The sequence below is a fragment of the Urocitellus parryii genome, chromosome 3 (genome assembly GCF_045843805.1).
Source record: "Urocitellus parryii isolate mUroPar1 chromosome 3, mUroPar1.hap1, whole genome shotgun sequence".
In the NCBI taxonomy this organism is placed as follows: domain Eukaryota; kingdom Metazoa; phylum Chordata; class Mammalia; order Rodentia; family Sciuridae; genus Urocitellus; species Urocitellus parryii.
Genome location: NC_135533.1, coordinates 133989448 through 134058343, shown reverse-complemented (window position 1 = coordinate 134058343; position 68896 = coordinate 133989448). Strand labels below are relative to the sequence as shown.

Below are 68896 nucleotides of genomic sequence, written 5' to 3'. Positions count from 1 at the left end.
GGAGAGGCGAGCGCTCTGCTGCTGAGCCCCAGCCCGGACCTTGACTTTGGTTTGAGAGGGGCCTTTGCTGTGTTGCCCAGGCCAGTCTCCAACTCCGAGGCTCAACATCCTCCCCGCTCAGCCTCCCCAGTAGCTGGGACAATGGGCACGTGCGGCCACACCTGGCTTTGGTCTGATTTTAGTAGACGTGTGTGATGAGGTCGTCTGCAGTGCCATCCACACAACAGGCACATCACAGGTGGAAACAAAGATGACACCGATCTGTAAGGAGCCATAACAATTAGTCTCCAACTAGGTTTTTTTCAAACTATATTCCTTTCTTTCTTCCTCCTCCTCCTTCTCCTCCTCTTCATCCTCCTCCTCTTCATCCTCCTACTCCTCCTCTTCCTCTTCCTCCTCCTCCTCCTCCTCCTCTTGTGCTGGGGGTCAAGCCATATAGGTGCTCATTGAACAGTGTTTGCCACTGAGCTACGTTCACAGCCCCCAAACCACATCCTGATGCAGGACAGTGAAGTCGGACGCGTTGCCTCTGTCCAGAAGGAAGGTGGGACACCACGGAGGCCTCCCAGGCGCCTAGAGAATCCATAGGGATGCGGGAGCCCGGCAGCGGTGGAGAAGGGCCTCCTGGTTCTCTGTTGTAATTGATACGCAAACGTACGTGTCTCTGAGCCACTCCCCATCTTCCTGTATTTTATTTTGAGCCAGGGTCTGGCTGAGTAGCCCAGGCTGGCCTCTAACCTGTGAGCCTCCTGTCTCCGTGGTTATGGGCTTGAATCACTATCTCCAGCAAAATGTCAGGGTTTATGAATAAAGGCCTCCAAGGAGTGATGTGTGATGTTTTCGAATGAATTATAAATAAGTGATTTGTGCCAAGCCCCATTCACACCACAAAGTTGTTTCTGTCTTGCGTAATTGGGCAGTGACGCAGATTAACTTATTTCCTGGTTTAAGCCATTTGTCTCTTTGGGTGGCTTCTGGGAAAACACCTAACTTTTGCTCTGCAAAGAGAAGCATCTGACGGGCAGCCAGATTTGAGAGAACCGAAATCTCCCCACTGGCCCACAGACTAGAATCAGACTAAGCAGTAGCATGTGGCTTAGGAGTGCTTTGGGCTACAGGAAACAGAAAAATCAAATCATAGATGTCTGAAACAAAAAGGTGGTGGTTTTCTCACAGCAATTCTAGAAGAAAGCCACTAAAGACACTGATGTCTGGGCCTACTTTGTTGTGATTCTCTTTTTCTTCCCCTCATGGTTGCAAGATAGTTGCCACAACTCAAGAAATCACATCGGTATTCAAAGCAGGAAGAAGTGGGATTGACCTCATCCGTTTCTTTTATGGAGAAAATAAATGCTTTCACCGACTTGCTCTCAAGTTGCATGGGTCCCTGGGTCTCATTGGTCAGAACGGGGTCAAGCAGCTTCCCAGAGCTGCAGATTAGACTGCAAAGCAGGTACGGGGGTTTCAAGGATTGGCTTAGATTAAGGTTGCTCGTACTCTGCCCATAGCATGTGGCTGGTGCCCCGGGCACTGCTGTCAGAGGTCAACAGCATCTCCTGCCCCTACCCTTTGTGTGCCAGTAGCCCTTATTTGTGACAATGGAAATATGTCTAGGCAGTTTGAAAGTCCCTTGGAAGGCATGATCTTCCCTGCCTGAGAACCACGGAGGCCAGCTAGACCAGTGGCGCTCCCTTACGAAGCTGGGGCTATAACACCCTGAACCCACCTTTGGCTTCTAGTAGCAAAGGAGGAAGAAAGCAGATCCTGGGCACAAGGGCAGACGCCTGTGGATTGTGGGGGCTAAGGACACCCTCACTGCACTGTCATATTGAAAGCTCAACACATCTTTATTTTTTTGATATTGGGGATTGAACCCTGGGATGCTGCACCACTGAGCCACATCCCCAGCCCTAATTGTTTATTATTTTGGGACAGGGCCTCACTAAGTTGCTGAGGCTGTCCTTCCACTTGTGATCCTCCTGTTTCAGCCTCCAAAACTGCTGGGATTTCAGGTCTGCACCATGTGCCCGGCAAAGCTCAACATGTCCCTAGGTCTGTGATTCTCCAGTGACGTGCAGGAGAACACACGGGGTTGGGGGAAAAGCAAATGCCCAGCCCCAACCCAGAGACCCAATTCAGTAGCCAGGGAGAGCCAGGGTCTGCCTTCTGCACCATCCTCCAGGGACACAGGGAGCTGGGGAAGACGTGGCCTGCCCAGGGCCTGTGCGCTGGAGCCCAGCCCCGTGGCTCAGAGCTGACCCTCGCTGGGCGCGCTCATCCGTCCACTGCGTGGGATGACCAAGGCGTCTCCCCAGGCGCAGCAGATGATGTGCAGACCAAAAACCCAGGGGGAAAGCTGTAACACGTCACCCTGTCAGTCTCCCCTCGGACCCCTGTCTCAAGAGTGTTCAAGGCCCCAGGTGAAGTGACCCAGGGCAGCCATTGGCCTCCCCTGCATTTGTCCAGTCACCTGGTCACCTGCTCTGCTCCACCCATCTCCATCAGTGACCAGAGAGCAAGCCCACAGGCATGGAGAAGCACAGCCTATGGGACGAATTCCATCACGTTATCTGCTGTCCCCTCTGCACCCAGTCCACCCCAGAGTGGGCCCCGGCTGGTTTATTTACTTCTCTTTTCCTCGCTCTGGCTTCCCCTCCCGTCCTCCTCCTCCCCTTTCCCCATCATATTTTTATGGTAAAACGTTGGGAATATTTTCCTCCATCTAGTTTAAAATGTAAACAAACCACCCACCCACGTCCATGGTCTGCAGCCGCCCCAGGCCCCTGCTTAACCGGCCAACCCCAACTCTGTTCCCTTCATCGGCCCCCCGCCATCTCCCGCCTGGGGGGACCACCCATGCACCCCCAGCTTCAAGACCTCTGCCTTTCCAATGGCACGTGTGTGATCTGGGCACAAGGCCACCGTGCCCTCAGACCTCCTGCTGGGCTGTGTCCAGCTCAGCTTCAGCTGAGGGTCTACGTGTGCCCACATATAGCTCCACTTCTGTCCTCTTGCTGAGCAGCAGAAGGACCCCTACCCCAAGGGGGGGGGTCCTATTTAAGTAAAGGCAACTCCACATTGTCATCGGCCCCTTCCTCCACTTAATCACATGGCTAGTGACGCATCCATGCGGCTGCTTCCCAGCTACTGGGGAGGCAGAGGCAGGAGGGTCTCTGAGCCTTGGCGAGACCGGCCTCCTTAAAAACAAGGTACTTACTATTCCCAGGCCGTGCTCAGGGGTGGCTTCTTGCTGTGGTGGAAAGGCCACATTTGATCCCTCATACTGAAAAACAGCGTCCTCAGTGAGCTAATTATTTCCTCAACATGGGGGGCCGAACCCAGGGCTGCTCTGCCACTGAGAAACACCCCCAGATCTTTTTACTTCTTATTTTGAGACGGGGGTCTCCCTAAGTTGCCCAGGCGGGCCTTGAACTTGTGATCCTCCTGCCCCAGCCTCCTGAGTAGCTGCACCCAGATGATGAGTCAATCTTGATTTCTGTATGTCCCAGAACTTGGTGTCTGAGTCAGGACATCAGGAGCCCCCTTGAGTCTCTAGGACTGAGGGACAGATTTGGGTCCGTGACAGCACCCTGCAGGTCCCAGCGGCAGCTGGATGAGGCCCAAGAGGAGCCCCTCTCCTTTTGGTAGGAGGGGCTCTAGACTCCTGGAAAGCTGGCCTGCTTGGCCCCGTCCTGGGGCATGGCCTCTGAGTGGCATGCGTAGCCACTTCTCCATTGCTTCTTCATGGTCGAGCTGGGTGGGTGAGTTCTGGGACAGACCCGGATGTCTAGGGATAAGTAAGACAAAATACTTTGGCTTGCAAGGGAGGCTGGGGGCGGGTCCAGTGTGCTCATCCAGTATGCGTCACTTCTGAAGTCTGTCACCGTCCTGCCGACATGAATCCCAAGTGCCTTTTTGGTCTGAACTAAAACAACTACTTTTACGAGGAAGCGCACGCATGGCCAGACCTTAGGACACTGTGCCCGGCCAGCCACAGCTCTGTGGTGGGGTGTGCACTCAGCACCCCAGGCCTTGGGCTCCACCCCCAGCACCATCCAAGAGAAACAATAAGACAGGACCTGGTGCCTCCGCCTTGTGCTTGCCTACAGTGGCTGCCGCTGGTGTGGCCAGACAGCCTCTCAGGAAGGACCACTGGTCAGCTCTGTCCTGTCCGCCATGGGGAGCCGCCCTGCAGCCGGCCTCCAGCCCTGGTCAAGCCGCAGAGGCAGCTGCAGCTGCACGAGGGACCCCAACCAGGAGCCACCGGCCAGCCACCCTCCCACTCCCAACTGCTGACTGTGTGACTGCGTCGCTCAGTCTGGGCCATCTGTCACACAGCACTGGCTAACACGGCAGATGCTTGGAGTGGCCCCAGAGCTCCCAGGTGGGAACTTGGCCCCAGGTGCTATGACTGGAAGGTGGTGGGGGCTCCAGGGGAGGTCCTCAGGTCACTGGGACAGGTCCCCAAAGGAGCCTGTGCCCCGGGGTCCGTCTCTCCTGCTTCTTGGCTCGAGGTGTAAGCGCTGCTCCAACGCAGGCTCCCGCCAGGATACGCCACCTTACCAGAGGCCGAAACACAGGGTGGCCCGATATTGGACCTGAATCTCCACATCCATGGGCCAACACAACCCTCTCCACCCTGTGAGCTGCTGGTGACTGGCATTTCGTCACAGTGATGCAAAGCTCACTCCAGGGAGGTGTGACTGGCCACCTGCTTAGCCACTGTGCCACCTGTCCTTTCGACGGAAGCTCTGTTTGTTTAGAATTCCCAGGTCCACGTGGCTCAGGGATGGCGATCCCACCCACCCCCAGGGAAGATGCGGGCTGGCCACGGGCAGTCATGGCCACAGCCTGTCCTGGCACAGGTTTAAGGACAAGCCTTGTGTGAAGCCTGGGCACAGAGACGCAGGGACTGTCCCACTTCCCGTCTCTCCCCAGTATGTCACGTCGGCAGAGACAACCCTGACCCAGTGGGAAAGCCAGAGCCCACCCTGGGAGGACGTCCGACAGTCAGGACCGCCCTTCCACTGTGGGCAGCCGCAGCACCACAGGTCTCGAGACACCATCTAGGTGTGTTCACTTGTGAGTGCGGCGTGTGGTTCTGGGGACGGAGTCCAGGTGCTCCACCTCTGAGCTGCACCCCAGGTGCTGAGCTTCTCAGGCTGCTGGAACCTGCGTCTCCTCCTCGACCTCCGAGTCCCTGGGGCCTCCGTGAGACCGCTGCGCCTCCTCTCCTACAGTGAGCCCTGGAGACGGGAACGGGGCCTGACTCGCTCTGGGGGACCTGGAGAAAAGTACCTCCACAGGGCCAGGAGGGGACGGCCTATCAGAGTCCCCAGGGAGGACCGTGACCGTGCACCACTACATCTGCAGCCAATGGCTGTGGTCTCTCCACACTGCAACCCCCTTTTATAGCCCCATGTTTGGCTAAAAACCAAAGAAAAGCAACTTCTACGCACTAAGTAAAGAGGTTAGTGCACACTAAGGAAAGAGCTAGACCCTGAAGTGCCCAGGTACAAGAGCCCGAGGCCCTTACAGGACGCTAGGAGTCCGCAGGCTCAGTCCCCTGGCCACATGATACAGCTGGCAGAAGGACAAGGGACTCTAATGCAGATTCGTGGAAAGTGTCAGGATCTTTAGAAACCCCCCAAAACACCAGGAGGGAACTGGACGGGGACTTCTGAGGGGATCAATGTAAAACAGGCCATTGTTACCCACACTTTAATGGGAACACCTCGAAGACCACCACGCCACACCCTCCTGCCCTCGCGGCCCACGGGGGCCTGGCTCTTGCTGACACGCCCATCCTGACCGTTGCACCCTCACCCCGGGTCCAGGGCTTTCTGCAGGTGTCTAGATGTAAGATTCACTGGACAGTTTACTCAAGGTCCTGGTTGGCTGTGACCATCTGTGAGGAAGAGACAGACATGTACTCATCTTCGTTTCCTATGGAAATGTATGTTCCAAACACAAGAGAAAGAGAAAAATAAGAAAAACTTCAGATAACAGATCCCATCGTCTTGGTGAAGGAGGCCGTGGAACCCAGGGTGTCTTACTCCTTATAAGAGTCGCAAGAGAGTGGTCACCTTTCCCTGCTCTGGACATTGCTGGCTGTGGTGCCTTGGCCGTGAGCGTGTAGGCCAGACGCCCCCCACACCCAAGGCTAAAGCAACAGCTGAGGGGCTGGGGATGTGGCTCAAGTGGTAGCGCACTCGCCTGGCATGCGTGCAGCCCGGGTTCGATCCTCAGCACCACATACAAACAAAGATGTTGTGTCTGCCGAAAACTAAAAAATAAATATTAAAAACTTCTCTCTTTAAAAAAAATCTGTTAGGGGCTGGGGATGTGGCTCAAGCGGTAGCACGCTCGCCTGGCATGCGTGCGGCCCGGGTTCGATCCTCAGCACTACATACAAACAAAGATGTTGTGTCCACCGAGAACTAAAAAATAAATATTAAAAAAAAATTCTCTCTCTCTCCTCTCTCACTCTCTCTTTAAAAAAAAATTAAAAAAATAAAAAAAAATCTGTTAAAAAAATATTTTGTTAAAAAAAAAAAAAAAGCAACGGCTGAGTCTCCTGTTACTGGAAGTGCAAGAGGGCTCAGCTGGGCTCCCATTAAGGAATGATCACATCTGCTAAAACTGAGGTCCAAATGTCTCGCTGATGAGACGGAGTTGTGCAGCTGAGGCCCCCTCTGCTCAGAGCAAGTCCCTGGAAAGAGCTCGGTTAAAGTGGGTCACCCACGGAGGAGCGCCACACTCGAAGAAGGGTCTCCTGGGTCCCTGCAGGTCCTGGGAGAGTTTCCAACACGGGCCGGCTGGTGGCACCCGCCTGTCGCCTAGGTCCCCCACTCAGCTCTGGACCCCAAGCTCCGCTGCCCACCTGCACCGCTGCCTCTATTTCCCTCACAGTCCTGCCTCAGGCCATCTCCTTTCGAGTGCCCTTCCTGCCCACCTGGCTGTGAGCAGGACCTCAAGCCTTTGCCACGCCCCCCAGAGCCCCAGGTCCATGTATAACATTGGCTTTTAATAAATATAGCCCCGTATGATATGTCAAGATAACTGTACTATCATGTGTAACTGATATATATATCCCCAGAGGGCTGGGGATATAACTCAGTTGGTAGTGTGCTTGCCTTGCATACACAAGGTCCTGGGTTCAGTCCCCAGCACTAAATAAATAAAGGCACAGAGTGAAGCTTTGGTGACAAACTATACATCCAAGAACAAAACAGAAAGATGGAAGACAGTTAAGGGAAGACAGTTTCCAACTGGGTCAGTTTAGGAAGGTTTTTGTGAAGTATTTGAATTAGGATTAGACGGTGGATGGGATCTGATCTGTTGAGGTGGGAGTGGTGGCATTTTAGGTAGAGGAAACAGCTTGGTGAGGGGAGGAGGTGAGAAATGCAGGGATCAAATTATAAGGAGAAAGTGTATGGCCAGCAGATGAGGGAAGGGGTGGCCCCCGGAGGGGAGGTACCCACTGCAATTCAGCAGGAAACGGGGGTCTTCATGGAGCTTCAGCTGCATGGATATGTTTGCAGTGCCAGGGACTGAACCCAGGGTGCTCTGCCACGAGCTATATTCTCAATCCTTATTTTTTATTTTGAGACAGGGTCTCACTAGGCTGCTGAAGCTGACCTTAAACTTGCCATCCTCCTGCCTCAGCCTCCCGAGTTCCTGGTGTTCCAGATATGTGCCACCATGCCTGGCTGCAGTGGGTGCCACGGAGCAGTTCCAGTTGGAGTCGAAGCAGGATTCAGGGATTGAAGAGTAGCTCATTCTAGACAGAAAAAGAATAAAGCGATGTTTTTGGTGGGACAGTAAATTAACTTTTACTCACAAATAAGCAGAAGCCTCTGAAAAAGAATAAAAAGGTAAAAATAAAAACACTGCTCGGCCAACCACCACCACTCGGGGGTGCTGCAGGCCTCCTTACTAAGCAAACACCTGGCCCCGTCGCTCCCTCTTCCGGTACAAATGAGAACTGCAAAGTGAGATGTCCCAGCGGGGTTTTTTTGTTGCTTTTTTTTTTTTTGAGAGAGAGAATTTTAATATTTATTTTTTAGTTTTCGGCGGACACAACATCTTTGTATGTATGTGGTGTTGAGGATCAAACCCGGGCCGCACGCATGCGAGTTGAGCGCGCTACCACTTGAGCCACATCCCCAGCCCATTGTTGTTGCTTTTTAAATACACTTTTTAGTTATCAGTGGATCTCTATTTATTTATATGCGGTGCTGAGAATCGAACCCAGTGCCTCATACATGCTAGGCAAGCGCTCTGCCACTGAGCCCCAGCACCAGCCCTGTCCCAGACTTTTAAGCAAGCATACCTGAAGGACACGCAGGCACAAGGCCAGAGTAGTCATGACTCGGTGAGGAGTTTGCCAACTTTCAGCCTATGAAATAACACTCCTGGGAGTGGATTCTGGCATAGTATTGAAATATGAAACCAAACTTCGGGAAGCTTTAAGACCTAAGGATCATCCGGTGAGACTGTGCAAGTCCATCATCTCTGTCCTCTTGCTAGACAGGACCTGAGGACAGAAGCATCCGTCCCTCATCAACGCACACTGTCCTGGTTCCTGGCATGCCTGTCCTTGCTGAACTGGGGACCCTCTCCTCCCTAGCAGTTGTATGACCCTTGAGGAAACTGCAGGAAGCCTTTCCCTGTATACAAATGAGCAGATTTTAGAACTCTGCCAAACCACAGAGGTCAGGTGGGGAAAGGAAGATGGGCAGCTGTCCCACTCAGAACATCACCTTGGGTCAGTCAGCTTTCAAACTTGCCTCACACCCAAAAGTGCACATGGCGGGGCAGGGTAAACACTGGCTGAAAGTTTTTCATTACACACTGTATTAAACTTTTTGAATATTTGAAACACATGAAAGTACCACCTTATCCCCAAAAAATTAAAGAGAGAAAAAAAAAAGAGAGAGACCTGGCCCAGTGACACACATCTATAATCCCATCAATTTGGGAGGCTGAGGCAGGAGGATCTCAAGTTTGAGGCTAGCATCAGCAACTCTGAGATCCTGTCTCAAAAAATAAAATAAAATAAAAAAGGGCTGTGAATGTAATTCAGGGGTAAAGTGATCCTGGGTTCAATTCACAGTACAAGAAAATATGGGCTGGGTATGTAGCTCAGTGTAAGAACATATGCACAGAGCTCTGGTTTGATCCCTAAATGCACCATAAACATGAGCTCTGCCACAGAGATGCACCGTGATCCACTTTCAAAATTGTGAACTATGTTTTTAATACGATGTCATAAAAGCAGGTTTGCCCACTGTCAAATTCCCTTTCTTAAAATTGTGTGTGTGTGTGTGTGTGTGTGTGTGTGTGAGAGAGAGAGAGAGAGAGAGAGAGGAGAGAGAGAGAGAGAGAGAGAGAGAGAGAGAGAGAGAGAGAGAGAGAGAGAGAGAGAGAGAGAGATCAAACCCAGGGCCTGGTACATGCTGGGCAAGTACTCTACCACTGAGCTACAATTTCATTTTATAATTTGAGACAGGGTCTTGCTAAATTGCCTATGCTGGCCTTGAACTTGTGATCCTCTTACCCCAGTCTCCCAAATATCTGGGGTTACAGGAGTGCCCCCCCATTCCCAGCTTTGAAATTTGACATTATAGGAAATCAAAATTAAATGTATATACAGCACATATGAAATAACAGTATTCCTTCAACCTAGCTGTTCTAGTAACCTAGCCTACAGAAACATTAGTATACAAAAGATGTACTCTGCAACATATATAATCGTAAGGGAGGAAACATGCTGGCAGACAGGCTAAATAAATCATAGAGCATCCATACAACTGAACACTAGCAAGAGTATTAAAAAGAATAAGATCTACACAGGCTGACTTGGGAAGTTGTCCATGTTACCTAGTCAAAATACAAAGCTAAGAAACACTGAGAATGGCCCAATTTGTGTGTGGTGTGTGCACATACACATGAACTCAGAGTAATTGTAAAATTAAAAAAGAATACCAAAACGGTATTAAAAGTGGTTATCTCTGGCTGGGTGTGGTGGCACACCCCTGTAATCCCAGTGGCTCAGGAGGCTGAGGCAGGAGGATTGAGAGTTCAAAGCCAGACTCAGCAAAAAGCGAGGCTCTAAGCCACTCGGTGAGACTTTGTCTCTAAATACAGAAAATATGACTGGGGATGTGGCTCAGGGTCGAGTGCCCGAGTTCAATTCCCAGTAACAAAAAACTGATTATCTCTGTAAAACTGATTAGGAATTTAAATGGACTACTATTACCTTTGCCTTTCCAAACCTCCACACACACACCCAATGTATAAAAATACATTGGAACACAAATTATTTCCCTAAATTTTTTCTTGGGTGTCAGCCGATATTTTTTTTGACGTGCTTGTATCTATATCCACATCACTGATTTTGATGTGCTTGTATCTATAACTGCTTTAAAAACCTTTCTAGTAACTGCACTTGTAGTCAGCAAGCCTCTCATTGAACTTCAAGATACTCTTTAATCAAGTAGTGCTCTCTGGTGGTGGTGGTGGTGGTGTGTGTGTTTTAGTTGTAGATGAACAAATGCCTTTATTTATTTTTATGCGGTGCTGAGAATTGAATCCAGTGTCTCACACATGTGAGGCAAGCACTCAAGCACTGAGTCACAACCCCAGCCCCTCTGGTAAGTTTTTGAGCATCCTCCCTCTACAACACCCACCCAACTTAGGATGCTTCAAAACCAAAATTCTTCAGGATCTGTGCAGTGCACAGGGACTCCAGTTATCCCCAGGGCACCAGGTGTTAATGACCCAGTCCCATGTTTCCAAACACAGCATCATTAGCCATTGACCTCTTGCACATATTCCCAGATCTGATCTTGACGCCGTTTTCACAAAGCACATATTGAAACGGACTTCAGAGCCTCCATGCCTGCCACCCAACATGGACACCTTCAAAACACCACTAAAGGGCTGGGGCTGGAGCTCCGTAGTACAGCCCTTGCCTAGCCCTGTGAGGCCCTGGGTTTGATCCTCAGCACCACATACAAATGAATGAAATAAAGGTCTCTGTCTACCTACAGTTAAAAATACAAGCAAATCAGTGAGCACTGAGAAGACCTGCACAGGAACTAGCAGAGCAGCTCCTTGTAATTACAGGGGCTGGTGTTGGTCATTTGACCTGTGTGCTCATTTGTATGGGCGAGTCATGGCCATTCAGCAAATACGTGGATTTGCCTTCAGATGAATGGATTTCTCAAAGGATAGCAGTTTTCTCTCATCTCTAAAGCTAGGCTTCATCTGAACACATTCACTCGTAGCCTCTTTAAAATTGGTAAGGACAACACAAAGCTGCCCTGCATCAGAGGTTGGTTATGTATCACACCCTCCCCCACAACCCGAAAAAAAAGAGCAAAGTGTCATAGATTATGCTTGGATTCTCAAATGGGTCTCTGGGTGATGGCAATGCCTAATATTAAGCCAGCTTCCCTTCAACTTTTTTTTAGTTACAGATACCTTTATTTTTATGTGGTGCAGGGATTGAACCCAGTGCCTCACATAGGCTAGGCAAGTGTTCTGCCACTGAGCTACAGCCCCAGCTTTTTTTTTTCTTTTTTTTGTGGTGCTGGGGATTGAACCCAGGCCCATCTGCATGTGAAGCAAGAACTCTACCAACTGAGCTATATCCCAGCCCCAAGAATTTGTAATTTAATTACAAATTATTAATCTGATTAAGCTAATGTCACCATCTTGCCGGTCAGGGTCTTCACCAAGATCTGCATCCCACCTGAGACGCTGCACCAAGTGCAGGGTAGCCTCCTCCTGACATTGTAGTCAGACAGGGTGCGCCCATCTTCCAAAGCACTAGTATAAATTCAGATCAGAGGCCAATTGCTTCGACAAACTGCTATCACAACAGAAAACCTGAGGAATCAAGTTCATCTTGAAAATTACAGCAACAGAGCCAGCCATTTTCATCCATTCTGATAATAGGAACAGAACCCAGAGGCACTTTAAGCAGGAGCCACACCACCACCACTTTTTTTTTTTTTTTTTTCCAAGACAGGCTCTAATGTGCACTTTACTAAATTGCTGAGGCTGGCCTCAAACTTACCAGCCTCCTAAGTTGCTGTGATTACAAGCATGGGCCACCATGCTTGGCATAATTCTCTATTTTAAACTTGTTAAGTAGATGGAAAATATATTACCTGCCACCTTTCAAATAAACCTGATCTCATTGACTTCTATGCATCCCAGTGATTCATGCAGCTATTATGTTAAAGCAGATTCTTTCCCCTCCCATCCTACCTTTTAAAATATCTTTCCTACAAGAAACATTCTTCTCACACCACCCCAAAGAGTAAATACAAACCTGTTCAGTATCCAACCCTGACACTCCTTTAAACTACTGTACACATTTTTAAAATTTTTTTAATTATACATGGACATGATACCTTTAGTTTTATGTGGTGCCGAGGATTGAAATCAGTGCCTCAAACATGCTAGGCAAGTGCTCTACCATTGAGGTACAACCACAGCATTTTCCTCTGTCTCCTATGCCAGGCAAGCACTGTACCACTTAGCTACAACCACAGCCTCTTTGTACATATTTTCTCATCAGTAAAATCAAATAGTGTCAGCCTGCTGGACACAGTGCTATACACCTGCAATGCTACTCCCAGCAGCTTGGGAAGCTGAGGCAGAACTGTGAGCTCAAAGACGGCCTCAGCAACCCAAGTCTCTAGAGCCAAGAATATGGCTGATTAAGCACCCCTAGGTCTAACCCCCAGTACTCCCCTAAAAAGTATCTGCCTCATAAGATCAAGGGTGTATTGATTTATATATTAAAATCCACCAGTATCTCTGCTATTGCTATTTTTGTTTTCCTGAGTGTAGGATAATTGTAAGGGAAAAATTTAAAAAGCATAGTCAGCTTTTATTTTTATCTTCCTACAGTTCTATATTGAAACCACTTTGCAATGGCATTTTCTTACTTCATGGTAACCACAAAAACATTGATGTGCCAACCCAACACTAATTATTTGAAGTTCTTTTTTAAATTTATTTTCTATTTATTCATTTGTATGTGGTGCTGCAGATCGAACCCAGGGCCTCACATGTGCTAAGCAAGCGCTCTACCGCTGACCTATCACCCCAGCCACTTATTTTTAGTTGTGCTGATAGACATTATACATGATGTTGAAAATTGAACCCAGTGCCTCACACATGCCAGGCAAATGCGCTGCCACTGAGACCCAGCTCTAATTCAAAGATCTTTAAACTGAACCCTGCTGATCCAGCCCTACTCCAATTTGAATATTCTTATAACTAAAAAGACAAAAACACTACTTGGAATGCAACAACTTTATTGAAAGAAAAGTGCAATGAAACTTGTCAAATGCTTAAAAGGGGGAAACTTAGACACCCCCCCTCAAGCGCAGGACCAAATGCAGAGTGGATTCCTTCTGGATATTGTAGTCAGACAGGGTGCGCCCATCTTCCAGCTGCTTGCCGGCAAAGATCAACCTCTGCTGGTCGGGGGGGATGCCCTCCTTGTCCTGGATCTTCGCCTTGACATTCTCAATGGTGTCACTGGGCTCCACCTCCAGGGTGATGGTCTTGCCGGTCAGGGTCTTCACGAAGATCTGCATCCCACCTCTGAGACGCAGCACCAGGTGCAGGGTGGACTCCTTCTGGATGTTGTAGTCGGACAAGGTGCGCCCATCTTCCAGCTGCTTGCCGGCAAAGATCAACCTCTGCTGGTCGGGGGGGATGCCCTCCTTGTCTTGGATCTTCGCCTTGACATTCTCAATGGTGTCACTGGGCTCCACTTCCAGGGTGATGGTCTTGCCGGTCAGGGTCTTCACGAAGATCTGCATCCCACCTCTGAGACGCAGCACCAGGTGCAGGGTGGACTCCTTCTGGATGTTGTAGTCAGACAGGGTGCGCCCATCTTCCAGCTGCTTGCCGGCAAAGATCAACCTCTGCTGGTCGGGGGGGATGCCCTCCTTGTCCTGGATCTTCGCCTTGACATTCTCAATGGTGTCACTGGGCTCCACCTCCAGGGTGATGGTCTTGCCGGTCAGGGTCTTCACGAAGATCTGCATCCCACCTCTGAGACGCAGCACCAGGTGCAGGGTGGACTCCTTCTGGATGTTGTAGTCGGACAGGGTGCGCCCATCTTCCAGCTGCTTGCCGGCAAAGATCAACCTCTGCTGGTCGGGGGGGATGCCCTCCTTGTCCTGGATCTTCGCCTTGACATTCTCAATGGTGTCACTGGGCTCCACCTCCAGGGTGATGGTCTTGCCGGTCAGGGTCTTCACGAAGATCTGCATCCCACCTCTGAGACGCAGCACCAGGTGCAGGGTGGACTCCTTCTGGATGTTGTAGTCAGACAGGGTGCGCCCATCTTCCAGCTGCTTGCCGGCAAAGATCAACCTCTGCTGGTCGGGGGGGATGCCCTCCTTGTCCTGGATCTTCGCCTTGACATTCTCAATGGTGTCACTGGGCTCCACCTCCAGGGTGATGGTCTTGCCGGTCAGGGTCTTCACGAAGATCTGCATCCCACCTCTGAGACGCAGCACCAGGTGCAGGGTGGACTCCTTCTGGATGTTGTAGTCGGACAAGGTGCGCCCATCTTCCAGCTGCTTGCCGGCAAAGATCAACCTCTGCTGGTCGGGCGGGATGCCCTCCTTGTCTTGGATCTTCGCCTTGACATTCTCAATGGTGTCACTGGGCTCCACTTCCAGGGTGATGGTCTTGCCGGTCAGGGTCTTCACGAAGATCTGCATCCCACCTCTGAGACGCAGCACCAGGTGCAGGGTGGACTCCTTCTGGATGTTGTAGTCGGACAGGGTGCGCCCATCTTCCAGCTGCTTGCCGGCAAAGATCAACCTCTGCTGGTCGGGGGGGATGCCCTCCTTGTCCTGGATCTTCGCCTTGACATTCTCAATGGTGTCACTGGGCTCCACCTCCAGGGTGATGGTCTTGCCGGTCAGGGTCTTCACGAAGATCTGCATCCCACCTCTGAGACGCAGCACCAGGTGCAGGGTGGACTCCTTCTGGATGTTGTAGTCGGACAGGGTGCGCCCATCTTCCAGCTGCTTGCCGGCAAAGATCAACCTCTGCTGGTCGGGGGGGATGCCCTCCTTGTCCTGGATCTTCGCCTTGACATTCTCAATGGTGTCACTGGGCTCCACCTCCAGGGTGATGGTCTTGCCGGTCAGGGTCTTCACGAAGATCTGCATCCCACCTCTGAGACGCAGCACCAGGTGCAGGGTGGACTCCTTCTGGATGTTGTAGTCAGACAGGGTGCGCCCATCTTCCAGCTGCTTGCCGGCAAAGATCAACCTCTGCTGGTCGGGGGGGATGCCCTCCTTGTCCTGGATCTTCGCCTTGACATTCTCAATGGTGTCACTGGGCTCCACCTCCAGGGTGATGGTCTTGCCGGTCAGGGTCTTCACGAAGATCTGCATCCCACCTCTGAGACGCAGCACCAGGTGCAGGGTGGACTCCTTCTGGATGTTGTAGTCAGACAGGGTGCGCCCATCTTCCAGCTGCTTGCCGGCAAAGATCAACCTCTGCTGGTCGGGGGGGATGCCCTCCTTGTCCTGGATCTTCGCCTTGACATTCTCAATGGTGTCACTGGGCTCCACCTCCAGGGTGATGGTCTTGCCGGTCAGGGTCTTCACGAAGATCTGCATCCCACCTCTGAGACGCAGCACCAGGTGCAGGGTGGACTCCTTCTGGATGTTGTAGTCAGACAGGGTGCGCCCATCTTCCAGCTGCTTGCCGGCAAAGATCAACCTCTGCTGGTCGGGGGGGATGCCCTCCTTGTCCTGGATCTTCGCCTTGACATTCTCAATGGTGTCACTGGGCTCCACCTCCAGGGTGATGGTCTTGCCGGTCAGGGTCTTCACGAAGATCTGCATCCCACCTCTGAGACGCAGCACCAGGTGCAGGGTGGACTCCTTCTGGATGTTGTAGTCGGACAGGGTGCGCCCATCTTCCAGCTGCTTGCCGGCAAAGATCAACCTCTGCTGGTCGGGGGGGATGCCCTCCTTGTCTTGGATCTTCGCCTTGACATTCTCAATGGTGTCACTGGGCTCCACCTCCAGGGTGATGGTCTTGCCGGTCAGGGTCTTCACGAAGATCTGCATTGTCTGGTTACAAAAGGGCAACAACAAAAAGAATCAAGAATTTTAGCAGTGCTAATGGTAAAAGTTCAGTATCATTGTATACTTGTCCAAATAACTAAAAGGGGCCTTGTGGCACAAGTCTTTAATCCCAGTTAGTTGGGAAGCTATGGGAGGAAGAGGGCAAGTCGTAGGCCAACCTACCGGAAACTGACTCAAAATAAAGAATGACATGCAAATCCCAGCAGCTCGGGAGACCGAGACAGGAGAGTTGCAAGTTTCAAAGCCAGCCTCAGCAAAATCGAGGTGATAAGCAACTCGGTGCGACCCTGTCTCTAAATAAAATACAAAATAGGGCTGGGGCTCAGAGGTTGAGGGCCCTTGAGTCCAATCCCAGGTAGCCCCCTAAAAAATAAAGAATGAGAAGTCCTGGGGCTGGAGTTCGGTGGGAGAGCATCTTCAAATTCAATTCCCGTTACCAAAAACACTTTTTTAATGAAAAACTTGCCTTAGCAACATCAAGAAATACAGACAGCACTACTGATAAATTAGTCCAAAACCTTGGTTTGGAGCACTAAGGCAGCCTGGAAACCTTGACCAATTTAACCTCAGAGACCTCAAAAGCCTCACCACCCCCCCTCCGGATGCCGGGTTCTGTCAATCCAGCAGGGTCTAACCTCGGCCCGAGCCCTGTGTCCTGCGACTGAGAAACACCGCCTACACCCACATGGGCAGGCGCCCCCACCCCGCATTATGAGCGTACAGACGGGGTGACGTCACCCGACCGCGACAGTGCGCAGCACGCCCCAGGAGTAGGACTGGGGCGCGGCACCCCACCCCGGTCATCACCCCCGGAGCGGGCGGAAGACCAGCCCCTCCCGTCACTCGAGCCCCGAAACACTTCACGCCCGCCCGGGTGTTCTCCAAACCCGCAGCAGGGCCATCTGCCCCCACACCCCACCGCGGACAGGGCCCTCCCGCGCTTCCCTTCCGCCCCCTGTCCGCAGGCTCGAGCCCCAGTCTCACAGCCCCGCTCTGCGGCGTGGCTCCTCCCGGTTAAGGTTTCGCAGCGGCCGCCATTTTGCCGCTTGTCCCCTCGGGCCCGGCGGGGCGCCAAGCGCCAAGCACCAAGCCGCCGGCCCCGAGGCGGGCAGCGCGGCCCCGTCTCCCACGCGGCCTCACGGCCAGTAAGCCCCGAGCGCCGCGGCGTCAGCTCACCAGCGGCGGCAGCAAACAGTAGAGAAGCGACGGAACTCAAGGCCTCGACGGAACTCACTGCGCCCCGCCCGGCGCCGCCTTATATAGGCTGTGGCAACCGCCGCCCGGGGAGATCCCTCCGCAGAAACGCCGAGAAGGGACTACTTTCCTCCGCCCTTTCCGCCCTCCGGAAAGAAAACGACTAACCGGAACCACCGGATCCCCGTTCCTGGAACGTCCTCGGGCCGAGGCCGAGTAGCGGGGGGTCGCACGCGGCGGGGGGCGGGTGGCCGTTGTGAGGGCCCGGCGGAGGGATCAGCTCGGGCGCAGCGGTGCGGCGTCCCTGGCCGGGGGCGGGGCGAAAGCCCGGCCTGGAGCCCGGGCCAGAGCGGAACGGAGCGGGCCGTCTGCCCCCGCGACCCGCAGGCCTTGGCTCCTGTCTGTTTTAGCTGCTCTGTGCCCGGTCCGCCACGTCCCCTCACCGTGGCCGCCCTCCGCGGGCCCAGCCCCCACTGTGGCATGGTGACAGGGCGCGTGACGCTGCAGTCTCCACGCAGGGCCTGGGTCAAGGACGAGCTGGCGTCCCCAGAGCTCCCACGAAGGAGCATGTCCAGCTGCCCTTGGAAGGGAGGGAAGTGAGCTGGACCTGAGGGCCGGAGGTCGGCCTCCGGGCTGTTCCTGGGCCTTCCTGTTTGTTCTCGGTGGCCCTGGACAGGAGAGGGTCGCCCTTGGTTGCCGACAAGGAGACTGCGGATTTGAGCTCCGTCTGCACTTGATGTACTCAGAAGGGGCTTAAGCCTGAGATGTCCTTTTATTTTTTACTTCAGCTGCAGGTGTCCCACATTGCGTTTCACCCCCGGCACCGAAATTAAGTCTATTAAACTGAGATGAAAAAAAAAATGTTTACGGATGTGTAAGTGACCCCGTGATGGTTGAACCCAGGGTGTTGTGTGATGGTCAAGTTAGGTTGGACCTGTCTGCTGGACACTGACCACTCCTCTCCAGGGGAAGCGTTCAGATCCTTCCAGCTCTCTGAAATGTGAGGCACGAGGTTTTAAAACACAGGAATTGAGTCTCAGCTGTGCGTATTTCTGGGGAGGATTTTTACTATGTCAAAAACAAACTGTGACTCCACAGGAACATTCTATTTTGATAAAAGAGGAGGAGAGAGGGGGATTGCGAGCCCAGGTGGTTTCATTTTTACCACAACCTATACTGTGACTCCTGTGTGTCATTTCCCCAGCCACTGTTCCTTCTGGATTCTTCTGGAAATAGTCCCTGTTTCTACAAATGTAGGGGGAGGATAATGTTTTAATTTCTGCCAAGGGAAAAAAAAAAAAAAGATACTGATGTTCTGCCTTTAAGAAAAGATGACATTCTTAAATAATGAAGGTCATTTCAACATTCTGCTTAAAATGGGGTAAATCAAACCAAACCTCCATATATTTTCTTCTTTTGTAGTAAAAATCATGCCCTACCTTTAATATGATATCACTTCACACATAAGACACGCAGGTGTCACTTCCTGTGTAGGACATTTACAGTCCAGCAGGCTTTCTGTTTTCCTGGCTTTGTCACAATTACTGTCAGGAAGCATTTTACTTGTTACATGTGGAATAAACCACACATTACTTCTTTTTTTTTTTTTCTTTTTTTTTTCTGGGGGGGGGTGGCAGTGCTGGGGATAATACTTTACTATTTTTTGTTTGTTTAAACAGTTTATCTTTTAAAGAGACTGAAATAATTATAAATATATATTCATGGGTGTTAAGCTTCACCTTCTCATTTCTGGTGCTATTATCCACCGGATATTATTTTTCTTTTGCCTGAAGGACTTTTTTAAAAAAAAACATTTCTTGTGGGTAGTTTCTTTGGGTGATGAATTATTCCTGTGTGTGTGAGTGTGTGTGTTTGATTTTGGTGTCTTCATGTCCCTTCATTTGCCTGGTTGAGTCCTGGCCGGCTCTCTCTCTCACCTCCTTTCCCCCTAAACTGTGACTGTGCCTTCCCAACTCTGCTGAATGCTTGGGGGAAACTCCTTATTTCCTCTGGTAACCTGTGTCTGATGTCTTTATGAAAATACAAGAACTGAGCATCGTTCAAAATGACTTTCACCTCTGAAATTTTCCATGGAGAATGAATTCACGGGTCACTGGCAAAATTTAAACGACGAATAAAAATAAAACATCATTTTCCAGGTTTAGTAGGAAGCCTCGGTGATTTCCAAGGTAGATTTCTGGGAAGGTAATTTCTGAATTTCAGCAGAAGTTTTTAAGGGAAGGAACAGCTGAGGTTTGGCCTGGTTTCAGCCACACCCTGCTTGCTTTGGGGCTGTGCTGTGCTTTGAGTCTTGTGATCCGTGTGTAATGGCTGAGTCATGAGCTTCGTGACATAGCTTTTCTGAGTCCAGAGGTTTGTACAGACACAAAACAGCTCTAATTTCAGAGGCAGGAGAGGAGAGGAGGAGGGATAAGAGGAGGTCCTGGTTGGGAGTGGGGAATGGGCCTGGGGTTAGCCCCAGCAGAAGCCAATGGTCCCTGAAGGAAGGGTCCCCTCTCTTCAGATCCATTGTGTGTTGGAAATGGGAGAAAATGGCCTCCCACTAGAAGCTGCTGTTCCTGGGAGTGGTTTGTCCGAGGACAGTTTGGTTTGTCACATGTGTAGGGAAGGGAGAGGAAGATGCTGGTGGTACTAGTGACATTTTTTTGTCCTTCTTTAGCAGACAGACCCCTCCAGAGGAAGGCGGTTGGACCGGGGTGGACTCTACCCTAGAGAGGGTGCTGTTGGTGGCGGGTCACAACTGCCTTTATATTTCTGAAAAATGACTCCCAGGGTCTAAATGTCCCACTTGGACCCAGGAGCCGGGTATCAAGTCACAATCCTAAAACCTAAAATGTCCTGACCTAGAATGTGACGTGCCAGAATGTGCCAGAAGCAGATGAGTCACAGGCTCTGCTTAGAGTTCGTTCCACCCACAGATGGATCCAGCCTTTGCAGGCGACCCAAGGAAGATGGCTTCAGAGCTGGCACCAATGGAAAGGGGACCAAGGCCCAGCAACAGGCCGGGATTGGCAGGCAGAAGGGGCACGTGATGGGCTGAGCTGTCGGCGCCAGGGTGTGGGGCTGCGGCAGGGTGGGGACACTCTAGCCCGCCTGCCTTTCTTCCGTCCCCTGAGAGAGCCAGCTCCTCTGAAGGTCATGCCTTGCTTGTGACCTGATTCGGCATCTGGACATTAGCTGGGAGTCCAAGGGCCAGCGAGCTCCTTTTCTCCCCAGAGACAGGGTGAACCAGGGAGCTGGAGGGCAGGCCATGCCTGCTGTGTCATGCCTTATATAACCATAAAAGATCATCTGGAGCACCTGCGGCAGGCGGAGGCCTGGCCAACCCGGGGTGGAAACTCAAGGGCCTTTGCTCTCTTTCCTGTTGACACACCTGCTCTTGAATGGGCAGAACTTGAAAACAAGCAGTTGGTGTTGTCTCCATATTTGTCTGGGTTGGGAGAACTGGGAATGTATCCAAGCTGTTTGGCTTCGATTTTGTTTTTAAGTCATGAGAAATCACAACATCATATTGACTTCTTTTTTTTTTTTTCTTTTTACCCCCTGGCAGTGCTGGGGATCGAGCCCTCAGATTTGGCATTCCATGTAAACACTCCCTGGCCACAGCCCAGCCCTAAAGTCTCCCTGTTCTAAATGCCCAGGTCAGTAGTGTTAAGTGCATTCACCCCGCCATCACCCTCCCCACTAACGTCTTCAGATCTTTTTATCCACAAAACTGAAACTCTGTCCCCATTAAACAGTTCCCCTGCCCCCTTCCTAGCCACTAGCACCTCCCCTTCTACTTCCGCCTCCGTGAGTTCATCTCCCCAGCCACCTCATGTGATGGGCTCTGTGTGTATTAAAATGTAATAATTGAAAAAAAATTTTCAAAGAATTCAGATCTAGGAAGCGCCAACACAAGCCTTTAGCAGCAGCAACTCCTTGTGGTATTTTTCCATATCCTGCACTATGGATTTAATTATAAGATACAGTGTGAAACACAAGCACATATAATTAGTTTCACGTTGGGACGGATCGCTTTAGAAATAACACTCTACCTTTTGTTCCCTCAAAACCTTGCTGGTACATAGGGAAGAAATGCGCTTTGTGCAAACTCATTAGAAACAGGTTCTGTCACCTGTACATCACCACCTAGACGGTGAGTCATTTCACAAATTTTAGTTTCCTTGTCTCAAAAACAAAAGGTTTGCAAAGACCAAGGTCCTTCCAGCTCTAAGATCAGATTTTTTTTTCCAACTCTCTAAAGCTGGAAGTCAAGTCAAAGGACAGGAGTTGACAGGTGTATTGTCATGGCTAGCTACAGAATGCCACAGGGTGCCTCCTCTTTATATGAATGATAAAACAGTGTATTGACGTCCAGGCGTGCGAGGAAGTGAAAGCTGCTCCCTCCTTACCCTCTCCTGCCCCCTGTTGCAGAGAGCAGAGCCCCAGGCTGGGCAGCAGCTGACCTGGGGCTGCTTCCTGAACAAACCGGGTCACTGAGGCACAGGGCCAGAGGCCCAGCCTTGAGTGACCTACATACATCTGCATGCAGTGTCCAGGAATGTCCGAAGTCCTCAATGCCAGGCGTAGAAACCTCCAAATGACTGTCCTGCTCACATTTGCTGTGCTGTCAATCATCAAATTAGGTTCTGCCTTGACATTTCCCTGCTAACTGCTCCCCTTCTTCAGCTCTAACAAGGAACATTTAAGACACCAGGGGCTTCACCCTGAAGAGTTTTAAAAGCTCAGTTGCAAGCGGTAAACCCAAGAGTTGTGGCTAGAAAAGAAGGAAGCAGAAACAAAAAAGTGGAGATGCCGGGGATCGAACCCGGGACCTCATACATGCAAAGCATGCGCTCTACCACTGAGCTACATCCCCCTCCCTCCGTGCTGGGCTTCCTGAAAATCTCTGCTACACTCCTTTCGTAAGGGTTTCCACGCCCTCCGGTTGAATCTTGTGCATACATTTAAATAGCTATTAGGGTTAGCAAAAGCCAACCAAAAAAATTCATTTCCTGTTTTTCAAATGGGCCTATTCTCCATAGCCTTGCAACAAAGACTCTAATTGCTACAGGAAATGGAAAATAAATCAGAAATTCCAGTAAAGGAGGACATTGGCCTGATGGTACCTCGGAATCTCCATTCCACCCTCAGTGAATTTGAGTCCGCACATCTGCTTGAAGGCTTTCTCCTCCCCACCCCCAAATTGTTCCGGATGTAAAAATGAGCAAATTAAAAAGAAACAGATTGAACCCCCAGAATCAGGGCTCAACTTTAGAAGAGGGGATCTCTGCAACATCCCACTAGGAGAGCCATCCTGAAATTGTGAAGGGGCACCCAGCCTCGGGGGCCTGTGGAGAGGGCCAGGGGGAAGAAGCCCAAAGGTTTAGTGTCTTCAAAGCCTTAAGGGGTTGTGAGTGGGAGACCTCCCCTGCCACCTGGTTGGCCATCGGCCCCCTCACCGCCGGATCTGCTCTGCTGCCCGAGCAGCTTGCCCTGCATTCCTGCCTCTCTGGCCCTCATCCGGGAAGCAGAGGTTTCCAGAGCCCCTACCTCACCAGGACTTGTGACAATTTGACAAGACAAAGCATCTAGAACAGTGTTCTCAGCGTCTAGGGGCAGACCCTGAAATGTGAGCTGTTGAAGCTACGGTGGAGTTTCCATGGGAAATGCAGGGAAACTGCAGGGTCTCACGTCTGCTACAGGTGTGAGCTGCCACATCGCTGATCCTGTCCTGGTGAGAGAGAGCAGCGGAAGAAAGGGAGGGTGTGGATGGGCCACTGCGGAAACCGTCCCTGTCCTCACTCCTCTAGCTCTATGGCGGCAGAGCAGAGGGGTGGCACCATGGGCCATGACCTTGAGAGACCGCTCAGCTCCCAGAGGCCCCTCTGCTTCCTCCCCACAAAGTGCATGGCAGCCAGAGCGCTCTGCTCAGAGCAGACCTGATTTTGTTTCCTCTCTGCACAAAAGCCTGACAAGATCAAGTCCCGACTCCGCAAGGCCCTAGCGGAGTGGACTTCCCTGATTCATCGCCTGCTCCTCTTCCTCTCCACGTGTTCTGTCCTTAGTTGGGCCACCTCCTTCCCACCTCAGGGCCTAGGCACTTACTGCTCTCAGCCTGGACAGCTGTCCCTCAGCTCTTGCCCCAGCTGGCTCGATCTAGATGTCCAGCTCCTTGCTCACACGTCCCCTCCTCAGCGGGGCCTTCCCAAGCATCTCCTACTGACCTACCTGTCTCACCACTCCCTGTCACACACCCTCCTTGTTTTCTTATAGCATTTATCCATTTTAATAGTAAGGGCAGGGCCGGGTCTGGCTTGTGTCCTGCAGCAGCCCTGGTGCCTAGGATGGGGCCTGGCACATAAAAGGTGCTCAGTAGGGTTTGTGGAATGAATGTGGGAAAGTTTGGGATAAAGGTAGAAATGAACCACAGAATAGGAGCCTGGGAAGGTAAAGGGCTAAGAAAGCTATTTCAGATCTCCCCTGTCCCTGTGTCCGCCCTGACCTTCGCACTCCCTTGATGGAACTTCTAAAGAACGTTCCCTTCTCCGTGGGTTTGGCTCACTCCCTAGAGTGAGAGCTGTAAACTCTTGCTCAGTCCCTTTGGGATCTGCTAGTCCTGGGGGGGACGATGGAGTGTGCTTGAGGGAGTCACAAGTTCACGGAGGTAGTGAGACTGGGGCTTTCCGGGTCTAACTTGTATCTAAGGTGCCCCACTTGGAATGAGACCTGGGAGTCTCAGGGTGGAGAGGAGGGGGACTTCCCAGCCGGGACACTGAAAAGTAGCCCCAGTGACACCATCAGGTGTTGGTGTGTCCCCGGAACTGGCAAGGCAATCTCTCCTCTTTCTGTCTCAACTATGGCTTTGGCTCCCATATTATGACGAAAATAAATGGCATCTTGTAAAGAGTTTGTTTATTGCCTGTGGGGTGCAGCAGCTGCACACCGGTGATGCTTTAAGGTCACAGAGTCTGACTGCTTTAGGGGGAGAAAATATCTCAAGTTCATAAGCATCTTCCAAAGTCAGATGCTGGGGCTGGAGCAAGACAAGAAATGTCAGCCCGGCAAGTCCAGTTGTCCATCTCACAAACCGAGGACCTTTTTCTGGCCTATTCCCTGCAAGGATGCAGGACCAGCTTTCCAGCACAGCTGGACTATGGTCTTTCTTGCAGTCCTGTGACCAAGCTCTCAGGAAGTTGCATGTAACAGGGTCTAAAGCAGCAGGTCAGTCACCGAGACTGCCAAGGTCTGGATGAAAAAGACGTCGTTCCACCATCAAAATGTTGCAGCCTCCCCGTCGGGGAATCGAACCCCGGTCTCCCGCGTGACAGGCGGGGATACTCACCACTATACTAACGAGGACGAGCTCTGCCAAGTCTTCCCTGGAACTCTTCTTTAAGGTAACTTGTCTCCCCTGCCCCTTCCCGTCCATTCCAGGGGGTTAAACCTTTTTATTTTCTTGCAAAATAAGTCGGATTTGGCTAAATGGCATTTTAAGGTGGCCGTTTTTTGCTCGGACCTTGTCAGCCTGGAGAATTTAAAACGCAGAAATTTAAAAAAAAAAAAAAAAAAAAACAGAAAGCAAAAAATTAACGAGCAGACAAACGCATGCCAGGGATGAATAGGCGCTTAAGAGATAAACCAGGGAAACCTTGGTCCTCGTGCAACTTAACCAAACCGGGAGTCGCGGGGCCTCTAACCGCCATGGGGTGAGGGGGTCTCATAATAAAGAAATCGCGCCCCTTGACGAACTGGGATAGGCTGAGTGAGCAGGCGCTGCTCTGCTCCTGCCGTGCGCAGAGACGGAAAAAGAAAGAGCTGCCGAAACCCGGGATCGAACCAGGGACCTTTAGATCTTCAGTCTAACGCTCTCCCAACTGAGCTATTTCGGCGGCTGGTGCTGCTGGGATGCGTTGCCGTCCTCCTTGTCTGTGCGGAGGCGCGGGGCACTGGAAGCCACTTCTCATCCCCGGCGCTCTGCGACCCCCCGTCCTCCCAGGTGCCGCCCCCGTGGCCTCCCAGGGTCTGGCCTCCCTCACGGCCCCCTGGCGCACTGTGTCCCTGTCCATCCAGCGTGTCCCGGGCTAACACGCACCAGGCACTGCGCACTGTCCCCGCCGGATCCCCCGGCGCCCGTCACGGAGCAGACGCAGGACTAACGCTTGTTGGAGGAACGGACGGAGGTCGCTTCGCCGCCGCGGGGAACAGCGTCGCGCCCCGGCCCGCAGCGCGCGGTGCCGCGGGAGGCCGACTGCGCCAGGGCCGTCCTCGGGGACAAGGCCGCCGCCCCTGAGCGCGCCGCTCGGCCCGGGTGGGAGCAGGGCCACAGGTGGGCGCCCAGCCTGGGCCCGGGCGGCCGCCCCTAGCCGCGGGAGCCCCTTCCCCGTCTCAGTCACTCAGTAAGCGTTTGCTGGGCACCTACTGGACGTGTGTTTGCTCCACCAGCAAACAGGCAGCAGCTGTCCAGTGGGCAGTGCCTGCCGAGAAGGAAGACAAATCCTGGTGCTAGACGCTGGGGCGGGGGCAGGAGAAGGGGACAGCAGAGGCCGAGGAGGAGGAGCCAGGCATGCTGGACCCTGGGGACGAGCATCCCGGGCAGGGGGACAGCTGGGCTCCCGAGACTGGAAAGGCGTAGCCTTGGCAGGAACAGGAGAGTGGTCCCGGTGGAGACGTCGAGGCCCAGTGGGGCAGAGGCCGCATCCCACTCACCTGCAAGGCCTGGGAACACAGGCTGGATTTTCCTCTGGTTGGAAAGCCACTGGAGTGGGGGACACTGACGTCTGGGTGTTTTTCTGGTTGCAGTTTGGAGAATGGACAGGAGCCACCAGGGTGGCTGCAGGGACACCAGCGAGGAGGCTGAGGGCGTGGTAAAGCCAGAGCAGGGGTGTCCCAGGCCAGGGAGGAGCTGGGAACTCGTGGGGATGGAGACCGGGTTCAGGAAGAGTCAGGGAGCATGACACCGGGCTGGGGGGTCTGCTGGGAATGGCCAGCCCTGACCAGAAACAGGAGGCCCTGGGGCGGCAAAGCTGTCAAGACTTCAGTCACAAACACGTCGCCTTTTGAGACACCCCTTCGATTTCCAAATGGAAACGCAGACACAGCCACTTTCCTGCACATCTTGAAGCCAACAGTCTTCTGTGTGTCCCCAAATCCAGTGTTATGGGCTGAGTGATGTCCCCCCACAATTCATATGTCGAAGGCCTAACCCTGGTTCCTCAGCATGTGACAGCACAGTTGGAGGCAGGACCTTTAAAGAACCCACTACTTCAGGCAGCACCTGAGGGTGGGCCCTAATCCAAGATGGCCAGTGTCTTCACAAGAAGGGAGATTAGGATAGATTCACCTGCAGGGAAACAGCAGAGAGAAGGTGGCCAGTGGCAGGCCAAGGAGAGAAGGCAAGAAGAAGCCCGGGCCGCTGGCAGCCCCAGAGCTGTGGGGAAATATGTGTGTGTTCTTTAAGCCCCGTCTCTGCTATTTTTTTTTCAAGACTGACCCACCCAGGCTGCAGGACACCCGCCCATCCATATGCTGGATTTTCCTGGAGAGGGGAAGATTTGTGCTTTCAGGGGAATCATCCTGGAAATGATTTGGGAGAAATAGGAGGCCCTGTGCTCTGGTGTCCCCATCTGAAGAGCCTCTAGAAGAGGCCTTGCAGATGGCCTTGGCTGGGCATTCAGCTCAATGTTTTCATTTCTGATATGGGTGTCAGGTCTTGCTAGATCCAGCTCCAAACAGCCAGGCGAGCAATTCACATCCAACCCATCCCCTGTATTTCTCACTTAACAATCCACCAACTCAAAGCTCAGCACACAGAAGGCCCTCAATAGTTGTGACATAAGTGGGTTAGGTGGCAGTAACAAATATCTCCACCCAGGTGGCAGAAAGCAATGGGGATTTATTCTTGTACAGTTCTGGAGGACAGAAGTCTAAAGGCAAGGTGCTGGCAGGTTTCTTCTGGAAGCTTTGAGGGAGAATCGGCTCCAGGCCTCTCCCCAGGTTCTGGCAGAGGTGGGCAGACAGTCCTAGGCGGACTTCAGCCTGTGGACACGGGTCCACCCTTGGCGTCCTTCTTCCCATAGTTCTCCTCTCCATTTCTCTGCTTTCTCTTTTCCTGTTTCTTCTAAGGGCATTTAGGACCTGCCCCAACCCAGAATGATCTGCAGGAGCACTTTCCACGTGCTAACAATCTCAAGATCCTCCCCTAAATGACATCTTGTAGTTGTTGTTGGGTACCAGGCTCTGGGGCATTCGACCGCTGAGCCCCATTCCCAGCCCTATTTTATATTTTATTTAGAGACAGGGTCTTACTGAGTTGCTTAGTGCCTCGCTTTTGTTGAGGCTGGCTTTGAAGTTGCAATCCTCCTGTTTCAGCCTCCTGAGCCACTGGGATTAGAGGAGTGGGCCACTGTGCCCAGTATATCATTTATTTATTTATTTATTTAACATTTATTTTTTAGTTTTTTAGGTGGACAAAATATCTTTTATTTTATTTTTATGTGGTGCTAAGGATTGAACCTAGTGCCTCATGCATGCTAGGCGAGCGCACTATCATTGAGACACAACCCCAACCCTATTATTTAATTTTTATGATTTGATTTTTAAAATCAAAACATGATTACTATCAAGAAGCAGAAAACTGATCAGATCACTATCAGAAAACTGACACTATGGGCCAGGAAGTGCCCATGTCCTGCTACAGGAAGCAGCTTTTGAGGGTGGTTAGTTGAACATCCCTCTAGGCCTTACTTCTGTGGATACACGTTCATCGAAAGCCACATGGAGAGAGACGGACAGATCATCTTTGTTAAAATTTGATCATGTTCTATGCTTTTAACCAAAAGCAGCAACATTAATTTTTCAATAAATAAAATTAAAGCAATTGCTGAACTTCAGAAAAGTTTTCTTCATCCCATAAAACACACTAGTTCCCAATAAAATACTCTGTGTTAGGAAAAATTATTATCAAAACAATTAACTTGGGCTGGGCACAGAGGCACACACATCATGATCCCAGATGTTTAGGAGGCTGAGGCAAGAGGATCCCAAGTTCAAGGCCAATCTGGGCAATTTAGTGAGACCTTGTGTCAAAGAAAGTAAAAATAAAACCGGGGCTGAGGTTGTGGCTGGGTGGTAGAGCGCTTACCTAGCACATGTGAGGCCCTGGGTTGGATCCTCAGCACCACAAAAAAATAAATAAACACATGCTGTCCATCTACAAGCACAAAAACAAACATACAAACAAACAAACAAATAAATAAATAGAATTTAAAAAAAGAAAACAGCGGAACATTTGCCTAGTATGTTCTCAGGACTGGGTCTGGGATGTAGCTCGGTGGCAAAACACTTGCCTTGAATATGCACCTGCCCTGGGTTCTATTACCAGTTCCCCAAAAAAGAAGACAAAACTTGTCTCCCCCAAACAGACCCCAACGGAAATAAAGAAAGTGAGAAAAAAAATTCTCCATACTGCAAAAGAAAAAAAAAAAATATATATATATATATAAAATAAAGATGTGTGTTTTGAAAGAAAACATCTTAACTTCAAGGGCCTGGGCCCATCATCACCTGATACATAGGAGTTAATTCAACCGTTTTCCAGCCTGTATTGCTGTGCCCTTGTGCCCAGGTTTTCCCTTTTGTATTAAGATCTTAGCACTAAAAACTCAATTCCATACTCGGGGTTGTGAGGCCAGAGTGTGGGGTACGAGAGACCTGGAAGCGCCCTCGGAAGGGTGCTGAGCTATTGATCCTGGCTTCTCCATTTCACTCCTTTCTTCCCCAAACAAGTCTTGATTAACAAGTCATTTTTGTCCTGAGGTGTGGCTCACGGGACTCAGCCTCCCCAAGGGAAAAGAAGCAGGAGTACTGGGTACATCCTCCGTGTGGTGCCACCAGCACCTCATCCAGCTCCAGCATTTCCTGGCTGGGCCTCCTCATTTCTGTCCCTGGCCCTGGAAACCACCAGTCCCCTTTTTGCGCAGGATTTCAGTCATAGCTAAAAAAAAAAAAAAAAAAAAAAAAAAAAAAGTTATTTACAGCAAGGGCTGAAAGTGTGAACTGATGGTTTTACTTCCTTTTTTTTATGATACCAGACAAACTTGGGGGGCACTTAACCACCGAGCCCCATCTCCAGACCTTTTTATATTTTCCTTAGAGACAGAGTCTTGCTAAATTGCTGAAACTGCAATCTTCCTACCTCAGCCTCCCAAGCCACTAGGATCACAGGTGGCCACCAGCCTGGCCTCCCGTGTGTTTTAAATATTTGTAGGAGCCAGCTTTCCCGTCAGTGTTATCAACAACTCGTTTTTCCTCTTCTGTGCGTTCATTGCCTGTTGACTCTTGGTCTACAGGTATTTTAGGATTTTTCTTAATGATTTGAATAAATTATTTGTCTTTTCTTTCCTTCTTTTTATTTTGAATAAATGGTGTCTGTAACAAAGATATTAGTCCTTAGAGTCTTTTGCCTACAGTCTGTTTTTAATCATTGTAGGAAATTTATTTTTTACCTACATTATTTTCTACATAGACCAAATACAAGGGTATAGCTACCAAAAAACAAAGACAACAAGAAAAAAAGAAAGAAAAATAAAAGACACAGCATTTACCATTCTGGACCATTTAGGGTCCAGATTGCTGCCCCTTCTAGAATTGCAAACAATGCCCCGTAAGACCCTTGAAAATAAAGCAAACCAACCCCTTTCTGCTTCTGTGCTGGGAAGCTGGGTTCCTTGTGAGCTGGTGAGCCCCACTGTATTTTCCCTCCAGTTGAATCTCTTTTGATTCAATCCACCTGGAAGTTACTTTTTTTGCAAATGTTAGATATGAGTCTACATGGGTGATTTTAGTGTAAAAAGAAACAAAGGTTTCTCCACCTGAGATGTGGGGCAGGCGTGATTGAACAGGACTGCAAGGCGACTTGGGGACCAGTAGAGGTTTCTTACTGCTCTTTCCCTTAATGCATACTTGCCTTTAGTTTGTAAAACCTCAGTGGAGGCACGCAGTTGGGAGCTCGAGTGCGGGTCTAGGTGGATGCACATTATCTGAGCGACAGGTCCCCACTGGGTGGGACCCGCGGAGCCTGGAATCCAACGGCAGGGCCCGCGTTCACCCGGTCATGGGTGCAAACAAGGGTGACACCGAGTCCTGCCTACCTGCATCTCAAAATGCAAAAGCCCCAGGCAGCCTCCCCGTCGGGGAATCGAACCCCGGTCTCCCGCGTGACAGGCGGGGATACTCACCACTATACTAACGAGGACGGGCCATGCCAGCCGCTCTCCGGGCCGGCTCCTGTGGATGGCGAGCTCTCTCGGCTTCCGCAGGGCGTGGTCCGCGAGGGCGGCGCTGCCTGGCTGGGCTCCAGGCCGGGCCGCTGCCTATCAGGCTTCCGCGCGTACTCAGTCAGGGCGGGGGTGTAGCTCAGTGGTAGAGCGCATGCTTTGCATGTATGAGGCCCCGGGTTCAATCCCCGGCATCTCCACTTGTCTTTTGCGTCATTCTTTGAATCACACGTCTGCTTAGGGAACCCAGGCACCCCCTCTGGAAAGTCCCTGCAGCCGGCCTGGTTGAACTGACGCTCCGGGTCCCCCAAGTCACCCAGCAGGTGGGAAACCTCTGCATTTGTACAGAGGGTGCCTTCGGTGATCCTGAGCCCCTCAGGCCAGGGAGTGTGCAACCCTGAGCACCTTCTGTGTGCCTAAGGATAGTGCCAGATTCCCTGGACTCCCTACCTGGATTGACCAGGCCAGGCGTCTCAGCCTTTTCGGGATTCACGCACCAGACCAGGGTACCAATAGTGGGCAACGGAGTGATGAGGTGGGAACTAGGGGGATGTCAGAGCCGCGGAGGAAACCGCAAGTGCAAAGGCCCTGGGGTTGGAGCAGGGGCTGCTCTGTGGTGAGTGCACACAACAACCCTGCACTTGGTCTCCCGGCTCCTTGGAGATAAGCTGGGAGGGCAGGGAGATGAAGGCAGGAGCCGGTGGGGCCTGCTGTGGAGGACACTGCAAGGCCCAGAGCTGAGCATGACCCGATCACATTCAGTTTTAAACAGCTCCCTCTGGTGGCCGGGCAGAGACTGTACCCTGGCAGGTGGGAGGAACTCCCGGGAAGTCCAGCCAGGCCCCAGCGCTGGCCCAGGAGGAGCCAGTGGAGGCTTCTCCAGCCAGGCAAAGTGCAGCTGAGGAGGCGAGGGAGTCTCCCACGTGCCTAATGGGGCACAACACTTTATCCTTGTCATTCAGGTTCACTTGAGTCTGAAGCATTATGGTCGCAGGGTACACTGCTGACCTTGCGCGTTGGTCCTGTGTCGCTCTGCGGGATGGACTCCTGCCACAGCATCACAGGGCCCAGAGACAAAGATGCTTGTATTTAAAAATACTTGTATTGGAAATTTTACTTGATTCTTCCCCTGCGGGCAGCGCCTGGCCTCTTTACTAGGGATGGTGGACGTGCTCTCTGCCCAGCTTCCGGCCAGCAATGGGTGTTGCCTTCTTAATTTCTTCAATATATGCTGGGAACAAAGTGTCACTGCATTATTGACATTGTGTCCCTTCCCCACCTGCTGAGAGGGCGGGTATCTTCGTGAATGTCTGTCGGCCACTTGGTGTGCCCATGGCTGAGAAAGGTTTGCAAAAGGAAAAAGGAGCTGGGGGACCAACTCTCAAAATGCCGCCCCAGGACGGGGTTTGGGGATATTTTGGGACAAAGCAACAGGGTGATTAAGGTGTGGAGAATAGGGACAGGAGTGACATCATTGTGGTCTGCACAGGCCTAGCCAATCCTCGTGGCCCGCCACCCACCCAGTGCTCAGCTGTGAGCGACGAGGGTGCGGTTTTCAACCTTCAGAAGGTCACGGATGGTGGGGTGCTGGGGGTGAGGTTCAGCAGAGTGTCTGCCTGGTGCGAGCTAGGCCCTGGGTTCCACCCCAGCGCTGGAAGCAGGAACAACAAAAAGTCACCTACTGGGCCCAGTGCGAGGGCCTGCTCTCCCTGGTCTTGCTGTTGAGGGTGGACGGCCCTGGGATAGCTTGTGATCCTTCTGCCTCAGCCTCCTCAGCTGCTGGGATTACAGGTGTGCCCCACCACACCTGGCTGTTTTAATTTTGGGCAGAGTCTCCCTGTGCCACCCAGGCTGTCCTGGGACCGTGGGCAGTGCCCCTCAGCCCTGGCGGGACCATTCCGGCTGCCCGGTGGGGATTTCCTGCAGCTCACCTGTCAGAGTCTTCGCCCAGTTGTCTCTCCCAGTTGCCCAGGGCTCATCCTGCACGTCAGGCAGTCTCTCTATCATGTTTCGCAGCAGTTTTCCTGTGTGTTCTTTCATTTTCCAAATAAGTCGCTCTCTACGTCAACTTGGAATTTCCAGAGCCCCATGGCTCCCCTTTCCTTGCAGCTTCGGGGGTGTCCATCTGTTTAAGACCTCCCTGGACTTTTACCAACACTCCTCACAATCCTCCTCTTAACCTTGTGCCACTCTTGCGGGGATGCAGATGGAGAGCAGGGCAGAGGGTCTGCTCTCCCTCGTCCTGCTGCTGTGGTGGACAGCCCTCCTATGGCTCAGAGGGCTGGACTTCTGTGACAAACCAGGCCAGGGGGCAGGAAGGAAGCTCAGGGTTTCCCAGGGGAGGGAACAGCACCCGCAGGCCACAGGCTACTGAGAGAAGGGAGGAGGGCAGGGTGGCTGGGGTGTGGGGGTGACACCCTGGGAGTGGGGCACCTGCATAGCCTACAGGCCCCCCTGGAGGGAGTCCCCACCATCCTTCCCCCACCGTGAGGCTGTTCCCCAGTGGTGTAGAGCCAGCCAGGGCTGTGCATGGAGGCCAGCGCTCAGCCCCTCCCAAGGCCATGGGACCTCCCATGTCCACCTCCGCCTGCCTGGTGGGCACGCGCACAGGAGTGGAGCGGTGCACATGAGGATGCCCAGCTCAGACCGCTCACGGTAGCAGGAGGAAGCGGCGAAAAACAGCATGGTGGGGTGGAGCTGCCCGCAGGGCCATTCTGCCAATGGGTCAGCTCAACCGCAGACAGGGGCTTGGAGAGCCACCGGGGAGAGAGCAGGCCATGGGCAGGTCTAGGGTGCCCCTGGGTGGTGCGTGGAGAGGGGCACCCAGGAGGGCTGCTCAGCCTGTGCGAGCCCTGAGCCGCGTCCCCCTCACATTAATTACTTGCCCTTCAAAGGACGCTATCAAGAGAGCGAAAGGGTGGGTGACCCTGGGAGAAAATGGCTGCACAACATTCACCTGACCAGGAACAGGGACTTGTTCTGCACACTGCCCCGGCACTGGGCACCGAACCTGGGGTGCTGGGCACTGAGCCAGATCCCCTGCCCAGTCCTCTCACAGCTCAACAAGGAGACAAGGAACCCAGTTTAAAAATGAGAAAAGCAGCTTTATTCACAATAATGAAAAGGTGGGGACTGTGGGGCACGGACTGTGGAGCACGCAGGTCCACAGGGAGGAAGGGTCAGGGGAGGGATGGGCGTGTCACGCAGCTGAACGGGAGGGTGTGAGGCACGCAGATGGTGGTGACAGTTGACCAAAACTGTGCTGTGACCAGAAGACTGACAGCAACAGAGAAGTTTCCTGGGGCTCAGCTGCAGGTCCTGGTCCACAGACAGAGGGTCCCCAGCTCTGGGTGGAGTGCGGCAGGAGGCCATGGTGGAGGGACGTGGAGAGTGGCTCAGGACATAGCACCAGGAAGCAGAGCAAGCCGTGACAGGGGCAAAATACAACCTCACAGCATGCCCCAGCCAGGGGGTCCAGCCCCTCGACCCCTCCTTCCTGCCTCTAGTTACCACTATCCTTAGTTAGTCCAGTCCCTATCCTGCTGACAGGTGGGGCCCTGGAGCCACCTACTCCACCTGGGAACTTCTTACACTGCCTCCTATGTGAGCCTTGGGGACGCCTCACATGGAAAACCTCGCGGCACCCACCTAACTGAACCAGTTAGGTGGTGGGGCACTGCCAGGCTCGGTGGCTCCCACTGGTCATCCCAGACTTGGGAGGCTGAGGCAGAGGCACCACAGGTGAGAGGCTAGTTTCAGCAGTGGAGGCCATGTCCTCAAAATAAAAAGGGTGGGTGTGGGGAGCCTTCCAGCCTGTCGCATCGGCTCTCGCCGACCTCTGCATTTGCTGTGGTTTGGGCACTGACTGCTCAGACAGCAAGGAGGGCTTCTTGGCGGGTGCACCCCTAGTGCTGAGTTACACCCACCTGCCCCTTCTTGGATAGAACTTTTTCTTTTTTTAATATTTAGTTTTGGGTAGACATTAACATCTTTATTTTTACGTGGTGCTGAGGATTGAACCCAGCGCCCCGCGCATGCCGGGCAAACACACTACAGCTTGAGCCACATCCCCAGCCCATTGGATAGAACTTTCTAAGAACAGTGTCCCTCCAAATAAAAGCTCACTTCCAAGTGTGCATCAGCCTCTCATGACTTTCTTGCTCTCCCTTTTGGGAAGCCTGAGGCCGAGCCAGGGAAGCCATCCCGAAGCCTGTGTGAAGGTAAGTTGTATTTTGTGTCCCTACAAATTCCCGAGCGGCTGCCTGCGCTGGTCTGAGTGGCAGGTGGGTGTGGCTCAGTGGTAAGATGCCCCAGGGTTCAGTCCCCAGTAATAAAAAACACAACAAAGCCCCAAAGATAGTGTCGTGTATTTATTACAATAAAAGCGCTTCCCCAGTGCTAGGGGCTGGAGTGGGGCACCAGGGCGCCCCACTTCTAAGCTCCACGCTCACCCCCTCCCACTTTTTCTTTGGTTCTGGGGATTGAACCTAGGGTGCCACATCCCCAGCCTTTTTTGAGACAGGGTCTCCCTAAGTTGCTGAGACTAGCTTTGAATTTAAGATTCTCCTGCCTCAGCCTCCTGAGCTGCTGGGGTTGCAGGTGTGTGCCCCACCTCCAGCTCTCAGCCCTTCTGGAAACGGGGTCTCCCTGAGTTGCCCAGGCTGGTCTTGACCTTCAGACCCCCTGCCTCAGTTTCTGGAGTGGCTGGGATGACAGATGAGCACCACCACACCCACCAAGATGACGTTTCCCTTTGGTGCTGGGCTAGAACTGAGGGTGCTCCACACTGAGCCATGTCACAGCCCTTTTAGGCTAGTGGTGACAGACCACTGGCAGTTCTGGGGTGACCCTGAGGTGTTCCACCGCTGAGCCACACCCTGCCTCTCCTGCTTGTCCTTTTGAGCAGGGCCTTGCCTTCAGCCGTTCAGAGTTACCTGGGACTGGTGACCCCCTGCCTGGTCACTAGGATTGTGTGCACCACTGTGCTCAGCTGTACCTTAAAAATAGAACTGTGTATTTGGAATTGCGGTTCCTTGGGGTGACTGCTGGTGACAGGGGGGGACTGTGGTGGCTGCATGGTCCCCGTGAGGGTGGCTGAGATGGGGCACCTGCTTCCCTCCTGGCGCTGCCAGCAGCCATACTAGGGCTTCTAGAGAAGCTGCCATTGCAGCCCAGGTCTGTGCGTGGCAAGGAACCCAGGTCCTCCTCCTCGTGCTGGGCTGGTGACGCTCCTCAGGCTGGTGATGCTGCCCAGGAAGCTGGTGAGGGGAAGAGCAGGGCCTGGCTCCAGACGGGGGCTTTGAGAGCAGTGGGAGGCGAGGCTGCAGGGAGGGAGGCCATGCTGGGGGCCAGGCCACGCTGGGAACTCAGGCCGCAGGGCCAGGCTCCACCATCTCAGCTCAGGAGATGCTGGTCCTCACCCCGCAGGACATGCAGGCCGGGGATGCCCCTAATGCCTGGGGCCTCCTGCTCCACCTTCCATCTTAGCCTTAGAGGAAAGGGCAGGACAGCGGGGAGGGCAGCGTGACCAGGCTCGGCTCCCTGTTGCCACACAGCCAACCGTCAGGGGGACGGAGGATCAGTCCCTGTGGCCAGCCTTTCACAGGGAGGCCCTCAGGTGAGAGCGGAGCTGTGAGGTGGGCCTGCCACGTGGGACAGCTCGGAGACCAGGCCCAGGGCTGGGCAGCCCTGGGGGCTCCTTCTGCCACAGGGAGGGGCTCCACAGCTCTGTGGAGGGCTGGCAGGTGCCCCCAGTCCTGAGTTCCACAGGGGCTAATGTAGCCCATAGAACACGTCTAACATAGGACCAGATGGGAGGTCCGACAATTGTCCACCTTATAATAAATAGTTATGAAAAAGGAAGCAGGCCAGGGGGCTGGGGGACATGCTGGGTGCTGCCAGCCCCTTCAGTTCCCCTTCAGTCTCCAGTCTAGTCCTGCAGCCAAGTGTCCAGTCAGCGGTCAGAGGTGGGGGGCCAGGCCTTCTCGACACTGGCGTGCATGGCCTGCGGGAGCCACTCACAGTACTCAGCCAGTAGGTCTGCAGACAGAGAGAGGACAGGGTCAGTGTGGTCGTGTCCAGGACTCATGAACTGGAGACACCGCCATCCACTGCAGGGCCAGGTCCCCCCTGCACAAAGCACTGAAGTCTCCTCCCGACTCACATTTGGGGTCTTTCTTCCAGGCGGCCAGCAGGGCGTCCCTACAGTCGGCCTTCTCGGCAACGAGGGCCCTCAGCAGACTCTCCGTGCGTGGCTGCAGCCTACGAGCAGAAGGTGGGCAGTAGGCAGGGGCAGGAGCCGGGTGCTGAGGGGGCAGGCCAAGCTGAGCCAAGGAAGGGGAGACGTGGGGAGGTGCAGGGTCTGAGATTGGTGGACCCAGGGGGGAGGATGCTTCCTGTCCCCACCTGGCTATGCTGCAGTGGGCTGACCAGTGATCTCCTGCCCAAATTCATGCCCTACCAGAACCGTGGAGTGTACAGTTATTTGAGATGAGGGTGGACTGTGTTAGGGTGGCCCCAAATGCAGCGACTGCGTCCACACAGGAGTGGACAGAGCACAGAGGAAGAGGCTGTGGAGATGAGCTGATGCTGCCACAGGCTAGGGACGCCAGCGGCCAGAGGGGCTGGAGGGGCGAGGCCTGGCCACATCCCGAGGACGCCTAGGGCCTCCAGCACCGAGGAAGCCAATGATGTTTGCAGACCCCCAGTGTACAGCAGCTTGTCACGGCCGCCCTCGGGAGGGCACATGGCTGTCACCAGGCACCAGGAGTCCATACCTGGCCCACGTCTTCAGCATGGTGCTCGGGCTGGAGAGCAGGCAGCCCTGGTAGGAAGCCAGCTTGCAGAAGACCTAAGGAGACCACAGGAGATGAGACCGGCCCGCCCTAGGCTGCCTGAGAGGAGAGGCCACGGGAGCCGCGGGTAGCCCACCTGCCCTTCCAGCAGAAACCGCGCAAAGTGCTTGTAGCGGTCGAGGCCCTCTGGATAGTCCACCTGGACGGCAGGGAGTGGCCAGCTGACGCGATCTGGAGGGACAGCCGGTGAGTGAGGGACCCTCCAGCAGCTGCCCTCCCAAGCTGTAGGTGAGTCCTTGGACCCACCCATGGGGACAGGAGGCCCCAGGTGAAACCCACAGAACTGCACCCAGGCCAGCCGTGACCATGGGTCCCAAGACTCAGGCTGCAGGGTGGAGCCGAGCCCCCCAGGAAGCTAGCGGACTCACAGAACACGCTGGTCCGGTGACAAAGCACCCGCCCCTGCTCGGGGCAGAAGGTGGGGGCTGGCTCCTCCAGGGGCTTGTCAAACTGGCAGTAGGAGGGCAGCAGGGCTGGAATCCACTGGACCTCCACGGTGCAGACACCTGGGGCCGGGCAGAGGCCAGCGTCACCAAAGCTCAATGCCCTCGCTGCAGGGGTCCCAGGCCACAGTCCACAGCACCCCTCAGGGCAGGGGAGGCTGCCCACAGGGGCTGGCCATGGACACAGCACCTTTCATGTACATCTTGGAGGTCTCCACGATTTCCTGGTAGACCACGAACTCGGGGAGCTCTCTGAAAAGGACGGAGCTGGGATGGATGAAGACAGGGTCATCCAGGAGAGGGGTCTGCAGAGGGGAATGACAGCGTTCAAGGAATGAGACCCAAACGCCAGTGATCAGCCGCCTTTGACCCACAGGACCCAACCACACACTCCTGGCCAAAGCAGGAGCCCCCACGAAGGACGGCCAGGTGGACCCAAACCAGTGCTACGCCCAGCACACACAGGACAGAGCCACGGACCATGTGGACCGACCTAAAAACGGTATGCTGGGTGACAGAGCCAGCCACAAAGGCCAGATCACGTCCCCCACTGACATGAAATGTGGTAGAGGCAAATCCAGTCGGAGCCCACGCTGGGGGAGGGGCGGGGCCTGTGTACCAGGCCAGGCAGGGCAGGCCAGGCTGGACGGCCCATGAGGACCAGAAGCCCTGCCCGGCTCAGGCTGGCCCACCTTGTAGGCGTTCCTCCACTTCTCATCCAGCAGCTCCTCACTCTGCACCCTGCGGGCCAGGTGATCACCCAGGCCGGCCGTCACCATCTGTCGCAGGTAGGTCACCTGGCTCTCAGTGGGTGGCTGCATCTTGGGATCCACGAAGAGCCCAGCCTCAGGGCACACGGCATTGACTGGGCAGAGAGCAAAGTGAGGGCAGTGGTGGGACTGGGGTCGTTCAGCCCTGGCCTTCAGAAGGCTCCACGGCTCGGAATGGCAGCTGGGCACTTGGCCTGGCCCTGAGACCCTCCCACGCCCTCCTTCCTTAGGCTAGGACAGGCTCCTGTGAGTGGCAGAGTGTCCCGAAGAGACAGCCGTCCCCAAGACCCCAGGTAGCCTGAGACCCTGTGCTAGTCCACGTGATGAAGACTGGGGGTGGGGTGGGGGGTGGAGGGCACCCGGGGGTGCCGATGGCTTCCTGGGGGTGCCATCTTGGGGCAGGGCGGCAGGCAGAACCTCGCTGGCCTTCCTCTCCACCCTAGAGAGTTGCCTGGGGACATGACCGGCAAGGCCAAGCTGCCATCAGTGTGCAGGGGGCTCCTGCAGTTTTAGGCTGACACACTGGGGACGGGGCTGGGTAAGGGGACAGACACACAAAGTAAGGTGACAGGACCCCATGATGCATCTGGTGCTCAGGAAGCATCAGCCGGAAAAGCCACTGACTCTGGCACCAAACCTTGTAACCTGCTTTCACTAAACACGCACTCCCTGTCCTCCTCAGGGAAAGGCAAGGGCTGCCCGTGTCCACACTGGCTCCAGAGCACGTGTCGCTGGGAGGGGACATTCTTCTCCCTGCCAGCCCCCAGGTGTTGCTGGCAGGAGGTCATTTGTGTTGCTAGCTCAGGTGTGAAGGCCTAGGGTCCTGGGGGACACCAGGGAGGACAGAGAGGCCCGCCAGGGCAAAAAATAGGGACAGGGCATCACCAAGGAACAGATGGCCCAGAAGGAAGCTGCTGGGTCACCACACACTGTGGCACAGGGAGCCCACACAAAGACTGGGGGCCTGGTGGGAAAGCTGGCAAGACGCCATCTTTTCTGAAAAGTTCAAATGCTGCAAGAGCCGAGGCCAGGGGTGGCAAGTGCACTGAAGGCCACGGGCTATACCTGCAGTGGTCAGCTGGCCCCGCAGGCGCCGGATCTCCAGCATGGCCTTGTACCGCAGCCCGTTGGCCTCACAGAACTGGGGCGAGCAGCCGGCATACTCGCAGGCTCCCACGGCACCTGGGGATGAGGGGTGTGCTCACTCATGAACCCCACCCCAGACCAGGAGCCTCACACCCGGTCATGCCCCTGTGGCAGATACCCACCCAGCAGCACCATGAGGTCACCGAGCTTCAGGGAGGCTCCCTGCCCGGCCCAGGCCCGCTTCACCTGGGCCACCCGTGACCGCCTAGCCTTCAGCATGGCGAGTTCGTCCTCGCTGGCTGCTGGCCTGCAAACACACACACTGCCCTGTGGCCACCCTGTCCCCCTCAGGGCCGCAGGGGTCACAGTGAACACCAAGGTGTCCACTCCAGGTCAGAATGTACCACCAGCAGCCGCCAAGATGAACCGCATACCCCTGGACAGTGAGGCCGATGGGGGCAGGCGGCCCAGCACCCCAGCTGCGGAGTAGGCACCAGGGCAACAGACGACGCCAGCGCCCCCCAAGCCCCACACCACACTGATGTCAGGTGGGGGCATGGCTCCAAGTGTCCTGGTGACATCAGCTCTCTGAATTCCAACTCCCACGCAAGGGGACACTCATCGCTGTCCAGTTCTCTAGGTGGGCACGAGGCTCAGCGCTGAGTGGCACCTGCGTGTTCAGGCCTGAGCACGTTGTGCACCTCGGCCCCCCAGGCCCAGCCAGGCAGGAGTGAGCCGCGGGGCGTGGCGGGTGGGTTGACTGCCCTGCCTGATGGTGATGCCCCTGCACCCCTGGGTCCCCACTCAGCCCTGGTCCCACCATCTTTTAGAGGTAGTGGAAGGCACTACAGCCACCTGACATGCTCAGGGGGACGGGCCTCCCACAGGGCCACCCAGCCACAGGCTCCCTGAACGTGGCCAAGCCCAGTACACACCGCACCTGTCCAGCTCCTCAAACAGCTCCCGCACCGTCATGGCAGCCACAATGGCAATGGCATAGGGCAAACAGCCGTGTTGCCGGCTCAGCGCCAGCATCTTAGCGTAACGGGGTGCCACAGGGAAGGTGGCCATGGTCCTGCCCAGCACCGTGATGGGGCAGCTCAGCCGGGACCTCTGCAGCTGCTTCAACCTGGAGACAGAGGCTGCGGTGGGTGGGACCCCACGAGAGGCACCCAGCCAGAGCCCAGCCACGCCTGCCCAGCTCCGCCCACCTTCCCGTCCGGCCCCGCCCCACCTTCCTGCCTGCTTGGGAGCCTGCAGGGCCCCCAGTGCAATCAGCAGCTCCTCAGCAGCCACGAGGGCCTCCGTGGAGGGAGGCGTTGGGAAGGGGAAGTTGATGACCTGGGGAGACAGGCAGGTGAGGGGACAGTGTGGCCAGTGAGGGGGCAGTGTGGCCACGTATGAGCACTGCTTGCTGCCCCTGCTCCTGGCGACCTTCCGCCCTGTCCTGAGCACCACTCACGCCACCCAGGACGTGGCCTGGGCACTTGGAAGCTGCCGAGAGTGCTCTCCAGACCCAGGGGCAAGGTTCCTTGAGCCCCTTGCGCATGTACACCACTCGCTCACCAGGAGCAGGTCCCGAGCATCCACTGCACGCCAGGGCTGTCCCCGAGCACTACTGCCCAGGGGGGTCAGCAGCGTCATGTGAACAAGTGACACTAAAGAACAGTGCCCCAGTGAGATGGGGAGGGGAGAGTGGTGGGGCACAGGGACGCTGGCCCTTGGGAATGTCCAGGTGGACTGGTCACAAACACCTAGACACACATCCATGGTAGCCGAGGCACGACAGTCCATGCCTGTCAGTGGGCAAGACCACGGACATCATGGCCGTCCAGCCAGAAGAATGTGGCAGACATGTCACCCATGACCCCCGAGGACATGCCACACCGCAGCCAAGCCCAGGAGCCCGCAGTGTGTGACTCCACTGCAGGAAACACCAACAGGAGGCAGGGCTGCAGGGAGCGGGTTTCCAGGGTGATGAAAATGGTCTGCACCGCTCTGTGAGCACCTGAAAACCACCTGAAATGGGCCAAATGGCTGAAGGGTATGGTTGCACACGCACCTCAACACGCTGTCCAAACAAGCGTAATGAGGAATGGACTTGGGGGGGGCTAAATCCTGAGCAGGAGGCAGGGGTCTACATGCAGTACAGGGGGCAGCATGTGCAAAGACCCTGGGGTGGGAGGAGTGTGGTCCACTGAAGGAAGGGACAAGGGGACTGGACAATTGATGGTAGTGGGCCACAGTGAGCAGGGATTGCTGGGCAGTGAGGTCTAGGGGAGGACAAGCAGGACCTTACTCAAGAGCAAGAAGATTTTCCACAGAAGTGATTTGATCTCACACAAAGGCATTCCAGGTGGGGCTCTAGGGCAAGGACCAGCTCCGCACTCACCCCCCACCATCCAGCCTGGGACCCACGCCAGGCCTGGCTCATGCGTAAGATGGAGACCACCGAGGGTAAACTGAGGCCACAGCAGCAGAGCACCCTGCACAGCCGGGCACGCGCTCTCCCGTGAGCCGCCCTGGCTCCAACTGTTCTTAGTAGGGAAAAGGATCAAGCCCAAGGCAGCGAGTGGACTGATGGGTGAAAGGCAGAGAACCACAGAAACACAGGATGAACATGTTTAAAAACATGACAGAGGCCACGGGGCCCTGGCCAGGGATGGCGGGAGGGATTCATGTCATCTCCGAGGATCTCAAGTACATGAATCTCAAACCTTGAACACCGCACATCTGAACCAGAAAATGAAGGAGGACTTTCTTTTTCATTCAGAGATGGGGTTCACCATGTTGCCCAGACTGGGCTCAACTCCTGTCTCAGCCTCCCAGGAGCTGGGACTGCAGGTAGGCGCCGCGGAGCCCCACAAGGACATTTAAAATGTGTTGTTTTAAAAAGCAACAGAAGGCCACCTGGGTTCTGCCACTTGTCTCTGGGTAAGGACCCTCACTTGCTGGCCTTGGTTTCTCCACTATTAAGAGGGGACCTGGACACCTGTGGCAGGGCAAGGGGCCTGAGGGGGCAGGTGCCTGGCTCAGCATGGATGGCACCCTGCTATCAGGACAGGGTCCTTCCTCCTCACAGGACTGGCCAGAATCCACAGCCCCTGCCCACAGCCCACAGGTTGCACAGGACTCGCTGCCCAGGTGCCTCTGCCCCTGGGAGCCCAAGGGGAGCAGTCCTAGGGAGGTGTCAGTCATGGCGGCCACAGGAGCTGGGGGCGGGTGCAGCTGGGCAACACTGACCTTCTCAATGTTGAGAGCTTTCATCTGCAGAATCAAGTCCTCCACGGGCCTGCGGGTGATCTCAGGAGGAGGGAACTGCTCAAAGTCACCGAAGACCGCAGAGGAGTACAGCCTACCGAGACAGCGGGGCCATGAGGATGGGGGACACAGCCTGGGCAGAGGGCAGGGACCAGAGGGGGATGGGCGAAGGGGCACAGCCTGGGCGGAGGCTGGGGGCCACATGGTGTCCTGCCTTCTCATGGGAGGAGAGGGTGACAACAGTGGGCAGGCGGGCAGCTAGAGAGGATAGAGCAGACCCTGCAGGTGTCCCCCCCAAAAAAAACCCCCAAAACAACACAGCAGGAAGCTGGGGACACACCTGCAAGGACCTAAGACTCACTTCACACAGGTGCCAACAGGTCAATGACAAAAGGACAGCTAAGCACTGGAAACTCAGCAGGAGCTCAGAGGGCTCCCCAGGAGACTCGGGACAGCGAGAGACGCTGTGGGGCTGTGCGGGACACGCAGGGCAGAGCCATGCCCAGGATGTGCCAGGCCAGCACTGTATTAGTCACCGGGGACGCAGAAGTCCAAACTATCAGACACCACCCCACACACCCAGGTGGCCAGATGGATGAGCCAGGGGAAAGCAGCTTGTGTGGGAGGAGCCTGTGTGGAGGGGCGCGGCGCCCCTGGGAACCAGCTGGACAAGTATTCAGTAAGTCAGGCAGGAGCTGCCACATGACCAGGGACTCATCCCTGGGTCACACCCACGAGAAACGAACACACTCAACCCAGTACCGCGCCACGTCCAGGCAGCCCTGCTCACAGCTCAGAAAAGTGGACATAGCCAGGTGGGCAGCGCACGCCTGTGATACCCTCGACTCAGGACGCTGAGGCAGGAGGATCAAGTAAAAGGGCAGCAACATATTTCCCACAGTAAGAAATACAAAGGGCTGGGCATGTGGCTCAGTGCCAAAGGAAAACGGGCACAAGCCATTGCCCACTTGCTGAGAGGTGAGCTGGGACACCCCACGCTGCAGACCGGCCAGCTGTGGATGGAATGGGGTAGCCACACCTGCCATGACCTGACGAGCCCCAGAATCTCGGGCTCAGACGGAAGCTGGTCACCCCAGGCCACACACAGCAGGACCCATTCCACTCATAGGGATGGCAGGCCAGCAGGTTGGGAGGCCTCACAGGGCTACCAGGGCCTGGGAGAAAGGGGAGTAAGCACTATGGGTACGGGGTTCTGTGGGGAGATGGGACCTTCTAAGCTGATCCTGATGATGGCTGCCACTTCAGCGAACACCCTAAAAGCCACAAAATTGGACACTTCAAAATGCATTTCTCAAGCTGTTAACAAAATGCCAGCCTCGCATAACAGGCCGGCCACAGCAGCAGGACCAAGAAACCCATGAGCGTTGCTGAGGCTGGTGCACCCAGGGATGTGGCGCCCCCCCCGGGAGGGTGGCTGCCTTTCCTCGTCCCCAGTGCCCGCTGCAAGGGAAGCCAGGGGCCCACCTGTAGCAGTGGCCTGGTTCTGTCCGGCCTGCGCGGCCTGCTCGCTGGTCAGCTGATGCCTGGGAGACCCAGGTGACACGGAAGGAGGATACACCCGTGACGCGGTCATAGAAGCGCTTCTTGACCTTTCCACAGTCCACCACATACTTGATGCCTGGGATGGTGAGGGACGTCTCGGCCACGTTGGTGGCCACAACACACAGCCTCGTCCCCTCTGGGGGAGGTCTGAAGACCTGGGGTTGGAATCAGGAAAGGATCTATGGGTGCAGGCATCCGACAAGGCCCTGACAGCTCCTGACCAGAGGTCGGCGGGGCTGGGTGGGCGGGAGACGGTGAGGTCAAGCTAGCCCCAGATGGCCACAGGGTTGGCAGACTTGTGCACCCCAAGTATCTGGAGGTGCAGGTCAGATAGCAGGGGGAGAACAGGCTGGTGACATCCTGATGCCCTGCAGAGGCGGATGCCTTGGGTGTCCCGGGCCACACTCCCCCCAACAGTACCTGCGCTTGCTTCTCGGGGGCCAGCAGGGAGTAGAGCGGGAGCACGTGGAGGGGCAGGGAGGTGTCCGGCTGCTCACCTGCAGGGAGCAGAGGCCGTTGGCACCTCCACCTCAACGGCCGTGCCCCCAAGCTCTGTGCCCGGGTGCCAGGCTCTGGCCCAGCACAGGAAGTGAGAGAGCCTGGGGGCTCCCAAGGCTCTGCCCTCTCTTCTGCCCAACCCAGGACCATGACACCCACCCAGCCACAGCTGCCTCCTATGAGCCACCTGGCCACATCTCCAGGGCCTCCCCCACCCCAGTCCTTGGCAGCATGATGCTTTGCCCATGGCTCCTGACCCCACACAAAAATCACAGGGTTTTTCCCTTCTTCTCCTTCTTTTAAAGAGATAAGGTCTTGCTGAGTTACCCAGGCTGGTCTCAAACTCCTGGACTCACAAGACCCTCCTGCCTCAGCCTACTGGGGAGCAGGGACCACAGCAGGTTAGCACAGGTGGCCCAACCTGCCCCCAGCAAGGTGCTGGTCCACCTGCATGCACAGGGGCCCCATGAATTAGGCACCCCCCCAGCTGGCCTTGTGACCCAACTCCTCCTGGCAAACGTGAGTGCTGGGGTAATGACCCCTTTTCTATCCACTGGACAAATGCTGGGCCCTTTGCACCAGGTGCACAGGGTGTGGGAGACCCCTGGATGGGCAGCAGAAAGCCCAGCCCTGCTGGCTTAAGCTGTGAGGCACAGCAGTGCGTGGCCACACCTGGGACAGGCCTTCTGTTCTACGTGGCTGCCCCTGGGCCCACGATGGGCCCGCCACGTAGAGACTCAATACACGCTTCAGCAAGAAGCCCAGGGAGCTCAAGGGCAGGCTGCGCTGCCAGGGCCACACCTCCGTCATCCCCGTCGTCCCCCAGGTCCAAATCAAGGTCGGAGCCCAGGGCCTCCTCCTCGTCGTCCATCTCCGCCTCCCTGTCCTCATCGCCTTCGCCCATTGGCAGCACCGAGTAGTTATCCAGATTGATCTGGGGCAGCGTCTGTGGTCAAAAGACATCGGCACTGTGGCTGCTGTGACCCTGGGGTGAGCCATGGTGTGCACAGGAGCCCCTCCCTTGCCCTGCTGCTTCAGCGGGCCCCAGGTCTGCCTGCCCCAGGAGCCCCGCAGGCCTGCTCAGGGGAGGGAAGTGAAAGGAGGGAGGGGAGTTGGGGACAGGAAGGACAGCAGGACGAACAGCATCATTACTATATGCATACACATGACCGCAGAACCAACGTGACTCTGCAACAGGAACTCTCAGAAAAATGAGCACCACGTACCACAGCCCGAGCCTTCTTTGCCCTAGCCCGGGACTTCTTGAACTTCCGCATTTCCTCCACCGAGTCCTTCTTGTCTTCCTTCTCTGGACGGGGGAGTGGGGAGGGAGAAAGACCCTGTGGCCACTGCAGGTGCCAACTCCTCCAGAGGGAGGCTAATTCCCTGCCAGGGCACCCGGAAAGAGGCTCAGCTGATGGGCAGAGCGCGTGGTCTGGGGGCCCAGGGCCTAGTTACCTGGTGCCCGGGACCTGGAGGCTGGGAAGGCCTTCCTGAGCCTGCGGCACAGCGTGTGCACCTCCGCCTGCCCCGTAAGGAACACCAGGATGCCACCTGTGGGGAGATCGCCCGTTACCCGCCAGTCACTCGGCAAACACTTGGCAACAATCGTCATCTGCCCGCCCTGCAAGAGGCCAGGCTCAAAGGACAACCAGGAGCCAGGAGCACATGGGAGCAGGTACTCCTGGACCAATGGCGCTGTGAGGGTGCTCACCAGACTGCGCAGGCTCCAGTTCCCCTACTGGGCACAGACCCAAAGGACGGAAAATGGCCTCAGACAGAAACCTGCCCACCCTGTGCTGCACCTAGGGTCAGAAGGAATGCCCACCATCCCCACTTCCACCAGCCTCCCCAGGTTTCCCCTGCTCTGCCTCTGATGGTGAGCACCAGGGAGGCTGGGTACAGACAGCTTGGCTACCTGGAGCCTGTGTCCTGTGCCTTGCCCACAGGGCCTCACCTGCAGGCAGCATCCGGTGGATCTTGCAGACCTTCCGGAAGCACTCGCCGCTGTAGTCCTGCAGTGGCGTGTGCTTGTTGAAGTGCACGGTCACGGGGAACTGCCTGGACTCCACCTGCAGGGCGCCCAGAGGGAGTGGGCAGCTTGCTGGGGACTGGCCCTTCTCCTGATCTTTCTGGGTCGGGGTCTTTTGTAGATGGTACTGGGGATTGAGCCTGGAGCCCTTCACCACTGAGCCACAGCCCAGCCGCCACCTCCTGCCCGCTTTTAAACACGTGAGACAGGGTCCTGCTGCATCGCCCAATTGGGCCTGGGGCTGGCGACCCCAGAGGGACTACAGGTGGGCACAAGTGGGCACCACTGTGCCCACACGGGTCAAGGAGAGGACTGCCCCAGCGTTACCTTAATGACGGGAGGCGGCTGGGGGAAGAGCCGCTGGTTCTGGGTGAAGTCCTCCACCCTCAGTGTAGCCGACATGATGAGCAGCTTCAGGGGCAGGTGTCTCTGTAGGAGCACAGGCGGGGTGACCCACAGACCCGAGAAGCCGGGGGGCAGACTCACGCCCCCGCCTCAGTCCCCTCTGGTTGACAGAGAGCCCGTGGGAAGTGCGCGCCAGTGGCAGGACCTACCTGTCCCAAGTGGGAACCAGTTTAAGGGACTCTCACCACCCCACCGGGGCAGGCTCTGATGGTGGCATGTGGGGCAGGAGATGTGCCCCAGCCCAAGGGCACCAGCTGCCGTCATGTCCATCTGAGCCAAAACTGGCTGTCCCTGAACTGGGGAAGGAGAGCTGGGCCCTGGCTTTTTCTTTTTTAAACAAACCCCATGGGTTTCCTTTTCTAGAGACTTTCTAACACCATCTGCGGGTTCCACTGTCCACCTTGGATCATGGTCCTGGCCATCCTTTGCTGCTAGGAAACCCCACTTGGAGAGCTCAGCAGCCGTGGGCGCCTGGGGAGGACAGCAGGCCCTGCTCGCCCCACAGCGCCCTCCATCCAAGCCCTCCTAGCTGTCCCCACTTGCTTACTCTGTAGCCACACCAGGCCCCTGGTGTCCCCAAGAGAACCAAGACCACAATGAAACCACGGCATGCCCTGGATGGAGGAAGAAGGCAGATAGAAAGGGGGGAGCCCCGGCCAGGAAGAGAAGGTGGACCCCCCACGCTGCCGTGGGCAGGGAAGACAGAATCCACACCGCGGTGTCTAGGGCCTCTACGCGGCCCCCATGGCTAAAGGCAGATCACCGTGACCCGACAACCCTACTCCGCCACATCCAGGAGAAACAGAATGAGCCTACACTAAGAGCTGGACACATGGCTCACAGCCAAGAAGTGCAGGAGGCCTGAAGGCCACCACCTCCCAATGATGGCGGGCACAAGACTCAGGTGCAGGAAGCAAAGCACTGAACCACGCCAGCTGCACGGAGCACAGGAGCAGCGCACCAAGGCGGCCACCAGCAGAGCACAAAGCCACCCACGAGAAATGTCCCAGCTGACAAATCCAGAGTCAGAAAGAGGACTCAGGTCACCTAGGGGTGGAGTGGGCTGAGGGGACAGGGTGACAGCAAAAGGGTCCAGGCATTTTTAAAGGGTCACCTTTCCAATGAGGTCATCTCTGACGACCCTCCAGCCCCTCCCTGGTACTCCCTGCTCCCTTGGTCAGGGCCAGCTCTCAGAGCTTGCTTACCACCTATCACCTTGACCAAAGTGGAAGCCCCAGGGGAGAAGGAACAGAACACAACTGTCCTACTAACTGCCTGTCCCCCAATGCCCTGCATGTAGCCAGGTGCATAGGACCCCCAGAGTGCCCGCCTCTCTCCACCAAGGGCACAGCTAGGCCCGAGGTGAGCACTCCCAGCAGGAGGGCAGCAGAGCATGGCAAGGCAGACAGGACAGCTGGGCAGGAGCCATCCAGGGAGCCACTCAGGCTTCCCGCGTCCATTCCTGCCTGATCTCCGGGGGCAGGGAAATGCAGGGGGGCTACAGCACTCCAGTGCCCCACCTCTGTGCCATTCTGAATGCCAGGGGCACTCTCAAGAGGGCTCCATAACTGGCCAGGCTTTCTGGATGCAGAGGAAGGTCAGAAGCATGGGGCTGGACCCAGGCCCCCACGGTGGGGAGGGCAGTGGGCCACGTCACATGGGCAGTTCACACCAAGACCCACAGTCCTGGTGACGGCAAGACTCAGGCCTGGGGCTGTCCACGGGGACCCAAGGCCCCTGATGGTATTCTGGCCATGTCGTGTGGAGGCCCCACAAGAGCAGGAACCGTCTGCTCCCTGGTGCCACAAGCTGTGCTACCTTTGCCCGGAGGGCCACGATGCGGGACAGGAGGCCGAGGAGAATGTCCGTGTACACGCTGCGCTCGTGGGCTTCGTCCACGATCACCACCCTGTACTTGAGCAGCAGGAAGTCCTAGGAGGGAGTCAGACGTGAGGCTGGTGGAGCCGAGCCACCAGCCTTCAACCCAGACTCGCTACTCACGGAGCCGGAGCCAGGACTGCGGGCACAGACCCTGTGCACGCGCCTCAGGGGATCCCCAGCTCCGTGACCCAGGGCAGGTTACTTCACCTCTCTGTGCCTCAGTTCCTTGTCCGTAAAATGTGGACATCCGTAAAATGTGGACAATAGGACCTGTCCCCAGGGGCTGTGGGGAGCGTCAAGGAAAACTGCTGTGACCATGCACAGCACTCGGGGCGGGTCCTGCAAAATAGACCACACAGGGACAGCTGCGGCCTGTCAGAGCAGAGTTGTGGGTGGGGACCCTGGCAAGGGTGGCTTGTGCCACGAGAGGCTGCCTAGACCTCATATTCCCCTGGTGGGCTGCAGGCCACAGCTGGAGTCACCTTTGCCCACCTGCAGCTGCCCCTGCCTGGGGGACAGCACAGGTCTGGTCGGACCGGGTGGTCTGTGACACCTCCCCACAGCTCCTGGAGGCTCTGCTCCTCCACCTGGGCAATGCACTCTCCCCGGGCACATGCAAGCCACCACACGTGACCAAATGTCCCAGGAATCCTGATGCCCTCACAGCACCTGGAGGCCTGAGGCGCTGGCTTGGGAGGCAGCAATGGAGTGTGCCGCTCACCTAAGGCATCCTGGGACATGGGCGCCTGCAGCTAGGGACAGAAAACCTAGGCTGCTCCTCAGCTCTGCGGGACAAAGACCTGCAGCCCCTTTCCCTGCTCCTCAGCATGAGGCTGGACCACGCTCACAATCCAGGGCTTCCCCCTGCAGCACGCAACTGGACTTGGAAGCCCCAGAGGGATCAGGTGGGGTCAGTGTGACACACAGGGCCGTGACCAGCACAGCCTAAGTGTAGCGCCACCTGGGGACGCAGCTCTGCAAGCCAAGCCATGAGGAAAATGAGACATTGTATCTATGAGCTCCCACTGATACCAGCGCCCTGTGCACCCTGTGCACCGTCCAACCTCTGCTTCAAAGGCAGGAAGACAGTAGTGGACTAGGAACCAAGGCTCAGAGGGGTTGAGTAATAGGCTCAAGCCTACACTACACAGGCACAGTGATCCGTGACGCTCTGCCAGCAGGCAGCACAACAGCTGACCACAGCAAGGTTGACACTGACCCTGCCCCGACTCCCTGTCCTTGCTTTGTGAGACAAGAGAGGCAGCCCACCTTCTGGATTTCTTTGAGCAATACACCATCCGTCATGAACTTGATCCTGGTCTCACTGGTCACGTTTCCTTCGTAACGGATCTGGTAGGAGACGATCCTGCAGGGACGGGAGGTGGCTCAGGGCAGGCAAGGCCTCCGGCGCTGCAGCTCCTGGGCTACAGCCACATGGCCTCTCTGAGGGGGGCGCCCGCTGGGCAGGTGGCTCAGGAAGGGCTCAGCCGCAATCAAGAACAAGACCCAGACGCCTCTTCCATCCACTGTACCCTCCAAAGCCCTGGTGTCCAGTGCAGAGGGGGAGGGGCTGCGAGGAGAGAGGAATTCCAAGGGACTGTGCAGCCACATCACCCAGAACACAATGCAGACCATGGACAGGGGAGAGTGAGGACGGCTTCCTGGAGACACCCACCACGACCGTCTTAGGAGGCCGCTCAGCTGAGGCCAGCCTGGGCAGCTTAGTGAGACCCTGACTCAAAAGAAAAAAACAAAACAGGCTGGGTTGCGGCTCTAGGTGGTGTGTCCCTGGGCTCAAGCAAGTGTCATCTTCCAGACTCACACAGTGACCAGGGGCCAATCCTCCTATGCAACTTGGCAAGGCCCTCACGTTATGAGGCCCTGTCTCAAAGTAAATAGTAGAAAGGGCTGGGGATGTGGCTCAGTGGCCAGGCATCCTGGGTTCAGTCCCCTGACGGCGGGGTGGGGTGTCTCCGTGTGGAGCGTGGCACTCCAAGGCCTGGTGGAACAAGCTCCCCTCGGCCGTGCAGGGGACTCACCGGCAGGAGAGGGTCTGTGTTTTGGAACCTGCGTCTTCAGCCACCCTGGCGATGCTAAGCCACAGGTGACCGCCTGGCTCCTGCCTGCTCTATCCCCAAGCTCCTGTGTGGGCCCATCTTTCCCCTAAGTGTGTGACAGGGACCAGAGAAAGTGGCCTTACCCTGCTTTGTGGCCCCTACCTGGGAGGATCCTGAGGTCTCATGTGCAGCAGCCCCCACAGGCTGCCCTGGGCCCCACTCAGGGGACCCACTCTGCCCAGCACCTCAGGCACAGCCAGGCCCGATGGCCCTTGGCAGGCCTGGATGCCCACTCCTGGGCGAGGCCCCATCGCCCCACGACCGCCCTGGAAGCAATGCCTCACCTCTGTGACAGATTCATCTCCTTGGCCACTCGCTGGGACATGGCCACGGCAGCCACTCGGCGGGGCTCTGTGACACCAATGATGCTGTCATCGCTGGGGAGGGAGAAACAGTGACAGCCGGGTCAGCAGCCTGGCCCCGTCTGATTGAGAGCCACATGCGCATCACGTGACAGGTGGCTGTAGGGACAAACCCTCACCAGGGCATGGGACAGGAAGCTGATGGCTGAGGCAGCACCACTAGGGGCTCGGGAAGGAACAGCCAAGTGTCAGCAAAGGTGCTGTCATGGAGCAGGGACCTGGGCGGCCTGGCGGGCCCTCTGTGCCCAGCTGTCCAAGTCAACAATGGTGCTGAGCTCCCGCCTCCTTCTGGGGCAGCGGCTTTTGGTTCCAGCCAGGCAGCCAGGTTTGGGGGACGCCAAGAAAACCTGTGGCCCTGAGCCATCAACAGCCTCCCTGGCAGATGTCACCTCACAACGAAGTGCACGGGGTGAGGCTCCGCTGGCCAGGGATTTGACACTGCGCCTGGGCCCCACGACCCTGGCACCCGTTCCCACCCCGTCCACTCATCATAACCAGCCGGTCATTGGACCACACCACGCAGAGCCCTGGGATCCTCTCAGGGGACCACTGAGCTGGGCGTGGCCTTAGGAACCACATGGCCCACAGGAGGCCACACAACAAAATCAGAGAACACCACTCCACGTGCAGACGCTGACCTAAGCCTCTTGTGCAAAGCCACTAGCTGCTTCACATGGCTACCCGAGACCCACTGAGGCCAGAGAGGCTGAGCAGCTTCCCTGAAGTCACACAGCATGCACATGGCAGAGCCAGGATTGCAGCGTCAGGAGCTCAGGCTCTTAACCAGCTTCTGGGACCACGTTGCCACTGTCCCCAAGGGAACCAAAGAGCACCTGTGTGTAGACTCTACCTGCTGTAGCCTGCTTCGTAGAGAAATTGGGGCACCTGTGTGGTCTTCCCACTCCCCGTCTCGCCACACACAATGACGATAGGGTTGTCGGCCACCGCCTCCATGATCACCTGCTCCTCCGCGAGGATCGGGAGCTTGAGCCGCTCTTCCTAGGGGAGAGCGGGAGTTGGTGCTGGGGAGCCGGGGCTACGCCATAGCGGAGGAGGTGGGGGCACCCCACTCGGACACAGGACACTTAGGGCGCAGAGGTACCTCAGGTGGCACATACACAGTGACCGAATGGGGCCGAGACAGCTGGGGCCGGGGTGTAGAGCACAGCCCTGGACACCTGCAGCACAGGCCCCGCCAGGCACAGCCACCTGCCCCTTCCCAGAGAGGACACTGGGACTCAGGGACTGCCCTGCCCACATGCCTGGCCCTGCCCTCCCTTGCATTAACCCATGCACTCGTCAGAACCTGCATCTCGGGCACGCGGTTCACGGGGACAAACACGGCGGGCTTCGCCAGGGGCCTCGGCAGATTGGAGGTTGCTCCCTTTGAGGGAGAAGATGCTGTAGCTGCAGAGGGCTGCCCGTGGGGTGCAGGGCTCTCCTGCCTACCCCCAGCTGGGGCCGGTGGAAGCTGTGCTGTGGTGGCCTCAGCAGCCATCTCCTCAGGCTCAGAATCCCCCGTCTCCTCAGGCCCAGAATCCCCCGAGGACTCAGCCTCCTCCTCTGCTGGCCAGTGGGGGCGCTTCCGGTGAGCCCCCACGAGGCTACTGATCTTCTGGTGGCCCTGTGCTGCTGTTTCGTCGGGCTTCCTGCCAGAAGAAGAGATTTCAGGGGCAGAGGCCTGGGGACACGAGGCATTCTGGCTGCCACACACCAGGGGTTGGGCCCCAGAGGCCACATCTCTTGCCACCTCAGGGTCATTCCATCTACTGTTTCCTCTCCCAGAAACACCCTTCCTACAGATCTTCACCTCAGTCAAGGCTCTGCCCGGCCCCGTCCTCCCTCCGCATTGTCACCTCTCAGGGATGCTGACCCACCAGAGCCCCAGGTGCCCCCCCCCACCCCGTGCCTGCTCTGTATTAACAGCAGCAAACGGGACCCCATGATTCCTGCCCATTTGCCCCCCGCTGGGACGGAATCCTCTTCTGTGCCCTGCTCTGCCTCCTGGTGCCCAGAGCAGATTCCAGGACACTGCGGCCCTCAGCCAACAAGTCCTGGCCAGCTCATGCTCCACAGGGCTCACAGGCAGCCACAGGGCCCAGAAGATAGACACAGCAGGCCACGCGTGGAAACCACAGCATGGGGCACAGGTGGGCAGGGCACGGGGCTGCTCTGAGGCCTTAGGAAGGCCAGCCTCTCCAGCTGGCTGGCCAGCGGGACCCACCCGGGTTTTAGTGTGAGATCTCCTGGTTTCTGAATGTTGCCTGTACTGGGCTAACAGCGCGTCCCCACCACTCATGCCCACTGGGGACATCAGAAGATGGCCTTATCTGCAACCACGGCCTTTGCAGCTATCACAAATTTACGTGAGGACGTATGGATACCACAGGAGCCAGCACAGCTTTTCTGTGCCGCTCGGGAGGTCTAGCAGCATGGCGGACCTGGGGGAGCATTTAACATGGAAGCTCAGGCCACCCCAGTACCTTCCCATGACGCTCCAATCCTAAAGACGCCACCCTGGAGGCCCTCCTGGCTGTGGGGAAGGAGCATGGGAGGGCGGCCCACTCACTCTTTGCTGTGGTACATGCGGTGGCCAGTGCCCAGCTTAGACGTGGTGTACAAGAGTTTCATCTCGGCTTCCGACACCTGGACCTCACTCAGCTTCTGCAGCATCTCCGCTCGCTGAGGAGGGAAAGGAGGCCGTTAACCCCGTGGCAGCGACCCTCTCCTTGGACGGGAAGGCAAGCAGTGGGGAGGCTCCACATGCCGACACCACAGCAGGCTGGCTGCACGGTGTCCACCCTCACAGCGCTGGGGGCGGGACAAGGCTCCCTGCAGCACTGCGTGGCTGCTGGATAAGCGTGGCCCTCGTGTAACAGGATGCTGCACTGTTGTCCAAGGGAGGGAGGATATGTACTGGTCCCACACTGCCCTGCGTGACACAGAGCACAGGGCCTTCCACCTGGGACAGAGCTGCATGACTTTTTTCCTTTTGTTCTCAAAATTATACACATGTGCCGACACACTTCTTTATGTCTGTTTCACAACTGTAAAGGAAGCTGGGCCGGGCGTGGTGGCGCACGCCTATGATTCCAGTGGCTCGGGAGGCTGAGGCAGGAGAATGGAAAGTTCAAAGCCAGCCTCAACAAAAGCAACTCAGGAGACCCTGTCTCTAAATAAAATACAAAATAGGGCTGGAGACATGGCTCAGTGGTTGAGGACCCCTGAGTTCAATCCCTGGTACCCCTGGCCCCCCCACAAAAAAGGGAAGCTGGGCACGGTGGTGCACACCTGTCATCCCCAGCTACTCAGGAGACTGAGGCAGGAGGAAGACAAGTTTGAGCTCATTCTGGGCAAGTTAGTGAGATTCAAAATAAAGTAAAACAGGCTGGGAAGGCAGCTCATGTGTGAGATCCTGAGTTTGATTCCCAGAACAGAAAAAAGAAAAACAAAAATGAAGAACAATGGAGAAAATGAACCAGGTTTTGAAGGACACTCCCAGAAGAGCAGTACTTCCCTACATGGCTGCAGGTTGCACGCCCTGGGTGCTGAGAAGACGTGCCTGTCTCCCCATGGGAACATTGGGTGCACCGCCCCTGGGGTGGCTTCCTAAGTCAAATTTCACCCATCGGAAGTTTTGTGATCAGGGCTCCGCGATGTGGGAGCTGCTGACATTTTGGGCTAGATGATTCTTGCTGTTCTGAGCACCCCAGGCTCCTCCCCAAGATGCCAACAGCCCCAAAGTCATTGCCATCCATGACACTGGGACAAGTCTGTGTTTAGGAGAACCACTGTTATAGACCCTAATACAAACTTTCTGAAACCTGGAAGGCACAGGAAAACATATCAGAGATTAAAAAAAATTTAGTCCAGTCCACACTAAACAATGAGACAACATGATTTGTTCAACAAATGCTGCAGGAGGTGGGGAGGAAGGACTTATGAGACAAGTGGAGAGCATCATAGCAAGTTCATAGCCAGCAACTGGACATGTGGTGCTATTTCACAGCCATGGCAGCACATGCATTAATCCCAGCAGTTCAGGAGGCAGAGGCAGGAGGATCACAAGCTCAAGGCCAGCCACAGGAACTTAGTGAAGTCCTAAGCAATTTAGCAAGACCTTGCTTCTAAATAAAAGATAAAAGACTGGGGACAGGGATGAAGTTCTGTGATTGAATCTGGGTTCAATCTCTAACATAAAAGAAATAGAAGAAAAGGAAAAAATACGCAGGCATGTTAACGGTGTTGTGATGGTGACTTAAAAAGTCATTATTTTAGAGGTAGATATTAAAATACCCATGGATGAGGCAGTATATACAATAAGCTGAGAGCTCTGAAGAGATGCTCACCTCCTGGAGCCAGTGAGCATGCTCTTATCTGGAAAAAGCATCTGCAGAAGTAAAGGCTCAAGACCTGCTTGGACCACCCAGGTGGCCCCACGTCCACAGACATAAGAGACATGGAGGGGTGATAAGAAGAGGCAGACACTGGAGACATGCAGCCACACACAAGGAAGCTGGGAGCCTTCAGGAAGAGGGTCAGGAAGAATCTTCCCTCAGAGCCCAGGGAGGGAGTGTGGCCCTGCCAACAGCTGGACTGGGCACTCCTGGCCTCTAGAAGTAGGAGGACGCATTTCTGTTATTTTAAGCCATTCATTTCGTGGTCATTTGTTATGCAGACACAGAAAAGGGACAGAGATTTACGCTGCCTGGGGTTTGCTTCAGATCTTTCAGGGGTTGGGAAAGGACCAACAGCTGGAACGACCCAAGGCCGACCAGCAAGTGATAAGTGGGCACTGGTGACGGACACATGGGAGTTCACTATACTGTTCTCTCTACTTTTGTGGATCTTTGAATTTCCCATTACAAATGTTTTTCCTTTAAATATATTAAGGAAAAAAATGGTTGAAATTCTCTAAAGTTAAAAATAACATAAACCAGGCAATGTGGTACACCCCTGTAACCCCAGCAGCATGGGGGGCTGAAGCAGGAGCATCACAAGTTCAAAACCAGCCTCAGCAACTTACGGAGGACCTATAACTTAGCAACTCAAAATAATAAAAAAATACAAAGGGCCGGGAAGTTGCTCAGTGGTTAAGTACGCCAGGGTTTAATCCCTAGTACCAACATCATCATCAACAACAAAAATCCTCACAAAATGAATTTTTAAAATGTGTGCATGTTGCCAGGCACAGTAGTGCATGCCTGTAATCCCAGTGGCTCGGGAGGCTGAGGCAAGAGGATTGCAAGTTCATAGCCAGACTCAGCAATGCCGAGGTGCTAAGCAACTCGATGAAACTCTGCCTCTAAATAAAATACAAAACAGAGATGGGGATGTGGCTCAATGGTCTAGTGCCCCTGAGTTCAATCCGTGATACCCCCTCCCCACAAAAGTGCGCATATAAATACACTGACTCTACAGGTAGCAAACACTTGGCCTCAACAAATTGGAAATGTACCAGACTGATGGAGGCCCAGATGTCAGGCTCTGGACCTACATGACCAGTACGGGTCCACTACCCACGCATGGCTACTTGAATTTTAACTAGAATAAAACCCTGCTACGAGTTCAGTCCATCACCCACAGCTGCCTCATCTCAGGGCTCAACTGCCACATGTGACCAATGGCTACTGCATCTGTCAGTGCAGCCTCATTTTGCAAAGCGCAACTGGACAGTCCTGCTGCAGAAACCACGAGGAGGGACAGAGACTCTGTTACTCCTCCCTCGGGAGAGCTGTGTGCAGGGCGTACCTGGCTCTTCTTCTCCTTCTGCTCCAAGATTTTCTGCAGCACTTTCCTTTCCTTCTTGGTCAAAGGCTTCTTCTCCTTCCTGGACAAGGGAGGGGCCTTGGTCTTCTTCTTCTTTCTCCCGGGCAGCACAAGGGCATTGCTGGCGTCCACTCCTTTCAGTGTGTCCTTGTCTGAAAAGACACGCCTGCCTGACCCACAGTCGGGGACGCCAGAGTGCAGGAGCTATTCATGTCCTGTCCTCCTGCGAGGGGCTCGGTCCCCACCTCCGTGACTCATTCACTTACCACTTTAAGCAAATGTCATTTATACACAATCAATCCCCACCTTGATTATCTCCACTTGAACTTGGCTCTTGAGCATCCAGTCAACAGCTGCCTAGCTTCCCTGCTCAGACATCTCACAGGCCCCAAAGTACTCCTTCATCACCAAAGCTGGGCCCTTGGTGCTCCCCCTAAGCCCACCTCTTTCCACTGCTGCCACTTTTCTGGTCCAAGCATCATCTCTAGCCTGCTAGTCCTTCCCCTGGTCTTGCCTTCTACTGCTTTTTCTCAACACAGAAGCTAAAGTGAGGCTGTCAACATATAAGTCCAATGTTCTGTGCCTCTTGTGCTCCAAACCTTCTGGGGCTCCCCTCTCAAAAGTCCCCTTTGTCACCATTATCCCCTGGCCCCCAATTTTTTCTCCTCTCTCCACTTAGGCTCCCTGACCCTCTTGGATCTCAACTCCCCTAACACTTTCTCAGCAGCGCCTTCCCCAGCGGCCCACCCAGTCAATTCTGCTTCATCTCCTTAGTACATAACATCCCATGCATGTACCTTAGCACCTTTGCCTGTCTCCGCCCACCAGCACGCAAGCCCAGGGCAGAAGGGATTTTTATCTCCCTTATGTCTGAGTGCCCAGAATAGTGTCCACACATAACAGACTCCCAGCAACACAGAGTCTAAAATGTCAATCAGCCTGATGCTGAGTGGACAAGCCGGGGCTGAAAACAAGTGTGAAGGTCTCTGGCAAGAAGATCAGCATCCAAGTCACGGGAATGGCTGCGACCACCTCGTTTCTTGCCCAAATGCTCCAGATTACCAAGAAGCCCCAAGAACTATCCCCACTCACTGTATACACTAGGCTGTCATTGCCACTCCTCTGGATGCTGTGGAATGGGGCTCCTCTCCGGCAGCCCCGCCCAGACCGGTGGGAAGGCAAGGCACTAGGTCCGGGCCCAGCCCCACCGGCCCGGCCCGCCCCGCCCCAGCGGCGAGGGCTGCGCGGCCTCCCGCCCCCCAGCAGCCCGCTCTCCGCGCCTCACCCTCCAGCTCCAGCCGCACCGCGGGCGGCGGAGGCGGCCCCTTCGAGGGGTCGGGGCCCGCCTGCAGGCGCCCCTTGAGGTTGTAACGCCGGCGCAGCTTGCCCATGGCGCCTCTCTCCTGCCGGACCAGCGGCGCGACCCCCAGCCCAGCCCACGTGGGTGCCGGGCCACAGACAGCCACGAGAGTTCCGGGTTTTGCTGTCGCGAGATCTGAGACAGACTGAGTCGCGGAGGGGCGGAGCTGGAGGCGGGACCCAAGGGGAAGCGGGGCCGCGTCTGCGGAGGAGCGGGACCATCAGGTACAAGGGGCGGGGCCATCCCTTGGAAGGGGCGGGGCCTGGAGTCTGAGTGAGGCGGAAGGCCAGAGTTTGATCCCTGGAAGAGACGCAGGTGCAGGCTGAGTCTAGAGGGCTGAATTTCTACTGATTTGGCTGTTGGAGTGGGAGTCTTTTTTTTCTGGCACTGGGAGCATTAAACCTAGGGTTGCTTTACTTCTGAACTATGTTCCCAGCTCTCCTCCTCTTTTTTTTTTTTTTTTTTTTGAGGCAGGTTCTCGCTAAATTACTTGGGGTCTTGTTAAATGGCTGAGGCTGCCCTGGAACTTGCAAAGTCGTTAGCATTACAGGGTGTGCGCCAATGTGCCCGCCTGGAGTGGGAGTCTTTATTATCTTTTACTTAAACTTTTTTTTTATGCGTGTTTGTTTTTGTGGTGTTGGTGACTGAACCCAGGGCACTCTGCCACCGACCAACCTACTCAGCACTGCTTAACCTTTCAAATACAACCTTGCCCCCAATACAAACTTGCTCATCTGCATTTTCTGACATTCCTACAAGTATTGTGCATTAATTGCCCAGAAAAAAGCACCAAATATTTCCATCACAGAGACAGACATAAAAGAAATAATCTGTTATTTTGATAATTCTCATTACTTCCAAGTGGCAGGTGGTGGCACACATCTATAATCTGGGAAGCTGAGCCAGAGGATATTTCTATGTGTGTGTGATACTGGGGGTTGAACCCAGGGCCTTAGGCTTAGGAGGCAAGCACTCAACCAACTGAAATGTATCTCCAGCCCTGAGGCAGGAGGATTTTAAGTTGGAGACCAACCTGGGCAATTTGGCCTAGACCCTGTCTCAAAAAAAAAAAAAAAGGGCTGGGGATATAGCTCAAATAATATAAACAAATAAATAATAAAACTGTCATTACTGCTTCCTGTCACATTTCCTGAGCCCTATGATGGTCTCACAAATAGAACGGTTACATTTTACCACATTTATCTCTTTTTTTTTTTTTTAAGAGAGAGAGAGAGAATTTTTAATATTTATTTTTTAGTTCTCGGCGGACACAACATCTTTGTTGGTATGTGGTGCTGAGGATCGAACCTGGGCCGCACGCATGCCAGGCGAGCACGCTACTGCTTGAGCCACATCCCCAGCCCTACACATTTATCTCTTAAAAGTATTACTTTGTTAAAGGCAAATATTTAAATTGTATCACACATGGGCTTGGGATGTGGTTCAAGCGGTAGTGCGCTCGCCTGGCATGCGTGCGGCCCGGTTCGAGCCCCAGCACCACATACCAACAAAGATGTTGTGTCCGCCGAGAACTAAAAAATAAATATTCAAAATTCTCTCTCTCAAAAAAAAAAAAAATTGTATCACACAAAAAAGATAACGCTAAGTTTTATCACAAAAAGGAGACTTGGAAACTATTTTGTAATTTTAGAAAGAATAAAATTATTTTTGAAAATTTCCCCCTGGGTAGAGTGGTTGTCTAGCACACACAAGGTCCTGGGTTCCGTCCCCAGCACCCTAGAATACCAGATCAAACAAAAATACAAGAGCTGGGAGGAGCTGGGAGAGCAAGGAGAGAGGATGGGTAATGGGTACAGAAGGGCAATTAGATAGGAGCAGTAATATCTAATGATCTACAGCGCAGTTGGGCAACTGTGTTTGATAACTGTGGTTTAACTGTATATTTCAAAATAGCTGCAAGAGAGGATTTTGAATGTTCCCAGAGAAAGAAATGATAAATGTTTGAGATGATGGATACACCAATGGCCCTGTGCTGATCATCACACATTGTATATACTGTGTTGAAATATCACGGTGTACTCCATAAATATGTATACATATTTTTTTTTGTGTGTGGGGGGTGGGTACTGGGGATTGAAACCAGGAGTTACGCCCCCAGCTCCCAAAGGAAAAGAACAGAAAGTGTTGTGGGTAAAATGCAGTGGTAGATCCATATGCTTACTAGCAGAGGCAGACCCTGGATTCCATCCCCAGCACCCTCCAAAATATATATATGAATTTGAAGGAATTTTTAGCACTGAGCTGGGGTTGTATAGCACTCGTCTGGCATGTGTGAGGCATTGGATTTGATCCTCAGCACTACATAAAAATAAATAAATAAAATAAAGGTATTGTATCCATCTACAACTAAAAAAAAAAATCTAAAAAAAAGGACTTTGGGACTGGGGTTGGTGCTCAGTGGTAGAGCACTCACCTGCATGTGTGGGGCCCTGGATTCGATCCCCAGCACCACACAAAACTAAATAAATAAAATAAAGGTATTGTGTCCAATTACAACTAAACATATATACATATGTACATATATAGACTTTCAGCCCATCAAACCTGCATTTTCACGGACTTTTGCTTGGGATGATAATGGTTTAATTTTTTTTGTGCAAGGCTGGGACTGTAGCTTAATGGTGGAGCGCTTGCCTAGCAAGTGTGAGGCATTTGATCCCTTGGCACCACACAAAAATATAAACAAATAAAATAAAGGTATCGTGTCCATCTACAACTAAAAAAGTAAAAAAATAAAGGCATGCTGTCCATTTACAACTATAAAAAAAAAAAAGTTTCTTTGGGCTAGAATACTTGCCTAGCATATGTGAGGCCTTGGGTTCTGTCCCCAGCACAAGAGGGAAAAGTAGGTAGTAGTACACTCTGTTTTATTTTCTTCCATTATATTGTATAAACTTAATTATCTTTTGCACTGCTGGGGATTGAATCCAGGGCCTGGCACATGCTCAGCCCGTTCTCTACCCACTGAGCTGCATCCTCAACCTCCATAATATTATATAAAGGATTAGCTTCCAGAAGGTATACAGAACATCCTAGAACTCAAGAAGAAAAAAAACCCACACCACAACATGGTTGGATCTCATGAAGCTGAATGAGGGAGGCCAACCACCAAAGTCATACTGTGTGACCTATTTACATAAAGTTCAAATGCAGGCAAGATGACACCCCTAAAATTCAGGAGGGACATTGTGAAGGGGAGGGACAAAGGGAGGCTTTCTGGGGAGCTAGTGATGTTCATGTTTTATTTATTTATTTATTTATTTTTACTGGGAATCGGAACCAGTATTGATGGATATGCTGGATGTGGTGGATATGCTGGATATAGATATGCAGTATATGCTCAATCACTGAGTGAAATCCCACCCCCCACCCCTTTTTCAAATTTCATTTTTAGATAGGGTCTAGCCCTACGTTGGTGAGGCTGACCTCTGACTTGCATTTCTCCTGTCTTGGCCTCCAGAGCCTCTGGGATTACAGCATGAGAGGGGCTCCCGTTGACTGGAGTTTTTATACCATGGAACAAGGCCTCGAGGTGGGAGGTCCATGGTGACTAGCTATGGGAGGACGAGGGAGGGGAAAGCTGTGAACTATGGCCTGTATTGCCATGCAGAGAAAGTTATCTCAGGAGGAAGAGGCAGAATAGGGCTAGTCTGTGGCAAAGTCCATCAGGAGGACTCCTGGAATTGGACAAGTGAGTCCCTTCCTGAGTTGGGCTCTGAAGCAGCCAGCCCCTCCCTGCCTTGCCTTTGCTCTTATCCCAAGTTTTCCTGATCCGAGTGATCAGTAAAGTCAAGTGGCTTATTTTGCCATAATATTTCCTGGACTTCTTCAAATGCACACAAAATCCTCCCGGTGTGTTTCATTGACATGGCTCTTAAGCCTCTAACACCAATCATCCCACCATCCCGCAAACTTCCATCCCATTTATGTATAGCGGAAGCTGGATGGTTGCCTGTGGAGGGTTCCCCTTTCTGTGTTCTTCTGCTTTCCCTCCATCCCCCTGTAAGGGTCTGGGGAACGTAGGAGGAAGAGACCACCAAGAGACTCATGCAAACGCAGAAGGGAGTTTATTGATCCAGCGTGCTGGGGCTCCGTGCTCACTCAAGAAGGGAGAGCAGCCCAGAGCCCAGAGCAGGGGTTGAGCAGTGCTTAAGTACGCTTTTTGGGGAGGGCGGGGACTTTACATATATCACAGTCTCCTTTAACAAATCACCATACACCGCGGGAAAATCATACAACAATTCTTAGACTTGATTAGTACATTCATTGGTGGGAACAGGTCGGGCTGGAGTGATAGGTCATTCCTAAGGAGGGGGTTACATTCAAACTGATTGGTTCAGGCCCTGAATGCCTACATGCCAAGCTGCACAGGGTCCTAGGCTATTAATCAACTAAATGGTCAGTGGGGCATTGTCTTAACTGCCTCAGGAATTTCAGGTTCTGTGTGCAGTTCAGAAACTTTACAATACCTAGTCCTTTACATTTCAACTCAGGCTTTGCAGCTTAGAAGCAGCTTTACAATGCCTGGTCCTTTACATTTTAACTCAGGCTTTGCAGCTTAGAAACTTTACCCTTTCACCCCTAGTTCCTATAAACTCAGTCCCTAGAGGCCTCTAGGTCCCGGTTCAGCACGTCTTAGAGTGGATCCTAGTTGGCGCGCTGGTGCTTCCTGACCCCAGGGCCGAACCAAGTCTTGACCTGACCCCTCCTTTCCAGGCCCCTCCAACCTTCACCTCTTGGGTTGAGTCTCTTCTGATGATGCTCATGGTCAGAACCCATTATTTCAAATGAAGGGGTGCTAAGAGATTCTCCAGTTCTCACACTTCCTCCTCGTGTATGGGTTGCACCTTTCTTTTTCTTTTTCTTTCTTTTTTTTTTTTTTTTGTAGCATTAGGACCAAGGATTTATTCCATAATATAAACTACAACATTTGATACAAGCTACCAAAAAATAGGGGAGGGAGGAAGGGGCAGGGAGAAAGCCAAAATACAGCTGTGGCAATTACTTACAGAGCAGTCTCTTTTCTACATCACTAGTTCATCAGTAACACTAGAAACTAGACATTTGCTTTCTGTACATCAACCAAATGCTAAAGCACCAACACGCTGTTCAGGAGTTTGTTTTGTTTTAATTCCGGCCACTGAAACCAACATAGAAGTTATTGCTCAGATAAATAAACCTAGTCTACCAGAAAAAAAGAAAAGTGGATAAAGAAAGGAAGAAGCAAACAAAAATCTCCAAAGTGGAAAAACTTAAAATCCCCAATGTGGTAACAGAGTAAACAAGAGAGGGATTCCTCAAATGAGGATTTACTGGAATTTCTGGTGCCCCTCTGGGCACTGAAACTGAGTTGGGTCTTAATCCGGTAAATCCCAGATAGAGGTACTGAAGCCAGATTTAAAATTAGGTAGTCAGTGTAGTTAGGAAAATCGGGCCTAATATCGAGTGAAATCTAAAATGGAGGCCATGCTGAGAATGATTCCGGAAACGCAGCACAACTCATGGAATGTTAATGAAGTCCTGAGAAAAGCCCTAGGCCCAAAGTCCGTCCCAAAGGAATGTTAATGGAGCCCAGGAAACAGCCCCCAACAGATTTGGAGATAGCCCATCCCAAAGAAGTGTTAATGAAGTCCTTCCTGCCCAGATTACTTCTTTGGCCCACCTGTGTCCCACCCCTTGGGCCTTCCAACCTACATTCCATCACTGAAAGAACTATAAAATGGAGAGACAACCGCACTTCCAAGGATTCACCTCTTGGGTCCCCTTCTTCCTCCGGGAGAAGTCTTTTCTGCTGTCCTTTAATAAACTTCTAATTTCTACTCTGACCTTGCCTTGGCGTGCTTCTCTGATGTTATTCTTCAACATTGGGGAAGCAAGGACTCGTCACCGGTCAACAGCGGTAACAGTACAATTTCAATGCTGTACTGAAAAGGTGCAAGCTTCAAGGCCTTCCAAATTGGTGGAAACCCTTGCAAAAAACAGTCAGCATTTCAAACCTCAACAACCTCAAACAGCTCATAAGGAAAAAAAAATACAAAAGGTGTTAAAAATTTTTTTAGTTGTTTTTTCTTTTTTTCAAACAGTTCTGGAAAAATGGTCCCATGAGGAATAGAAATAGCACCATGTACAGACTGGCTTGAACACCACTCCTGAAGCTTTGCTGAGATTTGAGGAAATCTTCTTGATTGGAGTCCTGAATTACATTAAGTGGAGGTGTTTGTTTTGTTTTTACTTTCTGCTTGGTGCGTCCTTCCCAGTATAGCGATGTAGTCTGTTGGGCTGCACATCTGTGTGCTGCACTTTTCTATAGAGAACCTTCCCTTCTCCACTATTTTGTGACTCTGAATGCAGTTCATCCCATAAGGGCAGGAGGATTGAATGAACTGATGCTCCCAGGGGTCAGTGTTTGGGTACCATGATAGAAAACGCAGGGAGAGGGGTGGGGTTGTGGCTCAGTGGTAGAGCGCTTGCCTAGCACTTGTGAGACACTGGGTTCAATCCTCAGCACCACATATAAGTAAATAAAAAATAAACAAAAATAAGTAAATAAAAAAAGAAAAATAATTTTAAAAATTTAAAAAATACAGGGAGACATATACATATGTTGTTCGTGTTCACCAATGAATCGGAGCCGTTACATTATTGGGCTGTCGCAAGTTTTGCAGACATGGGTTGCTTTTTGCAGTAAAGTTAGAAACACATTTTTTTTCCCTCCCAAAGACTAGGAAGGGCCCTGCAGACGGCGCAGGCCCCTCTAGGACGCAGGGCGGGGCTTCAGGGTGGGCGGGGCCCCATGGTGGGCGGGGCCGGGCCTGCGTGGGGCGGGGCAGGTGCACGGCTGCGGCGGTGGCGGCGGCAGAGGCGCGGTGCGCGCGCCAACGCGGTCCCGGCCGAAGCCCGCGGCCACCTCACTCTGCTGCGCGACCCGCACTCGCTGGACGAGCATGGGTTCGTGCGCCTCGGGCGGGCCCCGGGCCCGGGCCGGGCTCCTGCTGCTGCTGCTGCTGCTCGGGCTGCTGGCCCCGGGCGCGCGGGGGGCGCGGGGCCGCGGCGGCGCCGAGAAGAACAGCTACCGCCGCACGGTCAACACCTTCTCGCAGAGCGTCAGCAGCCTGTTTGGCGAGGACAACGTGCGCGCGGCTCAGAAGGTGGGCGCCGGGGCCGCGCCCGCGGTCACCTTGCCGGGCGGCCGCGCACCTGGCGCCCAGGGCCGGTCTGGGCCGAGCGGCCTCGGTGGCCTGCGGGCCGGGCCCGGGAGGGCAAGGCGGGCGGTCTCCGGCCCGCAGCGCGCGGGGCCGGAGCCGGGGCCGGGGTCGGGCCTCGGGCCTCCCCGCGCCCGCCCTACGCGCCGCGCGGCTCTGTGGACCTGGCCAAGGCAGCGCGGCGGGCCTCGCGGGGCTGCGCTGACGCCGCCTGCGCGCGCCCATTCATTCTCCGCGTTTGAATGGGCCCCTGTGAGCCAGGCGCCGCCGCCGCGCCCCGCGGAGCTGCAGCTACCGGGGCAGAGGGAGGGAGCCGCGCGGCCGCACCTGCGGGCTGCGGGCCCTTCCTCGGGCCCCGGGTTTGCTTTGGAGCTGACCGGGGCCTGGGTGCCAAGGGGGCGCCCGCGCGGCCCTCGGGCTGGGTGGGACAAATGCCCCATCTAGGCCGGAGCTTGCCGGCGAGGAGAAGTCGATGGGAACAGCTGCGGGTGGACGATGCCTTTGCTCGTGGCCAGCCCCTGAGTTCAGGAGTAGGGAGAAGTTTGGATTCAAGCTGGTGTTAAGTGGCTTCACTTTTATTTTTTATTGTACCGGGAATGAAATCAAGGGGTGCTCTATCAGCGAGCTACATACATCCCGAGCCCTTCAGCATTTTCAGACATTTTTAGATAGGGTCTAAGTTGCCCAGGCTAGCCTTGGACTTGGGATCCTCCCGAGTAGCTTGGAGCCCTGCTGTGGCTTCAGTTCCTTGAGCCTCCGTTTCTTTACCTGTTAAATGGGGAGAGCAGTGACACCCCTTCATTAAGAGGTTGTGATTATGAACAGCTGGTACTTTGCTGGCCCAGAATTGCCCCTAAGCTGATATCAGCTCTTGGCATTTCCTCCTCAGGGCGCAAATCAACATTTTTTTTTGTAGCCCTGCTGGAGAAACTTCATGGCTTAAAAAAGAAAACAAAGTTGGTCCTTGAGATGGAGTGGAAGCCCAACAGGCTCACCATTCTTATTCCTTGAAATTAAAGGTTAGTTTATGAGGAAGACCAGCAGCTGCTCTCCTTGTCATCTGGGTGTGTGGACGCCTTTTGCAGAGATTGTGGCCCAGTGACTCCCTACTGTAGGACCAGCCATTGGGGGAGAGAACTCTAGGTGTCCAGTAGAGAGGAAGAGGTGTGGCTGAACACCCCAGTGCAAACCTGGGCAGGAGTGTGGCTCAGCCATTTTGAAGACAGCAGCCATTTGTGTTAGGTCAAAAAGAAGTCTGCCTTTTGTGCAGGGTAACCCCAGGGAACCCCATGTCTCACCTGACACTTTTATGAAGACTCTTAAGGTCAGCTTGAAATCCAGAATATTGAAGAGTTTCTGCCTGTGGGGTATCAATAAAACTAGTTTATTTGGACTGAGAATCTGGTGGTTGGAGCTTCTGGGGTAACCAGGGTTTTATCTTCATTAGAGATGATGAGCATACTAACAAAGTCTGTTAAAGACTTTGAAAATATGCTTAAAAGTTGCCAAGTACCTTTTTTGTTTTGTTTTAATGTACCAGCAATTCAGGGACATTTAACCACTGAGCTACATCCCTGGCCGTTTTTATTTTGTATTTTGAGACAGTGTCTTACTAAGTTGGTGAGGTTGGTCTTTAACTTGTGAACCTCATGTCTCAGCCTCTGTAGTTGCTGTTGGAATTACAGGTGTGCACTTTGGTGCCTGACAATTGCCAAATGCTTTCAAGTCCTTATTTTTGATGCTGGAGATTGAACCCAGGCCCTTGTTAAGCACATGCTCCACCACTGAGCTGTATCTCATTTAATTCTTGAACACAGCTCAATGAGTGAGGTTCTCTTTTCATTTCACAGACGGGAAATGGGCATGGCAGAGCTGGGACTTGGACCCAGAAAAAAGTGGGCATGAAGCCCATCTACCCTCCCCACTCCCACCTTCTCCTGTCCTGACCCTTCCCTGTCCCCCTGTGTGTGCCACCTCAACAGGTAGCTGACCTGACTTATTCTGCACATGTGTATAGCCCAGACCAGCCAGGTGCTGGAGAGATTGTTTTGTTAATTTTAATGAAAGCAAAACTGGGTCCGCTAGCAGCTGTAGTTTTCAGGGTGCCTGGGCATACTATTTAGAACCAGACCTGCCTTGTGGGTTGTGAAGTTGGAGGCTGTTTAGAGAAACACCGCACATTCTAATCTAGGACTAGTCTGAAATAAACCCACCCCCGTTGGCATCATGGGCCTTGCTATTCAACAGGCCTGGGTTTGGATGTCAGCCTCTGCCTCTTGCCAGCTCTGTGACCTTAGACCAGTTGCTTTACCTGTTTCTCATTTGTGCAGAGGAGGTAAATTGGAATGTTGAAAGTGACAGGTTAGGTTGTCACAGTACCTGGCACTGGATAATTGCTAGATCAATGGGAGGGAATATTTGCATATGAAAAGGATTTGTCTGGTAGGAGGTGGTGCGCGCTGCAGTAGGTGGAAGTTTGAGTAGATGGATGTTCCTTCATTCTTTCAAAAATGATTAAGGGCTGGGGGTGTAACCCCATGTTAGAGCAAATACCATACACAGGGTGCAATCCCCAGCACCCAAGTACGTAAGTAAATAAATGACAATTATCAAAACCCAGTGTGTGTAACACTTTTCATAATAACCA

General features: G+C 54.2%; 3 protein-coding genes, 1 long non-coding RNA gene and 5 other non-coding genes across 9 annotated transcripts in view; 2 read left to right on the top strand and 7 right to left on the bottom strand.

Annotated features, from left to right (window-relative positions):
- Positions 1–13323: 13323 nt before the first annotated feature.
- Ubc (ubiquitin C) lies at positions 13324–17435 on the bottom strand. The gene is made up of 2 exons (XM_077796064.1): positions 17328–17435; positions 13324–16136 (listed from the first exon to the last, which is right to left on the bottom strand). The coding sequence occupies exon 2, from the start codon at positions 16131–16133 to the stop codon at positions 13392–13394; it is 2742 nt and encodes a 913-aa protein (XP_077652190.1). The 5' UTR covers positions 16134–16136; positions 17328–17435; the 3' UTR covers positions 13324–13391.
- Positions 17436–22155: 4720 nt separating this feature from the next.
- Positions 22156–22227, bottom strand: Trnaa-ugc (transfer RNA alanine (anticodon UGC)). Its single transcript has one exon. It is a non-coding gene; the product is annotated as a tRNA-Ala (tRNA).
- Positions 22228–24271: 2044 nt separating this feature from the next.
- On the bottom strand, positions 24272–25810 carry LOC113192779 (uncharacterized). The gene is made up of 3 exons (XR_003302058.2): positions 25444–25810; positions 24694–24876; positions 24272–24596 (listed from the first exon to the last, which is right to left on the bottom strand). It is a non-coding gene; the product is annotated as an uncharacterized LOC113192779 (long non-coding RNA).
- Trnad-guc (transfer RNA aspartic acid (anticodon GUC)) lies at positions 24639–24710 on the bottom strand. The gene has a single exon. It is a non-coding gene; the product is annotated as a tRNA-Asp (tRNA).
- On the bottom strand, positions 25168–25240 carry Trnaf-gaa (transfer RNA phenylalanine (anticodon GAA)). Its single transcript has one exon. It is a non-coding gene; the product is annotated as a tRNA-Phe (tRNA).
- Positions 25811–30531: 4721 nt separating the features above from the next.
- Trnad-guc (transfer RNA aspartic acid (anticodon GUC)) lies at positions 30532–30603 on the bottom strand. The gene has a single exon. It is a non-coding gene; the product is annotated as a tRNA-Asp (tRNA).
- A 150-nt stretch (positions 30604–30753) lies between these two features.
- Positions 30754–30825, top strand: Trnaa-ugc (transfer RNA alanine (anticodon UGC)). The gene has a single exon. It is a non-coding gene; the product is annotated as a tRNA-Ala (tRNA).
- Positions 30826–33733: 2908 nt separating this feature from the next.
- Dhx37 (DEAH-box helicase 37) lies at positions 33734–59153 on the bottom strand. Its single transcript, XM_026403010.2, has 27 exons — positions 58952–59153; positions 57649–57818; positions 54467–54579; positions 53204–53546; positions 52748–52896; positions 51820–51912; positions 50688–50784; positions 49356–49469; positions 47460–47561; positions 47058–47172; positions 46559–46654; positions 46327–46409; positions 45902–46046; positions 45023–45099; positions 44525–44757; positions 43022–43133; positions 41013–41119; positions 40719–40907; positions 39961–40085; positions 39758–39874; positions 38615–38787; positions 38113–38227; positions 37848–37985; positions 37556–37650; positions 37402–37475; positions 36789–36886; positions 33734–36664 (listed from the first exon to the last, which is right to left on the bottom strand). Exons 1-27 carry the CDS (start codon positions 59055–59057, stop codon positions 36579–36581), a joined length of 3465 nt encoding a protein of 1154 aa, XP_026258795.2. The 5' UTR covers positions 59058–59153; the 3' UTR covers positions 33734–36578.
- Positions 59154–65991: 6838 nt separating this feature from the next.
- Positions 65992–68896, top strand: part of Bri3bp (BRI3 binding protein) — a 21150-nt gene continuing 18245 nt past the window's right edge. The window contains exon 1 of the mRNA XM_026403001.2: positions 65992–66195. Within this exon, the coding sequence (XP_026258786.1) occupies positions 65992–66195 (204 nt within the window). The remainder of the gene's footprint in view (positions 66196–68896) is intronic.

Bases quoted from the DNA above. Each gene is read 5' to 3' on its own strand.
- Ubc (XM_077796064.1), bottom strand. From the start codon at position 16,133: ATGCAGATCTTCGTGAAGACCCTGACCGGCAAGACCATCACCCTGGAG.
- Dhx37 (XM_026403010.2), bottom strand. From the start codon at position 59,057: ATGGGCAAGCTGCGCCGGCGTTACAACCTCAAGGGGCGCCTGCAGGCG. The intron at 47,173-47,459 runs GTAACGCTGGGG...GGCGCCCTGCAG, and splicing joins AGCCGCCTCCCGTCATTAAG to GTGGAGTCCAGGCAGTTCCC. The intron at 38,228-38,614 runs GTGGGCCAGCCT...TCCCCTCTGCAG, and splicing joins AGTGGAGGAACGCCTACAAG to ACCCCTCTCCTGGATGACCC.